Source organism: Ochotona princeps, chromosome 4 (assembly GCF_030435755.1).
Source record: "Ochotona princeps isolate mOchPri1 chromosome 4, mOchPri1.hap1, whole genome shotgun sequence".
Lineage (NCBI taxonomy): Eukaryota > Metazoa > Chordata > Mammalia > Lagomorpha > Ochotonidae > Ochotona > Ochotona princeps.
This window is the reverse complement of record NC_080835.1, coordinates 8,942,520-9,011,724: the sequence shown is the minus strand read 5'-3', so window position 1 is coordinate 9,011,724 and position 69,205 is coordinate 8,942,520. Positions and strand designations below refer to the sequence as shown.

Here is a 69,205-nt window from a genome sequence, read left to right as displayed (position 1 = left end):
ATTCATTGCTCATCCTTCTCACCTCTGACGTGGGGCAGGTGGTCATCTCCACCTGCTGACTCACGGATCCGAGGTCCTTCCCACCTTTATTATCATGAGAGAGCGTGGAAGATGGGCGTTTCACTTTCTGCCTGCATCCATCAGCCCAGGACTCATCCCACGGTTCTAGCCCATCTGCCTGGGAAAAGCAAAGGTACCGAATACCCTGGATGACGAGGGAGAAAACCATCCAGGTGCCAGGAGGGGACCGGGCAAGGTGAGTCCTGGGCAGTCGTGGCTGAGAGCTGGGTCTGTATGCTGGGAGCAGTAGCTTTGCCTTATACATGGCCGTAGTTCCCAAATGTGTTGACTCAAGGGCGGCTGTGGCCAAGACCATGGGGACCTTTTCGTATGAGGAGAGCCTCCCAATACCTGGGGCCTAGTTTGCAATGTGGTGCTCCACAGTAACTCCATCAGCCTCCAGATGTGGCCTGGGACCTCAGCTTGGCTTCTCTGTCACCTCACAGCCGTTCACCCTCCTCTGTTGCAGCTCTGAGGTCACTGGGTGGGTGGATGGCGGGACAGCGGAAGGCTCTCAGCTTTCAGACAGGTAAGCTGCAGAGCTAGTGTTTCAGCAACTGTGATCTCCAGGGCACCTGGGCTCAGGTTTCAAGGAGGGCAGAGCTGACCAGCCAGGTGGGGTTGTCTACTCACTGCAGGCCTCTGGACCGAGGCTGGGGCAGATGCTGCCTGGAATGTGCTGTCAGGCAAACCCTGGGCCCAGGCCGCAGACCTGAGCTAACGCTGGACTTGCAGGCCTCTTTAATCCTGTCCGCCTGTCCCTGTTGTGGGGTTTCTAGGCTTGCCTTGTTTTCAGGATTACTACTTCCCATACCACTATCGGTTAGACAGAGTGAGTTCTGGGGCCTGGGCTGTGAAACAACATGGTTGGCTCCTGGCCACTTTGGTCCTTTCCAGCAACATGGGGTTCACCAACTAGGTACTCCTGGACTTCTTGCTGTTTGCAGGATGGGGCTGAACATTGGTTGCTTCCCCTAATCCCTCCAAGCTGAGAATCAATAACTTTCAGTGGGAAAAACCTGGACATCGCACCAAAGTGGGTTTGTGCACAAAATCTTGGCTTTGCTTCTGATTGCTACCCTCAGGGGGGAGCCAATCAAGAGAGACAAGAGCTGCACAAACAACATGCATGTGCATACTCGGGTACACACAAATGCATATATACACTTAGGCACACATACACAGGCGTATATACTCTCAGGTACACACACACACATGCACACTTTCCTACAGCTGCAAACAACTCTATTAAAATGTGTGCCATTCCCTCCTCTCCCTTTCTCTGCCATTACAATGTGTGTGTGTGTGTGTGTGTGTGTGTGGTTGACCTCATTCCTTGCCCTACCTCCTCATGAGACTTTCAGGATCAAGCTATTCCTGGCCAGAAAACTAAAACAGAACCATCTCCTTCCCTGTGGATTCAGATGAGAACTGCTGATAGTCAGTGCAACGTCAAGAGGAGACCTTGGCTGGGGGCCGGGCTGGAGCCCTGAGGAGCTGCACGTGAGGTGGCACACATATTCATGCTGTAGCAAGATCACTATCATCTCACCGGATCCAGCTAGAAATACTATCGCTGGCTGGACACTGGGACCTGTTGGATTGGGAAGATGATTTTTCTCTTCATCTCTGTGCATCGGTTTGTTTTGTAATGAAATGCTGGAGGCAAGGTACCTTATAAACAGAAGAGGTTTATGTAGCTTATGGTGCTGGAGGTTCAAGGCCATGACATTGGTTTCTGTTGGCTAAGGTAGATGGTGGATGGCACCTATATCACCTGATAGCACAGGAAACCAGAGAGAGAAGAGGGGCTGCACTTGTTGTTTTTATAACTTAAGAAAACCTGCTCACACGCTAGGGGGCTCCCTTAATGTCTAAGGGCAGTTACCTGATGACTCCCCATTAGCCCTGCCTGTTGTACGTTTTTCCTGGCTCCCACACGGCCACATCACGGACCACACTCCCAACAGAAGACTCCTTCAGGAGACACACAAAAATCAGGCCTAAACATTCGCTCTGGACTAAAGTAATAAATATGGTTCAATAATAAACACTTTTTTGGGGGGGCGGGGGGCAGGTAGAGAAATATATGACCAAAGATCCCTGGTGACCTTGCACCCAGATTTAAAGCCACAGGTCCTTCATGGTCCACCTCTGACCTCATCTTGTTTCCTGGCCTTCCAGGCAGATTGTCACCCAACAGCATCCCCAAGGCCATGGTCAGAAGCACCTGTACAAGGTAGCCCTTGCCCCCACTCCGCCTTACCCATGAGTTTCTCCAGGCTTCTGGGTTTGAAAAGCATCCCCCCATTCCCACCCCTTTTTCAGCCCTCCTTCTCTCCTTCAGCTGGATTTGACCTTGTAGCCTGGTCACCCCTTCACAAGCACACGTTTTGTTGGCTATCCTTGCTTGCAAGCATATCCGCTCCACACAGGCAGGGCCTTTTGTCTGCTGTGATGACATTGACAGTAGCTCCTAGTGCCAAGGACTCCAGCGATGCCTGGCACAGGTAAAGGGAGTGGGACTTCCTTGCCCTTTTTGTTGGATGAAGGACTTGGCATCCTAGAGACCATGAACCTGCAGGGACTCGTGCACATTCCTGGGTGAGCCCCTCGCTGTAGCTTACGAGGGCAGCTAAGCCCCCTCTGTGCTCTGACATTTCACAGTTGCCTCTGGTAGGCTCAAACCTTTGCTAAAAACCAATGGTGTGTTCAATACTGCTTGAAGTCTCAGCGTCCAGTGCTCTTGGTCACCAGGAGGGAAGAGGATTCCTGGGGGGGACGGGGAGTGGGGGGGACTTGATGGTATGAGATTACTGGCTACTGGCAGGGAGGGGGAGCAAAGTGTGAAATACTGTTGGTGCTGGGTCCCAGGCACATGCAAATTAATCCCAGAGTTCCATTTTCCTGCATTTCAAAATATTTTTAAAAACATCAGCCTCAGAGGTGCCACAGCTGGGGCTCAGGGCTGAACAGGAGAGTTTGGGGCGGGTGCCAGAGGACCTGCCCTTGGAATACTTTAGCAGTGTGTGTATTGTGGGGGGCTGCTGCTACCTGAGGCTGTCACAGCCCTCTCCTGGCCCTGCTCCCCCTTCTTGCCCCCCACCACAGGTCTCAGTTTCCTGTCTTCCCAGGGAGTAGGGACAAGCTGAGGGGCCCCATGCTGGAGGTGAGGCTCATTCATTAGTGAACGCCTCAACAAGGAGCGGGTGCCTACAGTGCCAGCGTGATTCATCAGGATGATTGCCCCGCTGTCAGCCTGCGTGGGCCTGGAACGCAGGCACATTTACCCATACCCACTGAGAAGGGCCCGATGGGAGGTGAGGGTACAGGAGCTACCGAGAGCAAAAGAAAAAAAAAAATAATAAGCCTGAAGAAGAAAAAGGGGGCTGGTCCTCTGGGCCGCAGCCCTGGGAAGCCAGGCCAGGCTGGTGCTGCAGTGCCAGCCTGAGCATGTGGCGAGGGGGGCTGCGGAGCTGCCTCCTCCACAGCGAATGTTCCTTGATCACAACTCCTGGGGGCGGGTGGGGGCAGGGACAGGCAGGTGCTCAGCCTGATCTCATGCAGGCACCTGGCTGCCTTCCACCCCCTGCCCCTCCTGGCTTCAAGAACATCCTTCCCTCGGCAAAGAAACAGTTTGACAGAGGCTCAAGTGGGGTGTGGGAGGAGCCTGAAGCCCCTCCAAGCTGTGGTGGGGGTTCCTCAGCCACACTGGCTCCTATTCTCCCTCTCCTGGGTCCACTTCCAGGAAACCCACCGTGTCAGTCTCTGCCAGGATGTGGGTTCACGGCTGGCTCCCTGGCTCATGGTAGCACCCGCCTCCATGTCCTCTCCCTCCTCCATCAGCTGTTTGCTTCAAGACACCACCTCCCCATCACAGCCACTATTGTTCTGTTTTTTGTTCCTTCCTGTATTAAAAAAAAAATCTATATTTAGCACCCGACCTGGTAGCCTAGTGGCTAAAGTCCTCGCCTTGCACGCGCTGGGATCCCATGTGGGCATCAGTTCTAATCCCAGCAGCCCTGCTTCCCATCCAGCTCCCTGTCTGTGCACTGGGAAAGCAGTAGGACGATCCAAAGCCTTGGGACCCTGCAGCCGTGTGGGAGACCCGGAAGAGGCTCTGGACTCCTGGTTTTAGATGGGCTCAGCTCTGGCCATTGCAGATGCTTGGGGAGTGAACCATCGGACGGAAGATCTTCCTCTCTGTCTCTCCTCTCTGTATATCTGACTTTCCAATAAAAATAATTTTGAAAATTCTGTATTTAATATTAGAGCAAAAGAGGCTAGGGTCAGGAAAAAATGTGCATGCTAAAGATTTTCATGAAAGTCAAGGATTGGTGAAACTGACGGGATGTGTGTGGGTGTGTGTGACACGGGTGTGTCGCTTTGTACACTTGCTAGGCGTGCACTTCACTCTACCCAACATTTGCCTTCCTGCTTTCTGAGGGGGAAATGTTCTTCACAGAATGTCTACTTTGTTGCCTCCTATGCCAACAGGCGGGGTGGGGGAGAAGGCAGGGAAGTGTTTGCCCCAGCAGGTGCACATCCCCAGGGGTGCGATTCTCATCCTTAACTTTGGTAACCACTCTATCTTTGGGTACCTCCTATTCTCTGCCGCCTCTTCCCCTCCCTCCACAGTGGGGATGTCCTGGGCATGGGTCAGAGGGAGGGTGTTTTTAGCCACTGGTCAGGTGGGAGAGAGCGGCCCAGAGCGGGCACCATTCTGTGTTGCTTCCCCCCCCCCCCCATGCCTTACTGCAATTCTGTAGGGAGGGTCAGAGGCTCTGTCCCCAGAACACGCAATTTCAGGTGCAGGGTCAAGAATACAGGTTCCGGAGTCACGCTTGGCCTCAGATCCCACCCTCTCATCAGCCTGGAGGAGGGACTGGGGACTGGGGGCAGACACACTCCCATCTTTAAGATCGAGTTAAAGAGGTTGTTTCCTGCAGGCTGCTGAGAGCATTTAATGCCTGGGGGACAAGTGTTTCTTACAGCAGCTTGGAAGGTGGGGACAGGCAGGGACAGAGGGCTGAGATTGTGGGTGCGAGCACATAATCTTGGGACGAAGCTGACGTGGCTAGCACACAAGCCCCAGTCCTCTTGGGCGGTGTGGCTGGAAGGTGGCAGGAGACACGGCTGTGAGTAATCGAGAAAAGCCGCGGGGCAGAGCCAAGCCCTCGGTGCCCGCAAATCCTCAGCTGTGCAACGGGCCTGAAAGTAACTCAGCTCTCAGCTGCTATCCCTAAGCGACCCACAGCGATAAGCGCAGCTGGACGCGAATGGCGCACAGGACTGTGTCCACTGCCCACTCCCCAGCTCTGGTGGGTCTGCTGTCCGGCTCCATTCTTCCAGAGCTACGGGTCCAGCGTCCTGGGAAGCACACTGCTGTGGCTGCAGAAGACCACGTCGGACGTCGGGTCTCAGGAACCCTGGGCTGGTGGCGCTCGCTCCAGGGGACAGGGATGGGCGGGCAGCGGGGGCCTGGACCCCGAGAGGGAGGAGCCTTGGTCCCGCCCCACTCCGCCCTCCCTCCGCCTCATTGGCAGCCGCACGCGCGTCGGGGGTTGCCAGGGCGACGGGTCGCTAAGCTGCGAGTCCGCCGGAGCCGGAGTCAGTCGGCCTCGGGCGAAGGCAGCGGGGGAGGCCGGAGGGCGGGCGGCGGAGCGCGGCGCGCGGCGGCGGGGCCCCCCGAGCGGGCGCCTCCTCCAGGCCCCGCACGCCTCCCCGCCCCACCAGCTCCCGGCGCGCGGGGGGCAGGCCGGGGCGGGGGGCCCCCCGGAGCCGGCGCGGCCGCGGCCCCCGTCGGGGCGGCCGTGGGCGGGGCGATGCCGGGCGGCGGCGGCGACGGTGGCGGCCCCGGCCGGGGCCCGTGACCATGGGCATCGCCGAGTCCACGCCGGACGAGCTGCCGTCGGACGCCGAGGAGCAGCTGCGCAGCGGCGAGCAGCAGCTGGAGCTGAGCGGGCGGCGGCTGCGGCGGCTGCCCAGCGCCGTGTGCTCGCTGAGCCGCCTGCAGAAGCTGTACGTGAGCGGCACGGGGCTGCGGGAGCTGCCGGAGGAGATCGAGGAACTGCGCGAGCTGCGCATCCTGGCGCTCGACTTCAACAAGCTGGAGCGCCTGCCCGACGGCCTGTGTCGCCTGCCGCGCCTCACGCGCCTCTACCTGGGCGGCAACCGCCTGCTGGCGCTGCCCGCCGACTTCGCGCAGCTGCAGAGCCTGCGCTGCCTCTGGATCGAGGGCAACTACCTGCGGCGCTTCCCGCGGCCGCTGCTGCGCCTAGTGGCGCTGCAGTCGCTGCAGATGGGCGACAACCGGCTGCGCGCGCTGCCCGCCGAGCTGCCACGCATGACGGGCCTGCGCGGCCTCTGGCTCTACGGCAACCGCTTCGAGGAGTTCCCGCCCGCGCTCCTGCGCATGGGCCGCCTGCACATCCTCGACCTGGACCGCAACCGTCTGGGCGGCTTTCCGGACCTACACCCGCTGCGTGCGCTGCGCGTCTTCTCCTACGACCACAACCCGGTCACAGGGCCCCCGCGCGTCGCCGACACCGTCTTCCTGGTGGGCGAGGGCGCCGTCGAGCGCATGGCCGAGCGCGACGAGCCCACGCCTCGGCAGCCACCCCGGCGCCCCGCGCGGGCCTTTGAGGACGAGGAGGAAGAAGACCTGCTCATAGGGGGCGCCAGCTCCCGGGCCCTGGAAGCCTCGGCGCGGGGACTGGGCACTTGAGCCATCGACGTCCTGGGCCATCGATGGGCTTGGCCACCGCCGCCCTGGGAGGCGAGCCTCTGGGACGGAGGTGGTGGCTGCCCTGGCAGTCTCCTTGGGGTAGCCACGGGGTCGGGGGGCCGTTTTGAGGGAGACATAGGCGCAGGTAGTTCTGGGGACCATCTTCAGATGCCTCGGGCTCCCTGGCCCATTTCTGGACAGCCGCCAGGACAAGTAGTATGCCCTCCAGTCGGCGATGGAGCCACTGGCACACAGCAGAGGGCCAGTCCGCTCTGGAGGCAGGGTCACGGGGGTCCCTGAAATCCTCGCCTTGCCTCACCCTGCGTCTGGACGCCACCCTGACATTGGATCTCCAGCGCCCACCCTTCCTGGTGCAGGGACTGCTACCTCCTAGAGGGGAGCCATGTGCCTGTGTGAGACAGAACCACTCCAGGGTGGGAGCTGGCCGGGCGGTGGAGAGGCAGCTTGGAGTAGGGGCCTGTGTCCAAGACACAGGAGGGCAACTGGGGTGGCAGTTGCCCTCACCTCTCCACCTTCCTGCCCAAACTCGCTGCCGAGGAGCCAGGCAGGCAGGGGCCCTGTCTGACCTTCTGTTGTTCTCTGCCAGCGTGTGCCGGGCAGCGCTCCCTCCCCCTTCCCTCCCCACAGCCCCAGCATCCAGCTGTCACCTTTGAAAAGAAGCCACAGTGCCTCCAGGGCTTCCTGCTCCGGGAGAGAGGGGCTCTGTCCTCCAGGCCGCCGCCCCAGCACCTCTCCCACTGCCTGCACTCTCCATTCCCTTACATGGGCACAGCCAGGGCGGCTGGCACAGCGCGGGGCACGGGATGGGCACTGTGTGCCTCTGCTCCGTCATCAGGGCCAGCCTCCCCGGGGGTGAGGAGAGGGGCCTGGCTTTGCAGTCCCCAGGGCCAGAGCTTCCCCATCCAAGCAATAACGGGAGGAAGGGGCCCCGGGGAGAGGTGAGGTGAGGACACTCAGGGACACTGACGGGACAGGGGCCCCACTTGCTCGTCTTTTCTTCAGGAAGAAAAAACAAATGGGCTGTAAGCATAAATTATATTTCTCGGATGAAGAATGTATGTTTCCCACACGCCTGTTTATTTGTAAGGCCTGAGTGCAATGCCCTGTGTCACGTCACACCACCCTCCCCCGTGACCCGCTGCTGATGGCTGCCCTTCACCCCGGCTGCTCTCCTTGCTCATCCCTCCACGGCTGGGCTCCCCACTTGCCCATCTCCCAGTCTAGCTGTCAGACCTTCTCCAGGGCTCGCATTTCAGTCTGTCTTGGAAACACCTTTCAGCTGGGCTGACCTGCCTCCATGCTTTGTCTCCCTCCCTCTCATTCTGCGGCTCTCTTCCTATCCATCTTTTTTAAAGTTTCGGCATTACTTTCTCCCCCTGCTGAAGAAATGGAAGATTTAAAGCAAGCAAGAAAACTGCCAGAACCTCAAGTTCAGAAGCCCTCCTCCCATGGGAAAATTGAGTCCGCCCTCCATCACCATGGCAACAGAAGCTGATGTCATATGGGGCCAAAAAGGTCAGGCTCTGCCCAGGAGCTTGGCTGTCGGCACCCTGGGTCCCCGGTGAAGGAGGAGGCTGGGCATGGATCTGCAGGCAGTTCGTTTGCAAAGGACAGTGAAAAAGGAGGTGGCATATCCAGAACCCTGAGGGTTTCCTCCTTCATGAAAAGGGGTCCAGAGTTTGGCTGCAGACCCCTGCCTCCCAGGGTTCCTCCTGTCGAGGTTCTGAGGGAAGAGTCGAAGCCATCAGGTGATCGCTCAGGTGTGGCAGGAGTTGTGAGCTGTAACTTCCATCACCGTGCACAGGGAATGCTTCCAGGCCAGAAGCAGCAGGAGTGTGGGTTCAGATCCTGCTGTTGACCCGGTGACCTTGACCCTCTGGGTGTCCGTTTCTCCACCTTGCACAGTTGGGCGTAACTCCCCCAGCATAAGCACAGGATGTTTGGGAGCTCAGATTTCCTCCCTCCTCCCCAGCAGCACTTGCCTAAGGCCCTATGGTGAGGCCCCTGGACCATCCTGAAACGGACTGAGCCCTGCCCCGTGGCACCCTCCAGGCTGGCACCCTCGCCCTGGGCCTCTCGCTGTGAAGGCCACTTCTGTCCAGCACAGAAGACAGGAAGTCGCCACGGCTTGGTTCCTGCTTTGCTCTGTGCTGTCCACAGAGTCGGATCCCGACACCCAGATTTACTGCACTATTGAGGGTCCTTGTCCCCATGTGGGAATGATACCGGGGGTGGTAAGGGATATGGCCATCATGGCTGGACATCACAATTCCCTTTGATGATGGAGAGAGCACTGTGTTAGGAGTCCAAGCACTTCCCTGCCCCCAAGTCTCAGCCGTTTCCCTTGACCTCCCCCTTGACCTCCAGGGAGCAGGGAAGAGAAGGTGAAGCTTGCAGGGGTCCCTGGAACACGCGGTCACAGGCAGTCAGTGAAGGAGCTCGGGCGCTTCAAGTGGAAAGAGGCTGTGCACGAGGCAGGCAGGGGAGCGGAAGGGAGCTGAGGCCAAGGGAACTGGACAGCCAGGGTGGGAGGCAGGCTGTGGGAGCTGCCAAGGAAAGCAGAGTGGGAAGCAGGCCCAGTGGGGTAAGAAACACCACAGCTCTCGCCTCTCCATGGAGAAGCTGCTTGGTCCTGGGCCGACAGTCAAGTGTGCAAGGGGAGTAGCTAAGGGTGAGCTGGCGGCTCCTGGGGAGCCATGAGACAGCAGGCCCTCCCCACCTCCACCCTGGCCAGCAGAGCTGCAGAGGGAGCCCAGAGGGGACCGTTCCCCAGCATCGCTATTCTTGTCCTTCCCATCTCCCTCAGGGGTATGGGACAGGGGGACTGGGGAAACAGTGCTTGGAGCCGGGGCCCCTCCAGAGGCTTCTGGTCACCTGTCCCACAGCCTCCCCAAGACACCGGGGCACTGTTGCTCTGAAGATGGGCATTTATTAGCACATCCAGGCGTGCCACACAGAATGTGTGTTTAGACAAGGGTCCCTGCCCAGGGGCTCACAATCTACGCAAGACAAAAACACATACACGCAGGACACAGACACGGGGAGCAGGGCGGAGTGTCTTCGTGGGAAACAGAGGGCCGGGGAGCCACGACACGTTCCTATGTCATCCTGCAGCTGCTTGGCAAGGGAGGCAGCCCATGGCCCAGGAAGGCCTTCCAGAGAGCAGTGGTATCCCAACAGGGACTTGCCAGGGATAGGAAACTCCAGAGGGGAGTGGTCCCAGGTCCAGGAAACGGCTGGGGCTTATCAGAGAACAGGCAAGGATGCACACAGACCCAGAGAAGTGACAGCAGAAGGGAGAGGCATGAAGTCCAGAAGAGGCTCTGAGCTGGGGGCAGGGTGTTGTGGCCCCCATCACTGCCTGCTGAGCTCTCTCTTGCGGATTCAGGCTCTGTTCTCCATGATGCTGCTTCCAGGAAACCACCCACCCCAGAGCTCAGGGCCAAGGTCACCCCTGAGGCTACTTACCTGACCCCCAGGGCTCCCTCTGAAACAAGAGATCCAAAGCCAAAAGAAAAAAGCCACCTTTAAAACCAGCTGAACCAAGCTGCAAGAAATTTGGGGCTTGGAGGCTTGGAGAAAGGGGGAGGGCAGGCAGCTGGGCACATGGTGGTGTGCACGCGTGTGTTGCGTGGTGCTGAGTGCAGCCAGAGGCCCAGGTTAGAGAGAGCAGAAAATGGGACAGCCCCTTCACCCTGAGCAGGACGGGGCCACCAGGCGGTGCCTCTGACTGGAGCACATGTAGCAGCTGCCTGCTAAGGACCCTGAGAACTGCCAGCCTAGTCTCCCCTGCTGGTGCAGGGACAGAGGGCCTGGGGAAGGGCTCAGGAGGGTTATTGCTTTTCCAGGTGAGGGGGGACTGAGGGACCCGACAGCAGCAGGACAGAAGCAGCCTGCCCAGGACCAGAGGCTGGAGAAGGAAGGAACTCCCCCAGGGTTCAGGATGGAGCTTGGCATAGGCTCTCAGCAGGCGCACTGGTCACGTGAGAGCCCCAGGGTGCCCGAGCCAACCTTGTCGCCACCAGCTCTGAGACAAGGGCACCCTGCTTCAGGCCTGACTCTGAGCTGCCCCCGCCGCTGCACCCTGGTCTGCTGACGGTGCAGACCCTAGAGCTGAGGAAGAGCTAAGCCCTGGCTCGTCGTCCTGTTGACCGCAGCCCTTTGCCCTGGCCGGTGAGAGGGCCGGGACCCACGCAGGAAACAGCCGAGGCCCTACTTTTTCATGATCCTTTATTAATCAGAACAGGCCTTGCCACAAAAAGCAAGGCCCATTCCCACAAAAAATATGGATTTTTGCAAAGAGGAAGATCTTGCTGGCTTAGAGGGTGTGTGTGGTGGCAGATCTGAATTGCTCTGGCTTCTCTCCCACCCCTTCAATCGTTCTTCCTTTCTCTTTTGCTGCATGTATTTTTGTTGTTTTTACGACAGTGGGTTTTTATTTTCTATAAAACATTTGCTCTCAAGGACTCAACACAACACAAACAGCAGCCACCAGCCCAACCCCTGGGGCCCCAGTCAGCCTGGGGAACCCCTGGGATTCCTTGGGCTGTCGCCCCCTCATCCCTTCCCTGGCCTCTGACAGGGGTGCAGGAGCAGGTGGAATTGGAACAGCAGTCACATGGGGGAGATGGCCACAGGACAGCTAACAGCTACATCTAAGGGTGCCCACAAAGATGCCGGCGGAGCTGGGGAAGGGGCCAGGACACAGTGAAGAGACAGGCCAGCCGGCCTCCGCTACCCCTGGAGCCTCTGTGTGTTGGGAGGGGGGCGGGTGAATGAATGGGCCTCACTCTTGGCCGCCTGCTATAGTAACACCTCGCTCCCTGGTAGCACCTTCAGGGTCCCCCTGACTAGACCCCCTCCCCTCGGGGTTAGGTGACAGTGGTCTCACAGCCTCTCCTATGAGGTAGGTGAACTATTATTACCACAGATGGAGAAATTGAGCCCGGTGGGTGGGTGGGTTGGGCTGGTCATGATTTGCCCAAGTTCCTGATATGGTGCTGCAATCTGGAGCCCTCCCTCCCTCAAGTTCCCCCCTTCCCAGGTCCCTGAAACCTCCACCTCCACCCCTACCCCCACCCCCAGGCCTCCCATGTGAGCCCACTCCACCCTCTGCCCCCAAGGCAGGCTGGAGGACCCCAGGCCTTGCCCCTGGGTGGGGTCGGCCCAGAGATGCTTTCTGCATGTAACTGGCCAAGCGCTCCAGGGGCAGGCCCTAGGGGCCATGCCCCCCACAATCTGTAGGAATTGCCTGGGTTCCCCAGAGGGTCCCCAAAACACAAGGGGTGGGGCTCACTGGGCCTCCTGAGTTGAAGGGGCATAGGAACTAGCACGAATGTGAGAAGCAAGGTGCTTTTGGGGCAGCCCCAATGTCAGCAGAGCTGCGCTAGTTAACAGGGGGCGTTAACATGTCATGTGGGTGACTGCTTGACATTGGGGTTCCTCTTTCCACTCACGTCTACCAGAGTGGTCAGAGAACTTTCCTTCCCATCCCAAGGGCGGGGCCAGAGTGCGCTTGCACTGAAGACCACTTAGAGAGGGACAAAGGTGGCCTGCCCGGAGCAGAACGCTCAGCGCAAAGGGAAGCCTAGTTCCTAGAAGTCCGTGCTTTCCCCACACTCTGCATGTGGGGACCCGCGCCGAGTCTCCGCCCTTCCTTGGAGTGTTGTGCCCACGGCCTGTGGGGTCCCTGCGCCCCCTGGCGGTCTATTGTGGGAACGTCGAGGCCAGGGGCCCCCGGAGCTCTCTGGGGCTCCTGTCAACAGGAGGACTACCTTGGGGACAGGAGGATGAAGCCGGGATCATCCTGAAATCTGCTCTCTGCGAGGGGCAGCCAGTTCTGGCCTGAGCAGTAGCTGAGACGGAGACACCGTGGGGCTATCTCAGAACTCCCCTGTGGTGAGTGGAAGGGGCAGGAGGAGCAGTTCTGGAGGACCCAGGAGCAGTGGAGGTGAGAAGTCACTGTTGGCACAGCTCAGGCGATGGACGATCAGAGACTACGCATGCACCGGGAAAAGGAGGGGGAAGGGAAGGAGGGAGGGAAGCAGGGAGAGAAGGAGGGAAGGCCGGACTGCAGGAGTGTGGGGCCGGGGATGAGGCTGGGCAATTTAGCTGGAAAGTTTGGGTGTTACTAACCACCTGGCTGAGATGAGATATTGGAGTGGTGTCCTGGGGTGCAGATGTTAAGAAGAAGCTAGGTGAGGGGGCTTGGGGTCCCCCAAGAAGGAAGGGGGCAAGTGAGACCTGGCAGAATGCTAGGCACCTGGCAGGTACCTAAAAGGTGACACATTGTTCAATAGATGAAACTGGTGGGGGTGGCAGAAGTAGAGACCATAGGAAGTGGATCTGAGGATGCAGGAGGTAGCCCACTTCTCAGCCCTCCTCCAGGGTCTGTCCCCTCCCATCCTGCCCCCCACCCCTCTCTGCTCTCCCAGCCCCTGACGCTGCGGCCAGGCCCCCTGCCAGCCTTCAGCCTTGGTGAAATGCAGCCTCCTCTGCATGGCCGGCAAGCGCTGCCAGCCCCATGGAGGGATGGGGAGCAAGCCGCTCCCACACGCAGACACATGCACCCACACACACACACACGCGGTGGACACAACACAAGTGCACAGGGCCACGGCTCCAGGACCGGGGAACAGACACAACATTCTCCTGGCTGTTCAGGGCCCAGCCGGCCTGTGACACTGTCCCCCCACCTCCAGGGGCTGGGGGGCACCTCTGCCTGTTCTCTCCTGGGTCCCACCGCAGGGATTAGGAGGTGGTGACCTCTCTCTCCACTCCAGGCACTGCCTTAAAGAAAACGGGGGCCCGTGCCCACCTGGCGGGCCTCTGGAGGGAATGGCCGGTATGGCCCCTGGGAGCGCTGCCCCCCTTCTTGAGGATTGGCAAGTCAGGAAGGAAAGGGGCAAAGCAGGAAAATGGCTCCCGGAGCCCCTCCCCCGAGCTGCGCCGGGACTGGGGGGGTGGGGCTGGTACTTCCTAGAACTGGGGCCCAATCGAGTCCTGGGACCCCTCCCTGGCTGAGCCCTCAGGGTCTTCCCCTCACCCATGGCAAGAGGGTGCCAGGCCGGGCATTATGCATAAAATGGCGAGGGCAGGATGGGGCCCCGGGCCTCAGCCCCCTGGGCCTCCTTGGCCCCACTCAGGCCTTCAGCTGATGCCACTGGGCCACAGGCTGGCGGGGACGGGCGATCATGTCCTTCCAGTGTTTCACCTCCCCCGGCCCACTCTTCCAGGATAGGTAGATCTGGGGAGGAGAAAGGGAGAGGGCTGCGTCAACAGCGAGTCTGGGGTCTGCCTCCTGCCCCAGCTGCGGGAGACCTGGGCCTCCTAACCTGCAGTGGAACCAGCCATCCATGCAGGTGGCACCTGCCCCATACAGGCCCCTCTTCCCTTCCCTCAGCCTGACCCTCCTCTCAGGAGTCTGCTTGCCTATTTGACTGTGGGGGTGCTCACAGAACAAGCTTCTGCTCTGCCACTTAGGAGTGGAGGGACCTCTCCCAGCCTCCAGCTTTCTTCTGCAAGACGGTCATGTGGCAGTCCCGTCCCATAGACAGTGTCCAGCCAGGACCATCAGCTTCTCTGTCCCTCTGGAGCTGGTCAAGGTCCTGGAGCCTTGGTGTCACAGGGGGGCAGGGGGCTGCTGTGTGCCCGCTTGAGTCTGGGAATGCCTCTCAGCATGGTACCCACAGTCCTGAGCAATGCAGGGAACACAGCAGGGGCCGATTCTGGGCTTCCAGGGGTTGAGCTGGGGCTGGGAGTCAGAGATCTTAGGGCTTCCCCAATCGCCCAGGCTGAAGCTTGGAAAAAAGTCTGAATTCACCATGACTCAGTTAACAGAAGGAGATGTGACTATGATGAGAAAAAGTCCCAGCTCCCTAAGCTTTAAAAGGACCTGGAAGGAGATGTAGCTGATTAACCTCCAGCCCCTGTGGCACCTAGTCATCCCCTTCCTATTTCCCCTGCTGCCCCACCGTCTTTCCCCACTGCCTGCCCTGCCAAGTCCCTGCACTGCTCCCAGTCAACCACACACAACCTAGGTGGGAACAGATCAGAATAACTCACTACAACAGTAGTGAACATATATGCTCCATGTCCTGTGCTGAGCACCACACTTATTCTCTCAGCACACAGTAGAGCTAGGAGCAAATGAGACTCCCTGGGATGTCAGCTGTCGAGAGGTGGGGCTGGGACCCAGAGCCAGGCAGACTGACTTTGGGGCCTGCTCTCTCCACATCAATCCCCAAACTCACAGGAGCACAGAATCGCCAAGGTCGAAAAACGGAAGTGTGCATGTTGCCACACAGTGTCACCCCAGGGGATTCAAGGGATTCGGCTCTGCAGGTTAACATGGCAGGCAAGTCGAACATCACCCATGAAGCTCTCAGGGCTGGCATTAGCAACCCCAGCTCACTCATGCATAAGGAGAGACCCAGCTCAAGTGGCCCCAGCTGCTCATCAGCACCTGAGGTGGGCATTCAAGCCATATCTCTGGAGTCTGACCACTGCCTGACCCCACTAAACTACCTTTTATAGAATCCAGGGCACCCTGCTCGCTCAGTCAGTGCTGCGCCTGAGCTGACCAATATGCAGTGGGCACAGGCTGCAGTCGGGAAAGGGCTGACTGTAGCCCCCTCATCATCCAATGTGTTCCCCATTCTCTCCCTGCCAAGGCTTTTCAAGAATGTACCCTTGCAGGTGCCTGCTGTGCCAGCCACATCGCCCTGCCCCCTACCTTGCCAATGACATCATTGCGGCTCAGCTTGTCCTTGTCCATCACGGTGATGATGATGGTGGTCTCTCTGAGCTTCTCCGTGGGGATGTCGAAGGCGAAGGACTCGTTAAAGATGGGGTTCAGGTTCCTCTTCATTGTTACCGTCTTCTTCTTCTCCACCCGCTTGTCTTTGTACATCAGCCACACCTTCACGTAGGGGTCTGCAGTAGGGGACGGGAGGGGTTAGAGGGACAGGAGAGGCAGCTGAGGCAGGAGCAGCTGTGTGCTGTCCCAAGAGCAGAAGGAAGGACCCAGGTAAGAGTGGGAGGAGTTAGTTGGGTGGTCAGCCACAGGACCCTGGTACCTCACCCCGGGTATCCCTCCCACTAACACCAACAAGGACCCTGAGTCTGGAAGGGGCCAAATCTTCCCCAAGGTCACAGTTCAGTGGTCCTGTTCCCCCATCCCAAGGACGCTCCCTTTCTTCCTGACTCTGAGAAGACAGAGTCTGGGATAACAGTAACCCTGGGGATGCCCCAAGCTGTCCAGCATGGAGGAGCTGGGTCAGAGGTGTGGGTGAGGGAGGCTACTGGCCAGTCCCAGCTGTCCATGCCGCACCTGATGTGCCCCCGATGTCCATGGCTTTGAGGTTGCGGGCTTTGATGATGTTCACGATGATGGAGTTGGCAGAGGGGTTGTAGCAGAGTGACAAGAGCAGCTCCCCTCGGCTCCCCTGGGAGGGGGAATGGGCAGGCTGAGGCTGGGCCAGGGCGCTCATGGAAGGACTTGTACACAGGCTTCAGTGCCACCAGGACTCCAGATGTGTGGCTTGTCCTCCCTGACCTGGCAGGTCTGTGCACTGCCCCCTCCCGGGACCCCTTGGTTTGTTCTCATAGCACAAGTGAGTCCACAGGTGCCAGGCACAGTGCTGATCACTGCAGGAAGCGGGCTTTGCCAGGGTCTGTCCTCCCCCATGCCCTAAACCAGGGGATGGCATGGGACCGAGCCTCTGGTCCGGCCCCCCATCCCCCTCAGCCAGGGACCCACAGGTGGGGCCTTACACTCCCATCGCTGCATGGCTTCAGATCCTTCCAGAAGGTCTGCATCTGGGTCAGGTCCACCTTGTTGAGAGGGATGGATACCTCCCCGATGGGATCATTGCGGCTGAAGCGGTCATAGTCCAGGACCTGGAGGTAGAGGACCCTCTGCACCACCTTCTCATAGGGGAAACCTAGGGAACAGACAAGCGCAGGTGAGGGGAGGAAGCCAGCTCTATGCCCTCCTGCAGCCACACTTCCCAGACGAGCAGGAAGCACTGACTGTGATCGAACCTTGTCACACACCACCAAGAACGCTCATGGTCTTACAAGGTTCCCTCAGCAGTTCTCCGATGGGCCTGTGTCTTGTCCACTGTATACAGATGAGCAAAACTGAGGCTTCCTCAGATTACATTCCTTGTCTAAAGTCCCAGGACTCATGTAGCACAGACTTGGGACCCCCCTTACTCATTCACCCATTAGCTATCCCCATCGGTGGCTGGATGCTGGTCCCTTTCACCCTGGGCTGTCACTGCCAGCTGTCCTGGATTAAGTATGTTGGAAGTGGCCACAGCTCCCAGAGAACCAGCTCCAGGAGGATGCAGGCACAGGAAACGCAGGGGACGCGTGGAACAAGGAAAAGAGCAAAAGTGACAGACAAGGGACTAGATATGTGTCCGGAGACTCCACCCTCCACCTTGGCCTTCTCTCAACATGGGCAACTGTTCCCTTTCCCCACTTCCACCTCCCTCTCCCAAGCCGCCAGCACCACCTGGCCAGAGAGCTGTGGGTGCCTCCACCCTCCATTCCCTCCACCCTAGCTTTGAAAAACACGCCACGACCCTGTGCTGCAGGCCTCCAGTGCACTCAGAAGCAAAGCCGGCCTCCCGCCCTGGCTTGGAGTGGTCCATCCACAGACTGCCCTCCCGCCGCGTGCCTCCTTCCTGGCCTGTGTGGGTGGTGCCACTGCTTGTCCCGCCTGGTCTGTGCCAGCCTCCACCGTGCCCTCTCCTGGCTTATCCTCATTCCTCAGGCCTCAGCTTTCTTTCCTGACATCCCAGACAGGTCAGATGCCCTGCTCCACACGCCGGCATTTTGCCTTGCACAACACGTCTCGCTAGCTGTAATGGAGATTTATCTGTCTGTTTCCTTCATTATTGTCTGACTCTCCCACCAGACGAAGATTTCCAGGAAGGCCTCCCTGCTGTCAGCTGTTGGCCTGCGCTGTCCAGCAGCCGTTCCTGGCACACAGTAGGCACTGCATAAATATTCGTGAAGGGACTTGCTAACAGGTTGGATAAATAGCTGCCCAGGGTAGGGGCTGGGTGGAGCAGCAGGAGCTGTGGGAGCAGCCAGGCCAGCTCAGGTGAATGGGAAGGAGTGCAGGCGCATGGAGAAGCTGAGCTGGGCGTTACCTGCCGTGCGAAGGCTCAGGTGGAGATGCGGCGGCTTGGGGCTCAAGTGTGAGCTTTGAAGGAGAGGGCACAGCCTGACTCTAGTGATGAAGATGATGAAGGCCCCAGAGGATGGTGGACCTATCACTGGGGATGCTGAAAGCTCGGAGCCTCTGACAGCAGCAGGTAAGCCGGAAGACAGAATCCTGCAGTGCGTCCAGGCTCCCTTCCCATGTCCCTTCTCCAGGGACTTCAGGTGAAAAGCCTGGGTTCCAAGTGGCCCCTGCACCTGTAGACTCTTCGGCAAATTCCAATGCATCTGTCAGAACCTATCTTTTTTTTTTTAAAAAAAGGTATTTATTTGAGGGTCTGGCACCGTGGCCTAGCAGCTAAAGTCCTTGCCTTGAACGGCCGGGATCCCATATGGGCGCTGGTTCTAATTCTGGCAGCCCCATTTCCCATCCAGCTCCCTGCTTGTGGCCTGGGAAAGCAGCCAAGGATGGCCCAAAACCTTGGGACCCTGCCCCAGCATGGGAGACTCAGAAGAGGGTCTGGGCTCCTCGCTTCGGATCGGCCCAGCACCGGCTGTTGCGGTCACTTGGGGAGTGAATCATCAGATGGAAGATGTTTCTCTCTGCCTCTCCTCCTCTCTCTATATAAATATCTGATTTTGCAATATAAATAAATAAATCTTAAGATATTTATTTGAAAGGCAATGTTACAGCATGCAAGAGAAGGAAATACACACTCACACCCCCCCACACACAGATTCTCTAATCGCTGGTCTACTCCCCAAATGGCTCAACGGCTGGGACTAAGCCAGAAGCCCAGAACTCCATCAGGGTCTCCTATGCTAGTGCAGGGGTTCTAAACACTGATGACATCTTCTGTCCTACCAGGTATACCAGCAGGGAGCTAGACTGGAAGTGGAACAGGGTCTGGGAAGCCACACCCACATGGGGTGCCAGCACCACAAGTGGCGGCTCAACATGCAACACTACAATATTGACCCTGCAGCACCTGTTTTGAAGAGCCTCTCTTCTGCAGCACCCCTCATGAGACGTTCCCGTGGGACTCCCCGGCACGGCCATGGTGGACATGGCTAACCGACCCAGGCTTCTATTAGACAAGGAATGTCTTGAGCATTCTTTCCTGCTCTCCCAGTCTGCAGGAGCGTGCCAAGTTCATGGTGGATGCTGGGTAAACGCCTGTGGACATGACTGGTGCTTAGGATCTCTGGGAACCCCGCCCCACTGGCTGTCTGTATATACTACCAGACAGCCACCCCTCTGGATGGATGATCATGCTGACCTGGGGACAAGGGACAGCCGCTGCTCACCCTTAGCAACTTACTTATGAGTGAGCGGACTGTCCCCTGGAAGACGGGGTGGGGTGGTAGGTGGCTGGGATGCCAGATGCAGAGCAGTCCCTAGGATATGTACTGATGGTTCTAGAAAGCTGGGGCTGTGTTGTGGCACAGTCGGTTAAGCCACTGTCTGTGACACCGGCATCCCACATGAACACTGGTTCAAGTCCCTGTGACTCTACTTCTAACCACACTCTCTGCTCATGGACCTTGTGAAAGCAGTAGAAAAAGGCCCAAATGCTTGAGCCCCTGCCACCCATATGGGAGACCTGCTGCAGTGCCAAGCTACTGCCTTTGCTTGGCCCAACCCTGGCCATCAAGAGCATTTGTCTGGGGAGTGAACGGTGGATGCAAGATCTCTCTCTCTCTCTGCAACTCTGTCTCTCAAACAAATCATTTTTTTTTTTAACTTTTAGAAAGCCAGCACACTTGGCAGCTGGATTGTAGGGCCTTACAGGCTGCTGGGAGAGGGTTATGGCTTCTCTAAGCAGGATCCTGGCACCCAGAGGCCCTGATGACAAGCCCAGCTTCCCAGTTCCCTGGAATCCTTAGCGTTAACAGATAAAGACAGGCACTGCGGAGTGAGGTAGGATACTCTCCTCAGCAGCGCATAGGCTCCAGTTGCACACCAAACGCATCCTGGGTAATTGTGCTCATGGGGGAGTGTTCAAGCACACAGATTCATGCCTGTGTGTGCATGCACATGGCTGGACAAGGGAAGGAGAAGAGAGAAGAGGTGACCACGGGTCAGGGAGGGTGGCTCCAGGCTCACCTTCAAAGAGGAAGGTCTCATTCCAGTGGGGGTTCAGGTTCTTGCGTTTCACCTTGGTCTCCAGCTTGTGCTTCTTATCTGGCAGCAGGTAGATCTTGACGAAGGGGTCGCTGGTGCCGCTGAAGTCCTTGGCTGGCAGCTCCTGGGCTTTCATGATCTTCACGGTGAGCGTGGACTCCTGGAAGTTGTAGCCGACGCTGAACTGGATCCGGCCCAGGTTCTCTCGGCTGCAGCCCTCCTGGGCCTCGTCCTCCTCGGAGCCTGGGGAGAGCTGGAAGAAGGGTCGGAGGAGAGGCCAGCTGCTTTGGGGAGGTGGGGGACTCTGCCTCCCGCATTCCTTTCCAGCTGCTCTGCCAGTAGTCAGAGCATGGGGTTGGGAGCCTATGCCACATTCACTTCTGGTGCAGGGAGTTCAAGCGACCAGGGCCCAGCAAGCGGAGAGGGAGACACAACAGTCTGTGCCCCAGCCTCTCTGTGCCTGCCTCCTGCCCCAAGCTTCCTGGCTCCTTGGGGTCGCAGCTGTTGGGTGCACTCTGGCATTCCCTCTACCCCCTCTACCGTCCCATGGCTCTGGGGGTTGGGGGGGGTCTGTTGTGAAATGCCCCAAACCAAAACTGGGCTACAAAACTGATGTGGGGGCTTGTTCACCTCACCTAATACTTTCCGCCACTACTCCTGTGGCTCAGAACTCTCTGGGGGCGCTGGGATGATGCAATTTACAAAGGGAGAAAGGCAAGCTGGCAGGAATAGCAAGCTTTTGCTGGCGACTGCGAGCACTGACTTGCTGGTTCTGTCTCCAACTGGGTCAGCTGGGCTGGGCCTGGGCACGGGCACAGTGGGCTCACCTACTGACTGCAAGCTGGCATTTCATAAGAGTGCCGGATCGAGTCCCAGCTGTCCCACTCCCAGCTACTGCATCTGTCATGCAGTGAATGATGGCTCAAATCTTTGGGTCCCTGGCTTTGGCCTGGCCCAGCCCCAGCCTTTGCACCCATTTGAGGAGTGAACCAGCAGACAGAAAAACCTCTCTCTCTTCCCGTTCAGCATAACTGTTTTTCAAGTAACCAAACAAATACACATTTTAGAAGTAAATAAATGGAAGGTGCCTCTGCTGACGACACTGCATGTCCAGGGCTGGGGACGTGGAAGGCGGGATGTCCCTGTGCCTCCTGCCCATTACCTGGGCCAGGCCCTTGGATTGCTTGGACAGGAGGCTCTGGCGGGGGTGAGGGGAGAGTTCTGGTGCCCGCTCTGGGACCCCACCTGCTTCTATCCACTGGTGCTAGGGGGTAGAATGTCCATGTGACCCATGCATCCGGGTTTCTAAAAGCCCCCCTCCTCCCCATGGTTGGAGAGGGGCCCAGGGTACCGCAGTAGAGACCCCTCTTCCTGCTTGCAGATCTCCCCCTCTGAAGGCACCATTCCCAGGTGCTGGGTGCTACAGCATACAGGCACCCACACTGCCGATGGTGCAAACCTTCTCTGGCAAAAGATTCTCCCCTTGTTCCCCTATGGAAGCCAGTGAGGCCACTGTCACCACCTCTCATAGAAGACAGGCAGCCCAGCAGGCAGATCCTCTCAGACTCGAAGCTGGCTCTTTCCCACAACCCAGGGTAACAGTGAGATCCTACCCACTTCCAAACCAGTCAAGACGCACCAGTGTCAGGTAACCTACCTCCACGGCACACTCATCACAACGTCCCACAGAGCTGCTGGGCCGGCTACGGGCCAGGCTCTGCCCTGGGCCACCAGCTTTGCTTTCACTCCCAACTATATCCCAGCAAGGCAGAGGCCTCTGAGTTTCACTTTGAGTCTGGAGCACCGGAGCTCGGGGCACTGGCCTCAGCCATGGGTGACAGCATGGCAACCTGGAACTCGCACCCAGGTTAGTGGCTGGCAATTGCACGCACCCTTCCACCTGCCCCTCTCTCTCAACACAGGTCCTGTGTCTGCAGCTTTCCCCCTGGGTCATTGCTATTCCTTACAGAGGGAGAGAGACAATTTAATCTCCCTGCCCGTTTCTTTTCAAGTGGGCTCCAGTCATCTGAGTAGGTTCCCTAGCTCCTGGCCACTCTGGTCTCACCACAGGAGAGGCAGTGAGCCCGTGCCCACTCCCAGCCTCCATGTGCCCTGAGCTCTGATGACCCAACAGTCCCCATGGCCAATCCAGGAGAGGTGTGGCATGAGTCTCTGCCCCAGCAGAAGCAAGCTTCAAGCCAGCCACTGAGTCCCTTCTCTGGACAGCCCTGGGTCCCCCACTACTGGCTTCTGACCCCCAGCTTGCAGCCGAGAGTTTAAAGATCACGGTTGGCTGAGGTCACTGTGTTGCTTCTCTCTTCCATCTCTGTGAAGCCAGTGACTTGGCCTGGGCAGTTAGACTCCGCTCTCCCACACCTGAGCGTCTGTTGTGGCTAAGAGGGAGACGAATCTGTACTTCCTTTCTCCAGCATGTCTGTTGGCCCCTCCCTGAGGGCAGCAAAGGGCAGGCAAGCTGACTGGGAAAAGGCTGTCCCTTCTGGGAACCTGGCTAACCGGAAATCATAACCCATTAAAGGAACGTGCCAATGGCTGGGCAGAGCCAGTCTGTAACAGCGGGAAGGCCAAAAGCAGAGCCAGGAACATAGGGGCCTGAGGGGGAGAGAAGGGGTGAGGTGGGAAGCCCCATAGCTACCAGGTCTAGAATGGGGGAACAGCTAATGTTCTCAGCTGGATCCCAGCGCAGAGCAGACTCCCAGGCTCCAAGGAGCTGCCATTGGGGAATCTGCATCCTACCCACACCCCTCCATGGACACAGAGTTTGAGAAAGGCCAGGGTAAAAAAGGGCTGGGGGGAGGGAATGAGGGGACAATGCTGTGGTGTAGCACATGAAGCCACTCCCTGAAGTGCTGGCATCCTAGATGGCTGTTGGTTTGAGTCCTGGCTGCTCTGCTTCTGATCTAGCACCCTGATAATGCTCCTGGGAAAACAGTGGCGGGGCCCAGCACTGTGGTCTAGCGGTTAAAGTCCTCGCCTTGAATGCACCGGGATCCCATGTGGGTACCGGTTCTAATCCCGGCAGCTCCACTTCCCATCCAGCTCCCTGCTTGTGGCCTGGGAAAGCAGTCAAGGATGGCCCAATGCCTTGGGATCCTGCACCCGCGTGGGAGACCTGGAGGAAGTTCCTGGTTCCTGGCTCTGGATCAGCGCAGCACCGGCCGTTGTGCTCACTTGGGGAGTGAACCATCGGACGGAAGACCTTCCTCTGTGTATATCTGACTTTGCAACAAAAATAAATAAATCTTTAAAAAAAAAAAAAACAGTGGAAATGGCTAAGTCCTCTGGCCCTAGGCCGGGGACTGGCCCAGCTCTCCCCACCACAGCCATTTGGGGAGTGAATCACAGATGGAAAATCTCTCTTCGTGTGTGTGTGTCTGTAACACTGCCATTCAAATAAATGAAATATATACACATATATTTAAGGCAGTAGGGAAGAAGGGATGGCTGGGGACCCTCAATGGGAGCAAAGAAGGAGTCTGGATGCTTTGGGGCTTCAAAGGGCTGGGACTTGCTGCTTTTAGGTCCATGGGAGAGGGAACTGAATTAAATCAGCACTGGTGAGGGCCAGCCCGTAGCCCACTCTCCTCTCTCCGGGAAGGGGGAGGGAGTGGACTGCGGAAATGACCTGTGCCAGGTCACACCCACTAGAACAGAGTAAGTGCTGGGCAGACAACCTCAAGCCCTTCCCAGCCCTACAGTGAGTCCTGCTTCCTCTGAGGCTCTTCCCAAAGTGGTGGGGCAAGTGGCTGTGACTCACTAAGGCCAGCAGAGGGCACCATGTGAACTGTGGCTTTCTTCTCTCCGGTTCTCTCTGGGCCTCCTGGCATTGGCAGTTGGGGGAATTTGCAGGTGTGGGTATAAGACTGACCTCTATTCAAGGAGACACCACTCCAAAGGAAGGGACAGTTCCTGTGGTAAGACCTCTGCCTACCACCCTTCCCCTCTAGGACCAAAATGATGACTGCACAGGTGGGTGGACCTAGAGCCCTTCTCAATTCAGGAGATGGCAAAGGAACAGGAGCGGCAGGCCTCGGGCCTAGCGGTGGAGTTGCCTGCTGGAACACCTGCAGCCCAGATCGGCATGCTCACGTTCACGACCCTGCTCCACTCCTCCCTCCAGCTTCCAGGGAGCAGGCAGATACTGGCTCAAGGACTTGGGGCCCTGCTACCTCTGTGGGAGGCTGGAAAGGAAATCCTGGCTCCCAGTAACTGTGATCACGGGGGAGTGAACCAGTGGATGAGCTCTCTCAAATTACAAAATAAAAAGATAGGTATTCTTTTCTCTGTTGAGGAGACAGCTGGTAAGAACAGAGCCTTGCTCCCTTCAGTCAGCAAGTACTAAGTGGTCCCCATCCGTGGCGTTCAGCTGCCCTGCTGAAGCCCACCACTCCCAAGCCTATACCTGGCTCCACAGCTTCCTCTCTGCCATCCACGGCCCCTCCCCATTGCCCTTCTCACCATGAGCATCTCGCTGGTGAGGGAGTTGACGAGGTCCGAGACAGAGGAGCGGGGCTCAGTCCGACGGTCAGACTCATCGTGGGGCGTCTGGCCGGGCACTGGGGCTGTGTTCACCGCCTTCCCACCTGCAGGTAACCTGAGGGGTGGGGGTTTCTGAATGAGCCAGGAACCTGGAGGCAGGCCGGGCACCACTGGCCTGGGTGGCTGCCCCTTACGCAGGCTGGCAGGGACAATGTGCTGATCCACCAGTTTCCCCAAAGCCAGAGCACAGGGCCCCTCCTCCTTACAGACCCTGCCTCAGGACTGTAGGCTGTTTTAGGAGGACAGCGTGCTCTTCCTCTCCATGGCTCCCCCTCCCCATTAAAGCCCCCAGGCTCCCACCACTGGTTTGTATGGCTGGACTCAGCCAGGTCCCCACACCCCACCCCACCTGCTGCGTCCTGCCTGATCCTGGCCCGGGAGGGGAGGCTCCGGGTGCCTTCCGCGTCATTACCATCTGCAAACATGCTCCGAGTGTCTGTCTCCTGCAGCCCCACCTGTGTTTGCTCAGGCTTAGCGGGAGCACTCTTAGTAGACAGGAGAGCAAGAGGGGAAGGTGGGGCCCACCGTCCACACAGCTCTAGGGCCAGCAGCACTTCCGGCTGTGTCTGGGCGTACAGTCAAGCCAGCCACCCGCAACCTCTGAACACTTGCAGGATGCACCACTAGCAGGACCCAGAACTGGGTTTTTAATGTTCAGTGTAAAGCAACTTTGGCTACATCACCAAATAGTGGCTACAACAAACTGAGACCTTTCTCAACCACTGTGCCCCGTGTTCCCACCGTGCACTGCCCATTTGACAAAGCTCTCACCCAGAGTCTCAGCATGGAGCGGCCCTGCCTGTGCCAACTCCAGGCCTTCTCCAGGAAGCCGGGTTCTGTGGCCCAGCATCTGGGTGCTGAGCCCAGGCACCATGGGGCTGGGGCTCAGGAAGGGGGTAGTAAAAGCCTGCCCAGGGACCAAGCTGGAACGTCCCACAAGGAGGGAGAGGGGCGGGAAGGCAGCGGGAAGATGAGGGGCTGACAGCATGAGGCTTGGGACAGTGCTTAAGTAGAACAGCTTCAAGAGCACAGTCACTGACATGGAGCTGCGCAGGCTGGACAGAAGCCATAGCCCTCCGGTACAGGCCAGCCGCCAGCACAGAGGCGGCCACCCCAGGCAGGCAGACAGACATGCACTGAATATGCCAGGCCCTGGAGGCAAGACACCAGCATCCAACAGAAGGGAGCACACGCGGACACACACACAGGCAGGCATGCACATCCACGCAAACACACAGAAAGCCCGTCAGAGATCCAGAGGAAAAGGGAGAGGCCAGCACAGGCAACGGGCAGGTTAACCCAGAGCAGCCCCGATGTTTCCCCACCACAGCCATCTGAGAGGAGGGACATTCTCGGAGACCCAGGCATGCCAAGGTGAAATAAAAAAGCAGGGAGTCGTTTTGGGGGGAATTGATGATTATCTACAATACACTTGCTGTGAAAACCTGGCCTTGCCTCAACACTGAAACATCATGCCCTGCCCTGCCCGGCCCCACGCTGCTGCCGGTACCCCTCCCTCACGCACGCACACACAGGTGGGCATACACACGGACACACGCGCCTGCTCAGACATGTGTTCACGCAGACAGGCACGGGGAGGAAGAGGAGACTGAAATAGCTGGAGAGGTAAAGTTAGGTTAAAAATAGAGCAGGAGAGGCGGAGAGAGCATTAGATTGACTGCTGAAGGTATGACAAAGTCAGTTATTCTGGCCACGCCCCAGTGTCAGCACGGCGTCACCATGGCTGTTGTGGGATCACGGGTCAGCGACAGAAAAGACGAGAGGCAGAGAGAAAGGGCGGCAGAGAGAGAGAGAGAGGCCACCGGGCCCTGCGCCAGCCCAGGGACATCCCTGTGAGGAGTGGATGGGGGGAAAGAGGCAGAGAGAGGAGGCCGAGAAAAGTTAGTCAGAGCTGTGTGGAGAGGCTGCTGGGTGGCGGAGGGGCCAGAGAGGAGCAAGGCGGCCAACAGGAGGCAGAGAGGAGGCGGGGGGACACACATGGGCAGAAGGGACATAGCGGCTGCAGGGCAATGGGGGTGATCCCTGCCCCGTCCCCCACTCGGGGTGGGGGTGGAGCCACGGTGGAAACCATTTGGATCTGGGGAGCGATGGTGATGGAGGGGTTACGAGATGAGGTGGGGGCGTGATGGACGAGAGTGGAATGGTCACAGCAGGGCACGGGAGCCCCCCTTCCCCCACCGGGCCTTGGGCCTTCCCTGCCTCCTGTCCTGGGCCTGAGAACATTGTGAGCTTCTGAGCTGGGGGATCCAGAAGGCAGACACAATGTCCCCTTCTCCCTGTCTGCCTGGGGCCAGTCGCACCTTCCTGGGGTCCAGAGGTGAGGCGCACCTGGTCACAAGGCTCCCCGACCTGTGAACCCGTTGCTAACAGGGGGCAGGCCCAAGGGGTGAGCAAGCAGCAAGAGGGGAAGTGGGTCCCAGGACACACACTGCCTGCAGAGCAACGCTGTTGAGGAAGGGATGGCTGCCCCAAGCCCGTGACTCCTAAGACCTGAAGACCCAGGAACCCTGAGGGGGTGAGGCCAGGAAAAGCTGCTGGGCAGGAAGCCCCTGATTCTGGAGCCCACCTGGGAGACAACCCCTCCCCACAGCCAAGAGGCATGAGTGTGTGGGATGGGTGGACATGAGCAGGTGGGAATGGTATGTGTCCACTCGGAAAGTCAGGCCAGGTGGGGGGCATTGGCCCACGGCCTCCACCCCCATACCCACCTTTCCCAGGCAGGTAGGGACAAGCTGATGTAGTGATCAGAAGGGATGAGTGTGTTAAAATATGGAGTGAAACCTAAGTGGCAAGGAGGTAAAAATAGGCTGTGGATGGAAATGGAGCTGGTTAATTAACACATGGGTGATGTGAAATCTCGTTTCTAGCCTGCATTTGCTTCCTGTCCCCAGCTGGGCTTCTCAGCAGGCTTCCAGAGGCTCCTGACACCTCCACCCATCCCCAATCCTCTCACCTACAACCCAGCTCTGCAAACCTACCCAAGCCAAGTCTCCAGATGTGACCTTGGGGGCCCAACACCACCAGTGCTTTCCCTGCCCACTGTCTGGCGACTTCCTGTTCTGCCTATCACAGGTGCTGGAGCTGTGGCCATGGGGTAGCTAGGAAGTGAATGCCAGGCTACAGAAGCCACAGGATGCAATCTACCTTGCCTAATACACAAGCCCTTGACCAGGGCCTAGGACGGCCTGTCCTGCTCCATACACCACCACCTACACCACCAGAGGCTGTGAGGAGGTCAGGGTCATTCATGCAAACATGTCTGGCTTACAGGAGCTGACAAGTGGTCCAGCCCCAGGGCCACTTCCTCATTAGTGTATCTGTGCCACAAGGGCAATCCCTTGGAGGTCACCCTGCCCCATCCTTCAGTGGACCGATGAGGAAGCAGGGGCCCAGAGCTATAGAGGGGGCTCCAGCAGAACTGGAGACAGATAACAAGTGTCATGGCTGCCAGGCCACAGGCTGTTCTGATGCAAAGTGGACCCTGCCGGGAGGATGAGTCCTCCTGGCATCTGTGGGGCTGTGGTGTGCAGTGGGCTCAGCCTAAGGCCAGGTTGGGGGTGGTCAGACCAGGTGTGGAGTAGCCCAGCGTTTGTGGTACTCTGGAGTCCTGGGAACCCCCCGCCCAGCCCATCCCCTTTTTCACCGGCCTACTCCCTATCCGATTTATGAAGCTGCTCCCCGAAATTCCTCACGGCCATAGCTGGGGAGGTTTAAACGCAGGCCTCTGCTCCAGCCTGGACTGGGACTACATCAGTTATCCTCAGCTTCTCCACAGGGCCCTAAGTGCTACCTTGGGGGCAGGGGGCCCTCCGGCAGAGCCAGGCCTCATTCTCACCCCAACAGCTGCCTCGGTAGCCCCTGCTGTTCTGATGGCCTCTGGTTACCAGGCCTCTCCCACGCCCAACCCTCCCCACCAGGGTCTCCTCCTCTTTCAGCAACTGAGTAGCCCACAGGCCCTCCAGGCAAGGGGGGGTGGTTGGCGTGGAGGGATGAGCGGGAGGAGACTGACACCTTCCCTAACATTCCTCTCACCCACCAACCACCACAGAAACAGGGATTTCTGGGTCGGGGTTGGGCACAGAGATGGAAGATGGAAGGGGGCAGCAGAGAGCCAAGCAGGGAAATGGGGGCAGAAAGGCAGGGCTTGCTCCATGCCAGGGCAAGCATGCCAGGGAGCAGGCTTGATCCAGAATGGTCCCAGGATGGTCCCTTCACAGATCCAAGGGACACCATTGAGGTGGCTGCGTCGGGAGGTCACCGACTGCCGAGGGGGTTCATCCTCCCGCTCCGGCATCCCCTGAAGGCCCCATCAAGCCAGGGCTGGTCGAGGTGGGCAGCCTCTCACGCCTCCTTCTGTGCCGCCGCTGTCGCCGCCGCCGCCGCCGCTGCTGCAGGCCCTCGCTCGCCTGTGCGCCTACCTCTTGTCCCCCTGAGCGTTCTGGTTCTGCTGGGTTCCTGGGTTTTGCAGGTCAGGGATATTGGCAAAGTCATCCTGCTCCGAGAGCCCTAAGACCAAGGATAGCACCACCATCCGGCCTTCCCTGCCCAGGGTGGGCGGCCCGCCAGCCGGGGGGTGAGGGAGAACAAGGAAGCCCCGTGGGTGGGGCGGGGGTGGGGTGGGAAAAGGAGAGAGACAGAAACAGAGACAGAGACAAAAGAGAGAAGAAAACAGTGTAAGAAACTGCCCCTGCAGGGAAGAAACCAAACTTCAGCACTGTTTACAGTTGAGGAACGGAGTGGCTGATGGCAAGAGGGAGGGATGGTGCAGAGTGGTCCACAGCCCACAGACCCAAACCCAACCTGCCCCAGGCCAAGGGCCAAACTCCCTCAGGTAAAATGGGGCTGGGGCTGGGCAGTGCCCTATAGAGACACCTACGGCTGCAATAGTCCCAAGGAATACATGGGGCAGGGTGGGGTTGAGGGAAAGACCAGAGTTACTGAAACTAATCCATTCCCAGCCGAACTTGCTCTGCCCATCTGGACTCCCGGAAAAGCGAGCCAGCCTCTCTGCCTCTTGTTGGCCAGGGGCTGTGCACGCAGTTTCAAGATCCCAAGCAGGAAGGCCTTCAAAGGTTTTGAAGATTTTTGTATGTCTCTGGGTTGTGGTCAGCCGATGTCCTTGAGGCCACGAGGGGTCTAAGAGTTCCCTACTCTGGATTCCTGAGCCACAGCCATTCAGAGGAGAAGAGAAGTCCCTTTTGGCATACGATATCCTGGTCACAGCCAGCCAACTCCTGTGCCCCTCCTCCCCCCACAAGCCGGACGGCCATAACCTGGGGGGTTCTTTCATTGGGAAAGCTGTCTAAAAGGCGACACCAAGTCAACAGTAGAGTGAAAGCACAGCAGCCTGGCAAGGTTGAGAGAGGTCTTGGCAGGGCTGCCAGGAGCTGGTGCCTGCAATGAGACCGGCTGGGGAGACACAGCCGTAGCAGACGAGAAGGCGAGGGTCTCTTGCAGAGGCCGTGTGGCGGCAGCAGGGGTCCAGAGGCCAAGGTGTGACAACTTTAGAACGGGGATCCTCGGAGCCAAGGGGCACCTATTGACCAGGGGCTGGCTGGGGTACTTGCATCTTCTGAGGCTGTGAAAGGAAGATCGTTGGCATTCTGCCCATCAAATCCATCAGTGTTTCAAGTGTCCCCTGGTAACCCTGCGGGGCTCCTCAGCACCGAGTCTCTCATCAGAGCAGTGCGAGAAGGAGTCAGACGGTGAGGGCTTGAGAAGGTAGGGCTGATGGAATGTTCCGGAAGGGCGAGGGTCCTAGGTCAGAAAGCCCACCATTTCAACCTCCAGAGGCAGGCAAGGCTTCCAGCAGATGAATTCACTGACTGCTCCCCTCAGAGGCTGTCAAAAGGGAAACTAGACGGCGAGAAGTGGCACGTCTGGTGTTAGAAAAAAGGAGACAGCCCTGGGGTCCAAGCGAGGGGAGGGGGCTAAGTGGCCTCATTGCTCTTCCACGTCCCCATGCTTCTGTCCAAACCTGGCCACTGCAGGCTGGCCTTCAGCTAACTTTGGGGGCACCAATGCCCCTCTTGGCTCAGGCCAAACTCTCACCGTCTTTATGCTCTGCCCACTGATACCTTTCAGAGTCGGTAAAATTCCATTTGGCTGCCTGAGAGCTAGTTGAGCTGGGGGGGGGGAGGCAAACCCAAGGAAAGCAACATGTTTTCCCCTGGTTAATGCAGTTTTCAGATACTCCTTTTGCTCTTCTTAAAAAACAGAATGGTTCCTCTGCAGGAAGATCCACTTTGTCCTTCTCTCCAGCTTGGCAGGCTACAGGGGCCAGGAGGAGGGGGCGAGCCCAGGGGACTCGGGCTGGGGATGCTGGTGTCCAGCAAACAGTGGCCACTGGTTTGCAGGCCTCTGTTGGGAGGAACTAACAGGGGAGGAGGCGGGGCAGTGATGAGCTTGGAAGGGGACCAGCACATGATGGACACTCCAGATCCCGGTGATCAGCAAGGGGGTGGGCAGGGACAGGCTGGTGGCCAGGGCTCCTCCTGTAGCCTGGGAAATCGGCTGAAAGCTGGGTTTGCAATCAGAGGTCAGGAAAGGCAGTGACCCAACAGTCCCTCAGCTCTGTGCATGCCCCTGGTTGAACTGTTTCCCCTGACTCGCCTAGATCTAAGCCAGGGCTGCAGCACCTGCCACTTGGCAGATAGCAGGTTCTGCTGGACATCTTGCCTCAGGCAGGCATCCGGCTGGGCTCCTGGGGGTCCTTGGGTGAGGCTGACTGGGGTTTGCAAGGTCAGTCACTGGTAGCATACCCTGTGGATGCAGGACGCTGCTGTGGCGGGGCCTCTTAGTTGGCAGTGGGGAAGGTCTCACCTGTCTGCCCTGGAAACTGGGGTTGAGATGGCAGCCAGAAAGGCCCCAGGACACTCCAAGGAATTGGCCTGCTCTCCCAATCCCTACATCCTGCCAATGAGCCAGCTCGGCCCTGGCCTCCCTCCCTGTTCCCTTTTGCCTTCTCCTGTGCTGAATGCCCTGGTCTCTGGCTCCTGGAACAGTGCTCTTAGGAAAAACCCAAGTGATGGGAACAAGATTCTAGGGCCTGTAAGGAAGTTCACATTAGGCTGGGCCTGGGGTGTGAGGTGGGGGGACCACAGTGCAGATCTCCTTGGGCTGGGAGGGTGAGAGCAAATGTCCAGGGGTGCCACCACAGCAGGGGCACATGGGCCACAGTCCAGGTTGGACACCTCTCTGCCCAGTCTCCCTAGAACACTGCTCGAGGGAGAAGCATGGTCTAAAGCTTTGGGAGAACATCTCGGGTTCGTCCTCAGAGGGGTCATTTTGGGGAGGATGGAGCTTTGGAAAGGCAGGGCTGGAGCTGGAGGACAGGTGGCTGGGAAGGTCAGAGCGACAAGGAACAAGGGCTGGTGGCAGGGACGGGGGGAGTGGGGGGGAGGAAGTGGAGGGCGGGGAGGCAGCAGAGTTGGGTTACAGGGAAGAAGTAAAACTGGAGGGAGATGGAGTGTCCGGAATGAGTGCAGGAGGGGAGGAGGGAGGACGGGAGCAGAGGGCAGGGCTGGCCGTGGCCCCAAGGCTGGGAGCAGCCTGGAACTTGCCAGGAGAAGGGGTCACCAGCATTGCACTCAATTTTAACATTGAGGCTTTTGCTGAGCCCCTCCAGCAGAGAGGCTTGATACTAATCCTTCCATGAGGGGGGCTTCAGGCACCAGTCCCAAGAGCTGGGCAGGGGGTTGCCAAGGCTGCTGGGCACGCTGCCCAGAAGATGGTAAGCCCAAAGCCCACACACAAGGCCAGGCTGTCCCCAAGGAGACCTGGGTGAGGGGGTGGGACAGGGGACTGGGGAGGGAAGGGAAGAGACTGGCCGCTCCAGGGAGGAACTTACAGGAAGGATTTCATGTCCAAGCCTCGGTTTCGAATCTGCCCCACCACGTGGTCCCAGCTGCCCGGGTTGGAGCGGCTGCGGCCCCCAGCCGCCCGGTACTTGGAGCCGGCCGAGGTGCCCTGCCGAGCCTGGCCCCGGCCATAGGCCCGGGGGTTGGGGCCCGGCGCTGAGGCCGCATGGGCCTGCAGCTGGCCCAGGCTCTGGCTGGTGGTGGGCTGGCTGGGCTGCCGGCCCCGCTGGTGCTGGCTCAGCGGCTGCTGCAGGCTCTGCTGCCGCATCAGGGTGCGGGGTCGCTGGCATTTCGGCTCTCCCGTGGAGCTGGGGATAGATTCAAGGGTAGTGGCCGTGGACAGGGTGGAGTCCTCGAAACTTGGGGCAGGTGGAGGAGAGGAGAGAAAGGAGAAGCAGGTGAAGGGACTGCAGTGGAGGAGAAGGAAGCCGAGGAGGGCCAGGGCTGGGAGGCCCCGGTGCAGGGTACGCTCTCCCCTCACCGGGCCTCCAGCGCAGTAATCACCGCTGCCATCGCTGCCACCACCTCACCCGTGCCCCCGCCCTGAGGCTCCCAGGCTGGCCCCACCCAGCCCACCCTCTGGCCCTGGCTACCTCCTGTCTGGGCCGGCCTCCCTGCCAGTCTGCCGTGGCTGCTGAGTGGTGCCGGCGGGTCCCAGGGCCCTGAGGCTGCCTGTGCTGCTGGAGCAGGCGGGGTGGGAGGAAGCTGTCACTGCTTCCTCCCACTGTCTCGCTAGGGGACACCAGGAAAGTCTGCTCTGTGCTTTGAGTACTACTGTCCTTTGCAGACACGAGGAAATCCAGGCCAGCTCAGTGCTGGCCTAGTAATGCTTTGGGTGGTGGGGAAGCCAGCAGCTCTTCCACTGTTTCCCGGGTATGAGGGTTCAGGGACCTCTGCCCTATGGCCAAGGCTGTCCAGGGGACCTAGGTGCCAAGGCATGGGCCTCTGCCCCATTCTCAGGGTTCTTTGCTTCCAAGACCCGGCATCCTCCTGGGTGTCTGGGAAACCACCCACCCAGAGGAGAGGACCAAGGGAAGGGAGCACATGAGCTGGCCACCTCAGGAGTCACCCTCCAGCTGCTGACAGAGAACTGGGCGACTCTCTTGTCTGTGCATTTGCAGGAGGGTGCCCGGGTCTCACGCAGGGAAATGCTGGGATGTGGAGCAAGGTCACATGGGAACCAGGAACTAGGAGAATCCCTTTCTATCTCTGTCACTAACCAACTGCGGGGCTTAGGAGAGTTCCTCCACCTCTCAGCTCCTCTGCTTAATGGCGGCATTCCAAAATCCCCAAGCTGCCTCCATCCTGAGCTACAGTGAGGACCTAATGAGGTCCAGCCCAGGAAAAGGGGAAAGGCTTCTGCAGCAGTGGCAGGGGACAGAGGTCCTTGGCCTCTCCCCAGGCAGCCTGCCTGCTTCGGGCACTGGCCCAAGACTTCAACACACACCCCCCTAAAGGCCATGGTCAGGCTGTCACTGTGACACTGTTTGGCCAAGCCAGAGACTGAGTAAGGCCACAAAGGGGGCAAGCTCTTCTCTTTTGTCCCCTCCCTGCAACTCCCAGCCCAACAGTCTAGGCCAGGAGGTGGCACACTGTGGCTTGTGGGAGAAATCTGGCCTGCTGCCTGCTTTTGTAAATAAAGTTTTATTGGAGCACAGCCATTTGGCATGAGTTTCCCTACTGACTCTGGCTGCCTCATGTTACAAAGGCAGGACCGGGTCACGTGAAAGAGACAGCACAACTTACAAAACTGGAATACTTCCTCTCTGGGACAATGTGCCGACCCCCTGGTCTGGGGCCCTGAGGTCCTTGGGCGCCACCTGCACCACTGCAAGCAGACCTGAGCTCTGCTCACTCCCTGAGCCTCCCCTGGGAACCAAAAGACAACAGTTAGGTTGCCCCTGGGGGCTGCGAGAGAGAAAGAGGGCGAAGGTGAAAGAGGGAGAGAAAGAGTAAAGAGAGAACAAACAAAAGAAACAGAAGAAAGCCAAACTTGGCTGTGCCTGGGGTCTCCAAGGGGGCAGCCCTGTCTGACTCCGGCCAGGGGCAGGCTGAGGCCTGGGAGCATGGAGGCAGGGAGGCCCACAGCTCCCTGGGCAACCCAGCAGAGGCAGCCAGAGGACAGCTTCTGGCTGACCTCATTTTGATTTCCTATCACATCCAACATTAGCCCAGTTTGCGACCTCTCAGTCACAGGGAACTAAAATTGGTTCCCACAGGCCTGGATCTGGTGGAGGCACGGAGGCCTGGCCAGGCTGAAGCCTAGCAGGTACAGCCAGGGGAGGCCACATGAAGCTTGGCTTGCTGAAGGAGTATGGGACTTCTCTGGGGACTCTCCTGAGACTAAGCATCAGAGGCAAGTATCAGGCATCAGCTTGTGTCCACTCAAGACAACAAGCAAATGAGGCCTCAGCGCAGTGACCTTCAGGGGTCCTAGTGGTGGGAACCATGGGACTTCTGAAGAAAACCAGGAAGGGGGTTCCTGTCTTAGTGCAACGGGATGGCCCAACAGGCAGGAAGCAGTCAAGGTTACTGCCCTTCCAAGCTGCGCCTGGGAATAAGGCTGTCCCATTAATTAAAAATGGAATCTGTATCCTGACAGGTAAGAATGGTCAAAGCTCAAAGGGCATGGACCCTGCAAGGGCTCTTCTGGGGATACTGGAAGATTCTAAAGCCAAGATGAGAATAAGGCCATTCCATGGGGTGGGGGAACCATCTGTGGAAAACAGGTTCACTTCTACGTCCTTCACAAGAGTGGTGCTGGCTGCTGGACAAGCTTGCACAGCTATTCGAAAGGGAACAGTTCTCCCATTGGACATCCAGTCCATCCTCTGACACCGTAGGAGAAGCTAGCTGGGGTGCCACAGCCCAACCTTCAAGAATACCCAACCCCAGATCTGGCAGTGGGATAGCTCGCTGACCAAGATTGGAACAGCCAATGGGGATGGCTGAGATGAGATGAGCCAATGGGGCAGCCTATGGGCTGCTCAGGGGTGGGCCTTTGCAACAGATGGTACAGGGTGCAGGCAGAGCAGGACAAGCCGATGGCGCCACTGGATGATCCAAATGGAATGACCCAATTCTAGGTCCAGAGCTCCCTACTGGCCATGAGGGAAGGCCTGGTGACTGATGGTTTGATGGGCTGATAGAGTTGGCCTGGGCCTTGCTGCCCAGGGAGGGATGACCTGGCAGCTGAGATGGGGTGGCCAGCCAAAGAGGATGGGATGGCCCAGGACTGAAATGAAGCTGCCCTGGGGCAGAAATGGAATGACCTGGTCACTGGTAAAGGAAGAGGTGGATGGGATGGCTACCAAGGGCTGCAATGCAACACTGAATGGTTGAGTTAGTTGTGCCCAATGGCAAGGATGATGGTGGAGTCTCGTGAAGGGATGGGATGGGCCAGGGGCCAAGGTGGCACCTCTGGGGGCAGCAGCGGGAATGCCAGGGGGCCCGCTGTCCACCCTGGCAGAGCTCACAGCTCTGGCAGCCATGGGGCGCCATCACTCACTTGGACAAGTTGAGCTTCCCTGCGGCCAGGTGGCCCTGCACCGTCCGCCAGCGGCCTCTCCCCGCTTTGCCACCGCTGCCCAGCTCGCTGGGGGCAGCCCCGCCGCTTCTCAAGGCGTCCTCTCCGGGTGGTGGCACCGGCGCTGGCTTCTCCCCCAGCCGGCCTTCCCGTCCCACCGCCAGCCCCGCCGCGGCGGCCACTTTGGCGCCCGACAGGAGGGTGCCACTGGAGGCATGCGCGACGCAGCCAGGCCAGAGGGGCACCGGGCATGGCGGTGGGGGAGAGAGGGCAGGCCACACGTGGGGGTGGAGGGGTGGAAGAGGATGAAGAACAAGGACAGGGGAAAAGAAGAAAGAGACAGTGCAAGAGCAGGAGGAGAGAGACAGACGGACAAGAGACAGAGAGAGAGAGAGAGAGAGAGAGAGAGACATCAGCACTGCAAATGGGTTAACAGCGGAGCCTGCAGAGAGGAGAGAGGGGGGCCGGGCGGGCTGAGGGGCTGAGAACAACGCACCACGACAACGGAGGGGGTCCCCTCCCCACCGCCGGGGGCAGGGACGGCAGGGGTGGGGGGAGGGTAGCCACCTCCAAGTCTATCCCACAGGACAACGAAGGGTTAACGACGGAGGAAGAGCGGGCTGTCCAGGCCAGGAGGCCCCAAGGCAGGGAGAAAGAGAAAGCCGTGTTAGTCAGAGTTCATCACCACCACCACCACCACCATCACCACCACCACCTCCACGGACCACCGACCACCGAGCAGCCACGGCAGCAGCACACAGCAGGGAGGAAGAAGCAGCCATGACCGAGAGGGAGGGACCAAAACGGGCAACCCCATCCTGACTGCGCGGAGGGTGGGGGGGAGGTTGAGGGCCAGGACCAGTTTGTGGGGGTGTGGGTACCAGGCGTGGCTGCCAAGGGAGTTCTCCTGCGTGGCTGCGTGGCTGCATGGCTGCGTGGCTGGCCCTGGGGGTGAGGGCAGGAGAGGAGGAGCAGGCAGGCACGGGGGCAGGAGGGGTTGCTCGTCTCCATGGTCAGCCTGCCCATGGGGTGGGTCGGGGGGGCAGTAGGGTGAGAGGAGCAGGAGGCAGAGAGGAAGTGAGGGGCATGGGGTGGGGCAGGAGGAGGTGAGGAGGGCGTGCGCGGGAGACTGGGTACGTATGATCAAATCAGGTAAAGTCACTCACTTGAGGGACAGTCGTGGGTCGCCATAAGGGGCGTAGGGTGAAATGTTTAGAATAAACTCCTTGGGAGGGTAGGAGCTCCATTTCTGCTGCACTGTGCTCTCATTGTTATTCCAAAAGTCTCTGTCTAGATCGCTGGAGGGGCAGAGAGAGAGGGAAGAAAACAGGGAGATACAAGAAGAAACAAGAACTCCAGAGCCTGCGGGTGCAGAAGGGACCCGAGACCCCCGCGGCCAGGCACACACACAGGGCAGGGCTTCAGGGGCTGCTCCTGCAGGAGGAAGAAAGGCCAGTGGGCATTGTGGCCTGTGCCTGGTGCGCGCGTGCGCGCACACACACACACACACACACACACACACACCCCGAGGCCCGGGGGAGCCTGGCAGGAAGGAGGCGAGCTGCAGGCAGCCGGGAACCTTGCACCTGGGAAGCTGGTGGGAAAGAAAAAGATGGTGAAAAAGCACAGGGGCCTAGAGGAAGAAGCAGCTGGGGCCCAGACTTGGCAGGGGTTGGGGAGGGCGGGGTGGGGAGAAGGTGCTGGTTTCTGACCAAGAGGAACAGAAAGGGATATGAGATCCTGTGCCAGCCTGCGGATCCAACCACCCCCACCTCAGTTTCCCTGCCTGTTGAAGAACATCGGCTGCGTGGCTAAACCGTCAGCTCTCTCCTGGTGGGACACAGACCAGGGTTCTGTCTCTTCCCTCCACTGAACAACCCCAGCTCCCTGCCCTTCTTTCTCCCCTTGGCCTGAGCACCATGCCCCTCGAACTCCTCTGCCCTCTCTCTCCCACTGGAGAAACCAGGCCACACACAAGGTTAGACACACTCTGTACTAAGTGCAAATGTGGGAGCCGGGCCAGCCCCCCTCGAAAGTGCCCAAGGTATCTAACTTTGTAGAAACATGATCAAGGTCATGGGGGTGGGAACTGCATCCAATCTGCCCCTCCCTGGGTGTGGACAGGATGGGCTTCGGTGTGCCCCAGACCCAGACCCCAGTCCCCCCACCCCTCCTGCTCCATGATACGCCATATGGAAGGAGCAGGTATGTTACAAGCACAATGTGGGGACTTCCAATTGGTGAGTAGCAGAGGCCTGGGGACAAACAGGGGGCCTAGTGTGGACACCTCAGAAGGAACTGGCAGCACAGAGCGCGGCGGGAGGGGGGAGGCAGGTCCTAGGCCCAGGGAATACTACCAGGGCAGGGACACTGCAGAGGGCCATGTTTCAGGTCCAGGCACACACATCACTGTGGGAGGAGCCTGGCCTGAGAATCAAACAGGCTCTTGGGCAATATGCTTTCCCCACCACTCTCCTGAGAATGTGACCTTGACCTCAGCTCCCAAACTGAGAAACAGGAGCAAAGGGAGGAAAAAGAGAAAGAGAGAGAGAGAGAGAGAGAGAGAGAGAGAGAGACCGAGCTGCTGTTGTAGGTCCCAGAGCAGACCATGACCTCTAGCTTTCGATGACCCAGAGCTTCTGTCGGGGGCTCACCTTGCCAATGTCTCACACACAGCTCTGTGCATAAGAGCCAAAACCAAGGCCCTGAGCCACCTTACAGGGCAGGGGGTGGGGGCAGCAGGCAGGTCCCCAGCCCACCAGAGATGTCCTGTGGCCTTCCTCCTTATGCCCACCCCAGCGAGGCAACAGCCAAAAGCTCGGCTAGGCCCCCCTGTGTAGCAGGGACAGAGCCTGGGGAAGGGTCTGACCCCTCTGCCCTCACCTGGCCTCCCAGCTCCAGGGCCCTCCGACCCTAGGTCTTAGGGGAAAAGGTCCACCCGAAATTATCCCAGCCTAGCCGGTATCACCCCACTTTGTGCCAGGAGCTTCAGGGCCCCTTGAGTTTCTACTGCAGTTCTGGAAGAAGCTTTGACGAAGGGAGTCTGCAAAACAGGGGTTCCCATTCCGCAGTACTTCTCAGAGTCTTCAAAGAGCCAGTGAGCAGCCATATGCCAAGGGGGAGGCACGGAAGCCAGCACTGCCCAGACCTGGCCTGCCATGGAACCTTTGTCTCAAAAAACAAACAAACAAACAAAAAATCAGCTAGTAGCCCTTGATGGGGCAGCAGAGCTGTGACAGATGCAGGCTGGAAAGCACACTGTCTTCTGGAACCCTGGGTGAGACGGTCGTGGAAGGGGCCCTGGGCAGTGGGCAGCCTGCTTCCTGTCATCCCATTGGATCCCCTTCTGTTCTTCCCTGGCCAAAGGCCTGGGACCCTGGGTTGGGGAGTAGTATAGGATCTGACAGCACGGGTTGGGGGCAGGCTGGATGGCTGTGGACTGTCAGGTCACACAGGGGCAGCCTGGATGATTGCTGCCACCCTCACACTGTCTTAGAGAGCCCTCACGGGCATTGGTCCCAGCCTGGCACAGCCCACTGCCTGCCCTGTTGCCCTCCCTCCCTCCCCCTTCCTGGGAATCCTGTCTCCTCCTGTGTGCCCATTCCAGAGACTCCTGGCACTGCCTCATGTACCCCTGTCCAGGAAGGTCATGGCCACCTGGCAGCCACAGGCCCCTGCCTGGTGCTTGGCTACAAACAGCCAGGCTGGAGAGAGCACGGGTCCAGGGCTCCCCACTCCCCACCTGGTCCCTCCCACCTTCAGAAAACCGGGGACCTGTGCTCTGCAACAACTCTGAGATGTGCCAGCTCCTGGCTTTGAAGACGATGAGAGAGTGTGCAGCCCAGCTCAACTTCAAAGGCCTCCTCCTGAGCCGCCCACCCACCCCAGTCTCAGCCTGGCCCACCCTCCCACTTACTCCCTAAGCCAGACACGCACTGGGCACTTCTGAGAAGGCCCCAGAGGGGGTCAGAGCAAGAGATGAACAAAGAGCAGGGGGCAGGCAGGAGCTGGGAGGAATGGGGGTGGGGAAGGGAGGTGGCAAGGAGGAAGCCGCACAGGGGAAGGGGGAGGAGGTGGGTCTTGGGGCTTGTCTCCAAGGCAGGGCAGCGCACCCCTCCCACGGCCCCACACAAAGGAAAGAGTTGTGGCAACAGGCTCTCCGAGGGCACCTGCATCCCTAGAGCTTGTTCCCCACGTCCCCATCCAGGTGGGCAGGGGGGCTTGTCCTGTGTCTCTCAGGGTCCCTCAGCAGTGGTCTGGCCAGGAAGGTCTGCAGAGGCCCCAAAACAACAGGGAGAATGGCCAGGGCCATGGCAACATGACCCACTCACTGGAGGGGCAGCAGAGAGGAGTCCCACCCCAGGGCTCTGCCTTCCACAAGGACCAGCACCAAGGGTGGCCAGAGGACTCAGGGTTGTCTGCACCCCTTCCAGGCCTTCAAAGCCTGGGTGGGATCACAGCAAAGAGTATGAGCACATCGGGCTGGTGGGGTGGTAGGGGTCGCCAGCCCAGAAGGAGCCCAGGAAGGACTGGGGAGAGGAGAGGGGAAGTCTGAGTGAGATGAGGGTCGCCTGGGGGGCTAGTGTGCTAAGTGGAGTGGGGTGTAGGTGGTGCTGGGCCAGAGCACCCAGAGGAAGGGGTAGGGAGTCTGACATACTATGCAGGCCTAGGGGGCACAGGCAGAAAGGTGGAGACTTCAGGAGCATCCTGAGGTGTGCAGGTGTATGGGGGCTTGGGAGCAGTGAAACAGATGGCAGGTATATGTGGCCAGGTCTGTAGAGGGGGTGAATTCCTCCCACCTGGGCAGCCCAAGTGACCCACCCTCCCAAAATCGGCAGCCTGGCACCTACTTGATGGCTTTCTTCTCACTGCGCCCGCGCCCCGAATCTGGCGTGCCCACGGTCTCCAAAGAATTCTTATAGCGTTTGCCCTGTGGAGATAGTGCCGGGTCACTCCTGTGGGCCAGGATGGTACCCTCCCCACCACTCCAGAGAAGGGACCCCAGGAGCAAAGGCTGGAGTCTGGCTTCAGCGTGAGATGTCACTGTTGGGAGGGGCCAGCCACACTAACACCTGCCCCTTGGTTGGTGGATCCTGCCCCCTCCCCTCCCATACTTTCCGCCTGCAACTCACACCTGACCCCAGAGGATAAGGCACCTCCCAACTGCCTGTATCCTGAAGCTCTGGCCTGACTCCCAGAAGCTCAATTCCCTCTGCCACAGACAGACGGCTCTCAGGCGCCTGGCCCACGTCACACTGTCCAAGTCACCGCCCCCAGATGGTGGGGGTGGCATCCTGCAGGGCAAGGTTGGCAGTGACCAGTGACGTGAGTGATGGGGGTAGGGAGAAGGCCATAGGTCCGATCGCTTCCAGGACTGTGTTGGCCACTGCCTAGGGATCCCCTGGGGGTCCCTGCACTCTGGGGCTGGGAGGCAGGGGTGCATGCAGAGTGGGCAGCCTGGGTCCCTGGACAGTACCCAGAGCTAGCAGGAGGAGGGGGAGGATGGCAGGGCAGGAGTGGGGGTGGGGCAGTCCAGGGCCTTCCAGTGGAGGAGGGGCCCCAGCCGTAGTGGCAACCGGGCCTGCTGCCGGGAAGGTGAGCACCATTCACCTTCTCGGTTTGGGTTTCTAAATTTAGCTCATGCAGAGCCCGGCCCCATTAACATTCCTGGCTGCCACCGTGCGTCCTCATGCGCACCCATGGGCTATGGGCCTGGGCCAGGCACAGGGCTGCGGGTGGTAGGGGAACAGGAGCAGAGCAGGGCTAGGGAAGCTCACCCTCCCCAGTCCATTCTTGCCCCTGCCCATGGGGGGTGGAGGGGGTGCTGAGTGGACACACACACATGCACACATACACACGTCCCAGGCATCCCATCACATGTACCAACACCACAGCCACAACAGTCAATTATTCTGTTCTCCCGAAAGCAAAATAAGAGCCGCCACAGCCGCGTCCCCATCACTGCTGCAGCTGCAGCCCCTTTCCCGGCACTAAGCGGGAGCCAGGAGCTGCCGCCTGACTGGGCAGCCGAGCTCCCAGCAAAGTGCAGGCAGTGGGTGAGAGCCCTGGTTCCATACCCCAGTCTTGGCCTCAGCATCACTACACCATGGCTCTGTCACCATGGCCAAGTCCCCAGCCCTCTCTGGCCTCCTTCCTCCACTCTAAAGCATACCGCATCACTGGGTGCACCCCTTGAAGGGTACCACCTTCACCCCAGATCTGAGTTCTCTGCTCACTCCTGCCTTCTGGAACACAGCTCCTCAGGAGCAGGCCTGGACGCCATGTAGCACCTAGAGCGGAGCCTGGCACCTACGGCCCTCAGAGGAAGCAGCCTTTCTATGTGTTCCTCTGAGGTCTTGGCCCCTGCTGCTGCCCTGAGACACAACAAGGAGTTCAAATACAGAGACGCTAGGACCCTCTGGGTTTGAAAGAGCTGCCCTTTCTTGGTTGTCTCTAGGTGTTTCCATCCAACATTCAGACAACAAGGGCCTGGCGTGATGGCACAGAGAACCAAGCTGCCACCTGCCAAGCTGGTACATCTGAGCGCCAGTTCAAGTCCCAGCTGCCTGGCTTCTGATCTGGCCCTCTACTAATGCACCTGGGAAAGCAGGGCATGTTGGCTCCAAGTCCTTAGGCCCCAGCCAACCACGTGGGAGACCCTGATGGAGCTCTGAGCTTCTGGTTTCAGCCTGGTACAACCTCAGCCAGTGCAGCTGTTTGAGGAGTGAACCAACAAATGGAACATCTCTCTCTCTTCCTCTCTCTCTCTTTTTTTAAAGATTTATTTATTTTTACTACAAGTCAGATATACAGAGAGGAGGAGAGACAGAGAGGAAGATCTTCCGTCCGATGTTTCACTCCCCAAGTGATAGCAATGGCCGGTGCTATGCCGATCCGAAGCCGGGAACCAGGAACCTCTTCCAGGTCTCCCATGCGGGTGCAGGGTCCCAATGCATTGGGCCGTCCTCGACTGCTTTCCCAGGCCACAAGCAGGGAGCTGGATGGGAAGTGGAGCTGCCGAGATTAGAACTGGCGCCCATATGGGATCCCAGGGCGTTCAAGGCGAGGACTTTAGCCACTAGACCACACCGCCGCCCCCCCCCCCCTTATGATCACTGTGCTATGAAACAAAAAAAATTTTTTAAGCCCAAACAATTCCCAGTTCTGACCAAGAAGATTGGTGGTCAAGGCTATGTTTGACAGGCTGACAGGCCACCAGGCCAGGGCCCAGCCCCCACTATGCCTATGGAACTCGGGCAGGATGTGATGAGGAAGGCCACCCTGACCCTATGATCAGGGTTCCATGCTCTCTGCCCCTGACCCAAGCCAGGCAGCCTGGAGTGACCGTGCCTGTTCACCCAGGGCATTCGGGGACTTCCTGCAGCTCAGAGAACCTTCTGCACGGGATGTGACTGTGACTCCGTCCGCTGGAGACATGAGTCAGGGCATGACTTGGTTTGGGAGGCAGAGGCGGAGAGGGGAGTTAGTGGGGTTGCCAGGTGGGAAAGCCAGGTGGGGGCCAGGATGCATGAAGCAGCTCCAAAGGTTGTTCATCAGAGATGGGCTTGGACAAGCTGAACTAGCAAAGCCAGCTGGAGATTAAGGAAGTTATTAATGTTTGGAAATGGGATCTGGGCTGTCACGGTATCACGTTCCTGCTGCTGAAGGGGACCGGCAGGCAAGGAGTGCCCTGCAACTGTAGGTGGTGGGGGCAAGGGGTGCCCTGCAACTGTAGGTGGTGGGGGCAGGGAGGGGTCCTGCAGGTGCTGCAGGCCCAGAGCATGGAGACAGCCGGGGCAAAGAGCTCCCTGGCTTCTGGGACTGGAGGGGCAGAGGCCAGGGCTGGCATTTTTTGGGTGTTGGGGGAGAACAGTGTACTCAAAACAAGTCAGGCAGACAGGCTGAGTCCCTGAGAGACTCCAGGGCTGGGTTGGGAGGCTTCAGGAGGGAAGGGCGTGTCTGCCTCTCCAGGCAGCCCAAGGTGCTTCCTGCCCCAACAGTTCCCACTGGTAACGAAAGATGTCCTTTGTCAGCTCCTGTCCCTAGACCTGGCCCCTGCCTGGAGGTGAGTGGGAAGAGGCCAGCTGTCCCCTGGAAGGCTTACAAGCGTACACACACACACACACACACACACACACACACACACTGCTGGAGAGTCAGGGCAGCAGACAACCCCAGTGTCTGTTCACACAAGGACCCGGTGAGGTCCACACTGTACAGCTCCGCGTCCAACAATCATATACACTGCCACCCCACAGTGCACACACTCAGTCTATATGTACTCCTAAACACACATACAGAGTCACCCCCAGGAGTTGCCCATGTTAACTTCTCTCCCTGCCTAAACACACACACCCAGCCTGCAGCAAGACCCACAGCACTACAGTGTGCTCCTGGCCACTCCTGTGGGCCTTGGAGGACACTCCCAGCCTAAGGCCCAAATCTCCTCTACCACCTCCTCTCAAATTCTGAATCAGACAGACACCATGGACAGAGTTGACCTTCACCATGGCTCCTGCCTGGGAAACTGAAACCCACACCCTCTCCCCAGGAGGAAGGGTGTAGTCCCACTTCCTGGGCCTGCCTATCTAGAACAGAGTACCTTAGGTTATGGGGCCCTTAGGTCCTCTGTCACCAGATCCCAACCCTCTCCAGGGCTCTGCTCCATAGGCCTGGACATGTCCCGGCACACCTAGCACCCACGGCCACAGCCCTCACCCCTTGTCTTTTAGGCCCCCTTCAACTGGGTGGGGAGAGAATGGGGCCCCCAAGTGTGGTGCTGTCTTTACATCCATTCTCAATGGATGGCCCGAAGGACCCTCCTACATTCCCCCCACTTCCCTGACCCTGGGCACATCTGGGCCGCACAAGTCCCCATCACACCCCTGGGCCGGGTGGCAGGACCTGGGATGGGATGCGAGAGCAGGGACGGGAGGAGGCAGGGACTGCGTGTTGCAGGCTCACACGGCTCAGTCCGTCCCCTCTTGCAGAGCCCTCCAGTGATGAACGTCCCTTCTGACGGCCTCATTACTTATTGATGGCCTAATCCAGCTCGTTAATTCCCCAGCCCTTGTTAAAAATGAAAAAGAAGCCGTTTGTGCTTGTACAAACCCGGAGCACCAGGATGGATGTGTGGCCGGCTGGGGGTGGAGCAGGAGCACAGCGCCTCCTCATTGGTCAGGATTCCTGGCCCGACCATGCCCACCTGGCCTGTCGGGTGGGCACAGGGTCCCGGCCGGAACGATTCTCATTCAGCCTGTGAGAGTGTGTGTGTGTGTGTGTGTGTGTGTGTGTGTGTGTGTCTGCGCGCCTGTGAGCTCCTGGTGCTGGAGCAGTGCCAGCGGCCAAGAAACGGATGTGAGACCAAGGGTGTCCGCGAGCAAGTCCGAGGTGTGTGGCTCTGGGTGTCTGCAGTGCCTGGGAGCCAAGGCCCAGGCAAACACCAGGGCTCACATAGGGCATGGAATCTCCACGGGGATCTGGACAGGGACCTCCAGGGAGTTACAGAACCTGCCATGGTGGAGGGGAGACGAGTGCAGGGCCAGCTCCACCCCCATCCCCTGGCCCCCAGGAGCCCCCAGGAGCCTCACCAGTTTGCGCTGACACCAGTGGCAGAGGCCGCAGAGAACGACAGTGACGCTAAGGCTGACGGTGATGATGGCAGAGACCAGCAGGACATCGCGGGTGGGTGCCCCTAGGAAGGACACGCACAGGTCAGATCCTCATTGGCCCAGACAGGTCAGCTGCCCTCCCTCTCCAGCTGGCTCTGAAGTCACCGTCTACTGGGTGAACTTAGGAAAGCACCCCTGCCCCTTCCTCTCGATGTCTCAGTGTGTTGACTGGAATCTTTCTCAGTCTATTCCTACACAAGTCCATGGAGGATCATGGATCCAAGCCATCCTCCAAACTCAACACCCTCAAAGGAAGAGGTCAAGTATATCTCAGAAAGGGTCCACCCCCCACCACCCCAGGCTCCACCCGGGTCGTTGGCAGAAGCCCTTCCGTCTATACAGCCTTCTTGTCCAGCACACCTCCTCACTACACATCCCCAAGCCCCGTGAAATCTGGGTGAAGTACAAACCTCAGTTCCTACAATCCCACTGAAGACCTCTGCTTCAGCATTTGACCATGTGTGCAGTCTCAGGGGAATACTGGAGACTCTCTGGCCAGCCACTCACTTTGGGCTGGGAGTACCCCTCCCCTATTTCTTGGCCTCTGGCCCTCCTGCCTCTGCAGCTCCAGCCCCAATTATGTGGTTCGTACCACCCTACCTACTCCCAGGGGCTTCCATCCCCACTGTTGAGGGGTCATGGGCTGAAGGAGTGGGAACTTGGATGCATTCCCAGGTTTCCCTGCAAATCTTGCCTCTCGGAAATGGGGTGGCTTTGGACAAGTCACAGAACCACTGGCTTTCTCTGTAAATGCAGACGAAATTGCCTTGCCTGCAAAGCACTGACCACAAATGATCACGATTGCACCTGGCAGCTGGTGCAGCAAGCAAGGCATCAATCGCATGTGCAAGGTACACAGGTGCGTGCAGGGTCAAGGAGATGCCTGTGTTGACAGAGCAGCCTGTGCTAGCGACAGAGGTAATTAAAAGTTGACAGTGTCTGTCTGGCCCTGGCTCCTGTGGTTTTAGCTTCTGTTTCCCTTCTAGTTCTGGTCTCTCCTGTTTTGGCCATGGGTGGGGGGGATCCAGCTGGGCCACCAAGCTTCCTCCTATACTAGGTCCACAGCCTCACCCCCAGGGAACCCCTGCACCCAGCTCGCTGTCAACCTCAGGTGCTGGCATTTGTGATTTCTGACACAGACAAGCAAAGTGCAGACACCACGATCCTGTCTCTCCCATCCTCCCCCCTTGGAGGGGAGCACAGCTCTGCAAGGCCTGAGAGACCACACACCGCAAAGTTCTCAGACCAGACACGGGACCTTACTCTTAAATCTTCAGGCTTCTGAGAGAGAATGGGGCAGGGCACAGCCCAGGGCCCAAAGAACAGGTATCTGTGGCCTCTGTGCCCATCACTGTGCCCTCAGGCAATGGTCAGGGTGCTGTGTACAGATGAATTCACACCCTAGCTCAACTCACTTTTAGATCAAGTAAACCGTTTGCTGGGCTGGGCTTTCTTCCATGACAACCTCATAAGGATCCACTCTGAGGCAGAGTGTGGTGGGGGTCTTCCTCAGATTGGGAGACAGGTGAAATTCAGCTAAGTGCCCTAGCATGCTGGAGCCATAGACCCAGGAAAGGGTGAGATGCTACAGTCCCCAGGAAAGATCTAGCTGGGCTGCACGTTTGGCACTGCAGTTAAGCCCCAACTTGGGACACCTACATCCCATGTTGGAGTGCTTGGGTTTGAGTCCTGGCTTTCTTCTTGATTCCAGCTCCCTCCTGCTGTAGAACCCGGGGAGGCAGAGATAATCAAGTATTTGGGTCTCTACCACCAGTGAAGACTCAGCTGGAGTTCCCAGCCCCTGGGGTTGGCTTGCTCCAGCCTTGGCTCTTGTATTTGGAGAGTGAACCTGCAACTGGAGATCTCAGTCGTCTGCTCTGTCTTTCCAATAAATAAGACAAACTAAAAAATAAAGTCTTTAAGAAGATAATATCTGGGAAAAATATCTCAATCCTTGCTGTAGGCCAAAGAGTTCTAAGCTTATGCATCCCAAAGCCCAGGAGGCCCTCTGAAATGTCCCTTAGAGCACTTAGTTTTCCATGGCAGAAGGAGCCTAGGAGCCTCAGGATGAGGTGCTGTAGCAGCCACCAGCCAGCCACAGGGCTGAGGGCAAGGCACTCGGCCTCTCTAGACTTTCAGTTGTAGGAGAGCTGGCCCTTCCTTATTCAGGTAATGTGCCACACACGCCAGGTGGTGCACCTGCAGAACTTAGTCTCCACAGCAACCAAGTTGTCCCTACTTAACTGACAGGGACACAGAGCCACACAGAGCTCAGATATCATAGCTAGGTCATCCAGCTAACAAGTACCAGTCCCGGGGTTTGAACCCAGGCAGCTAGACTCAAAGTCCATGCTTTCTGCAGAACACTCAGAGCTTCCTGGACTTTCTCAGGGGCTACCAAGGCAGAAGGTGAACACCTCAGGCTACAGCCCCTAGCCCTGTTCAACCAGAGCGGAAGCATTTCCCTTGGTTCCTGTCGTGGCATTCTGCAGGGAATTTCGTTTCAAGAAGGGGAGGCATTGCTAAGGAAAGTTGGACCCCTCTGGATCATGAGTGATCCTCAAGTCCCCTTTGGTGTTGAAACCATCAGCTTCCATGCAGCATTTCTTCCCCAAGGACTCCCCCGGGAGGGGCGAGGCCTGTAGCATCCCCCAGACAGCCCTTGAAGAAAGGCTGAAACAAACGCTTGCCATTGCAAATTGCATTGATGTTGTGAATGAAAATGACAAGATGTCCTCGGCCAGCATGCCCTCCAGCAATGCTGCCATCAAGGGGGCAAGTGTGTTCTTGCCTGCCAGCCTGGCAAGCAGTCCCAACAGCACGCAGTGACTGTGTCTCCAGCTGGAAGAGGGTTAGGATTAGGAAGAGGCCCCAAAAGTCAGAAGTCAGGTCCCTCCAGGGCTACATACACCAACTCCGCCCCTTGGGGCAGCCTTGTTGGCAACATAGAGCTGAAGTTGCAGGACGCAGGTGCTCCTTGGACCAGCAGTCAGGGAGAGCTGCCAGGCTTCCAGCTGAGCTGAATCTGTGTCCCAGAACTCCCCCAGAGGTCCTAAGGTTGCCCTCCGGAGCTTCAGGGAGCAAGCCAACTGCCTTTGCCACATGACAGGCCTCCAAATCCTTGGTGACAGGTCTCGTGTCCCCTTCCTGTCTTCTCCAGGCACCACTGCCCTGGTCCTTCTAACCCTTCCTCAGATGACATGCATGGTTTCAAGTCCCCTTAGCGTCAGCAAATTCACATTTGCAGAGAGAAAACCTCGCAGCCTTTTGACAGGGCTGAGTTTCACAGCCTGTCCTCCGGCAGAGGAGACATCCTGGGTCCTGGTGGGCGAGGCACAGAGACAGACAGATGACATCAGGGGCCCAGGGTACAGCCCGGCCTGCTGAGTCCAGCCCCAGGGGTGTCCTGGGAGTGGGGGTAGGATGCTGGCTTGGAGGCACACTGCTCCCTCCTCTGCCCCAGCCCCACATCCTGTGGGGAGAGTCTGTGCTCCTGGGCACACCCACCCCAGGCGCCCTAGGGTGAAGCCCTGGAGGGTGCTCACCTCTGAGGGTGACTGAGATGCCCTGTGGTCTTCCCCTTTGCATGGCAGCTTTGGGAGGGCAGGGCTTGGTTTTCTGGTCACCACTGCATTCCCTAACTTGGGGACAGAGCCTGGGACACAGCAGATGCCCTATAAATGCGTGCTGAACAATGAATCCAGGTCCTCCTTGAAGCTATCATTTACTTATTTATGTTAAAGATTTACTTAATTGTTGTTGAAACACAGACGGAGAGAGAAAGACTCTTCCATTACTCCACAGATGCAACAGCCAGGGGTGGGTCTAGGCCAAAGCCAGGAGCCAGAAACTCCATCTGGGTCTCCTAAACGTGTGGCAGGGATCCAAGTAACTGGTGCCATCACTTGTGGCCTCCCAGGTATGCAACCAAGGAACTGGATCAAAAGAACACCTCAAATATGGCATATAAGGATCCCACACAAGGGCTTAACCCACTGAACCGCAATGCCCACCCCAAGACTGTGATTGATTGATTGATTAATTAATTTTAAAGATTTGTCTATTTTTATTGGAAAGTCAGATTTTTACAGAGAAAGAGAGACAGACAGAAAGCTCTTCCATCCATTGGTTCATTCCTCAAATGGCTGCAACAGCCAGAGCTGAACTAATCCGAAGCCAGGAGCCAGGAGCTTCTTCCAGGTCTCTCATGTGGGTGCAGGGTCCCAACACTTTGGGCCATCCTTGACTGTTTTCCCGGGCCACAAACAGGTAGCTGGATGGAAAATGGAGCAGCTGGGACATGAACCAACACCCACATAGGATTCTGGTGCTTACAAGTGAAAGATTAGCCAATTGAGTCATCAAGCTGGTCCTGAGGCTGCCATTTATTAAACACCTACCGGTGTTTAATAAACAGGGTCATGAAGATCAGAGCTAAGAATGTTCTACTAACTCCAGTACCTTCTGTGGTAATTTCAGGATCTGATACCCAGTAATAGCTTAGTAAATACTTGTTGACTGTTCAATACATGCATATGTTACCTGTTTGTCACTCAAATGAGATGGCAGAGAAGAGACAGACACTGCTCGACCGAGTGTAAAAGCCTGTCTTTGACACATATGTGCTTGCATAACATACATGTACATACACATGTGCACACATACATATACACACCAGGACCTTTGTCCTCTCTCCTATGCCAATGCTACCTTGCAATCTCCTGATGTTTCTAGACCCAGATAGGACTGCCTCTTCCATGAAGCTTCCCTTGATCTACTCAGTGGGAGTCACCTCTTCTGGCCCAGTGTTTCCTCAACACTGAACTCACATCTCTCTTTTAGAGGGCCGTGCTCAAGCGCCAGGGCTCCAAGTCAGGTCACACGTCTTCCCATCCCTGTAGCTTCATGCTGCGGGCCTTAGTTTCCCCGTCTGTGAGCAGAGGCTAGCAACAGTACTGGTCTCCTTGGACTCCTGTGCAGCTTAAAGCAAGGACCACATGCTACATGTACACCACAGTACCCAGTGGAGCAGTCAGGCACTGAGCGCTAGCTATGACAACGCAGCTACTTTGCACCCTGCATTAGGGTTATCTGGGGCATGGGGTTGGCACGCAACAAGGGTTCAGGGAAATACTACACTAGACACACACTAGCTTTCCTCACAGAACTGAGGGGTCACATCTGAGTCAGGTCTGTGCTCCCCTCCCACCCCCCCACCCCCCCTCCCATCAGGACCTGGACCACAGCAAGCCTTGGTGCAGGCAGGAGGGCAATGGAGGCCTGGAGATATGGGGTCGGACAGCCAGCTGGAAGCCAGGCTGGGCCTCAGGTGTGAATTGTGGACCCTACCCGGTCCTTTGCCAGGGCTCTGCCCCCGCTCCCAAATCCTTCTCATCTCCTCAGTAAGCCATGATTTATGGATAAACACAATCAAACAGGCCTGCTGGCGGGCTGCGATGCCCCAGGGAGCTGCCAAAGAAGCGGCTTCTGAGGGCAAAGCCACCAGCTCCCAGGGGGCGTAGGAGGGAGCCGGAGGGGGAGCAACCACAGACACGGACATCGTGCCTTGTGCCCACACTCACTCGCTCGCACACACAGCCACAGCTATGGCCACAAGCCGAGGCCCAGCCACGCTGCGCTTTCCCAGCTCCGATGTGTTCCAGCTTGCCCCATGAATTTGTCATCATTTGCCCCACGAGACAGAGCAGCAAGGTGCACCAGACCTGGTAGCAAATGACCTGCATTCAAGTCCCAACTCTTTCCCCGTCCAGCTGCTCCATGACCCCAAGCATGCACTTGGCTCCATGGTTTTACCTTCAGATGAAGACAAGCAGCCTGGCCTCCCTTGCTGGGGTCTTGTCAGGATCAGACACTGGCTGACGCCCAGGGAGTACACACGAGGCGGCAGACACCCCAGGAAGCTCACTTACACATACTACCTCCAGGACCACAGCCATTTATTAGTCCCATTTCACGGGGGAACAAAGCGAGGCCTGGAGAAATGTCCTCTGCCAGCATGCTTCAGCGCCCTCTGAGCTGAGAGGTGTGCAGGTGTTATGTGTGTGTTGCAGGGCAGAGGAGCCACACTCAGCTCCCCAACACAGGCAGCCGGGCATGCGCCACTCCCTCTGCTCAGAACGCCTTTTCTTCCACTCTTCAACTTTCAGGCACCCTGACAATGGTAGCCTTCATCATCCCCTCCCCGACCCTTTTCTGCCTCCCAGTAATGGCAATGCACCACTGGGGGTTCATCATGACTTCTTCCTTTGTCTTTCCCTAACTCAGGGTAGCTGTAGGGCTGAACCCCTGGTCACTCATCTCTGTAGCCTAAGGCCCAATCCACAGAAGGAGATGGATAAGTAACTAGTCGACAAGTGTATGGAATTGTCTAAGGTGAACCCACTCCTCCAGGAACCCTCCTGGAGGAGAGGCACTCAGGGCAACTTGAAGACATGGACTCTCCACTACCCGTTTCTTGCAGGGGCCATGGGGTAATGTTCTGTCTCCTCAGTGCCCAGGACCTCCCACCTTCTGTAGTCCAAGTCGTGGTGCTGAGAAGTCGCTGGGCACCCTGGGTTCTTTCCATTTGCTCCTGCCCTCTCAGATGGTGACATGTACACTTGCCAGTCTAGAGTTACCCCCAAAGCCTTCCCAGCCTAGATGACACACAGAGAAGCTAAATCACACCCACAGTTCTCAGCACCCTCTAAAGAGGAACACTCGGGAGCCCACATGACCACAGAGGAGACCTCAGCCAGAGGGGCCAGTGCCTATCCAGGAGCGGGCACCACGAGGCAAGGACACCCAGGGCTGTGCCTGAGGCTCCCAAGTCCTCAGAACCCGTGGCAATCATTCCTGTTCCCCACTAGGTGAGTGGTGTCTTGAAACAAGCCACCCAGAGAGAGAGAAGCAGGAAGAGAAGAAAGAAATGCCTGGGACAGGAGGAGGCTTTTATCCCAATCCTGAAGACTCCCAGATCCTCACCAAGGAGCACCGAGGACTACATCCCTACTGCCAAGGAGACCACGGGGAAATGGAGTGCCTTCGGAGACCAAGAACTCTGAGGTCAACCACCCCCATTTGGATCTACCACATGGATGGAAGAAGCCTAAATCCTGCCTAGCAGGTTCCAAGGTCATCGGAACAACAACCAGGATCCCTGAGCAGTCCGCAGAAACAGAAGAACAGTAAACTTCCTTCGGGACTAGGGAGAGGAGCTTTCTCTGGTCCTTGCCTGCTTCCAACTTTGGGTCCCCACCCCCTCTCGTAATAACCATCAGGAGCGCTCCAGAAACCCCTCAAAACAAACAAACAAACAAACAAACAAAACGAGAATAGATAGAGAACAACAAGGAAAGCTTAGAACCAGACAGGAAACGGTCAGCGGGGATGCACTTATACCTCACTGGGTGGGACACAAAGATTAGTTACTCCTCACTGGGGTATGGAAGATTTCTCTGCACACCCCTCCTAAACATGCTCACCTAAACTGTTGACATATATCCTGTTAGAATTATAGAGTTAGACCACCTGAAAAACAGCCAGGCTCAGCAAAATCATGCTTCAATGTTATAAACTGCTAAAGACTAAAATTAAAATAGGCATGAGACAGCTGAATAGCAATCTAAGCCATTTTAAGGTGTATAGAACATGGTTGAATGTAAACCAAAATTGAAATGTCTATGAAGAAGTCACAGGTTGTGGTTGAGAACCTGCATTTTCCTATTAACATATTGGTTAATCAATGCCATGTCAATTAATGCCATAATGTTGTAAATGGTTGGAAATATTATGTTGGGACTTTTAATTGATTGGAATGATACTCTGCCGGCTCCACCTTCAGACCAGAGATGGTCTCACCAAGAAACCATTGAACTTAGCAGGACAATAAGATGCTGGACTTTATGCTTGGTAAATACCTCCAATGAAAGAATGTCAACTGAATTTGAACTATGGAAATGCAACAAGGTGGAGCAATCCACCGTGGGGGGAGGGTTTTGGGAGGGGCAGGGGGAATCCCAGTGCATAAAAAATGTATCACATAATGCAATGTAATTAGTTTTAAAAAAAAGGAAATGCAATAAAAATATATGTTAAAAAAATAAACATATGAGAGAAGAAAAAAGGGAAAACCAAAAAAAAAAAAAAAGAAAGAAAGAAATGCCTGAACAGTGACTCCAGAGCAGCCAAGGATATGGTGCCCACTTTCCCCAGAGTCTTAGCCCAGGCATGCCACAGCTACCTGCCAGGTACCTCCAAGATCCCCCCATACCCCAACACACACACCTTTCCTGGGGCTCCTTCCCCCTCCACAGCCTTGGCACTGGTCTCAGGACACCCACTCAGCAGGCAGAGGCTCAGCCCACCTGGGGGCTCTTGGCCAGAGTAGGAAGAGGGCAGCACAGTCTGAGAGCTTGCCCAGGGCCCTGTCTCTGATATGGGGCCTGAAGGGCAACCACTCAGTCCAGAGATAAAGCAGAGTTCGGTCAGGGGTGGCTGGGGCTCTGTCTGCCAGTCTGTTCCCATCCTGAGCCTCCTCCTCCTCCCACCCGATTCTGCACTATGCAGCGCCTCTTCCACCCCCAGCCTTTGGGGCTCCAGGATGACGTTCAAGGTGGAAAACCGTGAAAGCTGAAGTCACAGCTTTCCACTAGTGGCACCCCTCCCATGCTGCTGAGCGGACAGAAACGGGGGAGGATGCGCAGGCATGTGCAAGGGGCTGCACCTACCAGCCCCGTGGAGGTTTGGGCACAGGAAGGAGGTAGATATTTGGTGCCTGTCCTGCCTCCCTTCCTCCCCTACAACAAGGCGCACAGAAGAAAGCTCGGAAGAAGCAGGGCTTGAGAGACAGGAATAGAAAAAAAAAAAATCAGTGAGTTAACCCCTGAATCCCAGTGGGCAAAGCTACCTGTCTTATAGGACTAACTTGCTTTTCTACCCTCTAAAGTCCACTCTTGCAGGTCACCCATCTTGGGAACAAGGGCAATTCTTTCCTTGCAAGAGAAAAAAGAAAATGAGATGAGTGGGGAGAAGGAGAGATAAGAGAAAAAAAGAGGCAGGAGAGGCAAGAGGCCAGAGCTCCCTTCCTATGAAAGCTGGCCCTTGCCCATGCCCTCCGGCCATCCTCTCTGAGTGCCCTTCAGAAAGTGACCCAGAACCCCCCGGGCCTCACCTGGGGTTGGCACCAGCCTGTAGAAAGAGGAGGCCCTAGGGAACTGTTATAGAAAGGTACAAGTAGCTGAAAATAGGGGCTTAGCACAATCGAGCTTCCTGAACCTTGACTGTAATAAAAACAGATAATGTGTGAGTGAGCTGGGCAAGAGTATTCTGGCAGGGGCCGCAGAGGCCGGCTGGATGCAGGCGGTTTAGAATTCAGAGGAGATGCCAAGTGAGTAAACAGCGAATGAAGGATTAGCTGGATCAGCCAGGAGCCGTTCCAGCAAGAAACTGGAAGAGGACATGTCAGCATGCGCGAATGCTCCAACCCCTCATCAGGGAGCAAGGCCTGTTGAGCCATGCCTTCCCAACCTCCACTTTCCCCTCCAGTGGACAGCATGAGCTTGTTAATGATGGCTCGTGTGTGCACGGTGCAGAACAGTTTATGAAGTGCTCCCCAGTCGGCTGAGGGGCTCACCTTCAGGGCTGCACTGGATGGAGGTGACACCTGGGGTCTCCTCTGCTCAGTCCAGCCACCCTACCACCTGTAACTCCTCACTTGGGGAGGCCCAGGGGGGCTGGCTTCTGCTTTCAGTCTCCTAGAAAGAGGAAGACTCATGCCATCTGCAGACCCCAGAGAACCACTGCACCAGAAGTCATCGGGGCCCAGCTATTTAGGACAGACAGGTCAGGTGCCCACCACAACAGGGAGTAGTGTCTGCAGAGTATCCAGCCAAGAATTGGACAGGAACCTGCTGCCTTCCCCACCACCTCGATCCCAAAGCTGAGGAGCTACCTGAACAGTCGCAAAAATTATCACACCAGAGCCTCAGAAAGAAGAGGTGGAGCGCCAGGCCTCTCCTCCAGCAGCATGGATCAGAGACAGATTCGGCAATGTGCGATGATTAAGTGCCGGCCTTGACCACTAGTTACTCCTATGAATAATGCATGGTTGTGCCCTGGCCTAAATCAGCATCTTATTGTTATTAATAATACACAGCTGCAAAGAAGCTGGGGTTAGAATGGTGCATTGATTCCATTCGAGGGTCTCACAGCTCTTGAGTTCCACACACTGATGACACTATTCGACCTCCCCAAGCCACCGGCTTCTCTACAGCCCAGTGCCTGTCCTGCCCTGACATTGTCCCACCTGAGGCTTGGGGCCATTAAGGCCATGGCCTCAAGGGCTGGAGATCTTAAAATCCTTGATTTGGGCTTTTGGGGAGGGGAGGGCAATGCACTCCATCTTTGTCAGCTCACAGGTTATGGGGGATGCGACACAGATGTGGGAGATGGATGGAGACAGATGACCAAAATGGGACCCCAATTCTGCCATTTACTGGCTGTGGAACCTTCGGCGATTCACTCAACTCTGATCCCAAGCCTCCTTGTTGGAATGAAGTGTTTGACATTCCCTCTGAAGGTGCTGTTCTAGAACACCCTGAGAGACAAGCGGCACTGGCGCTGTCCGTGGTGCTGAACTCATATCTGCTGGCCCCCATCCTGTCCTTGGTGCTGAAACAAACCTGAGCCCCATGTCTGTGCCCTCTTCCAGCCCGCCCTTCATGTTGTTCCTGTCCAGCAGGCTTCTGCAGTCCTCTCTCATATCTCTAGTATAGTGGCTATAATTTCTTCTGCCAGTTCCTCCCTGATCAGCTCCCAGCTGAAATCATGGCACAGACCAGCCAACTTCAAGAACCTCCTCCTCTGACTTAGGCTGTCATTTGCCAGGAACCCCAGGCAGTAGCCTGACCCTTGTACTTTTAATGTAAATAACATTCCCTACTCCTTCAAGGGGAGACCTCCTCACTGCCTCCTGGGGGATGGCATGGAAAATGCACCCAAAACAGGTGCACAGAAGGTCCCCAGTGGTGTTGGCCGGCAGGAGGGGAAGGAGTGGCAGACATCTGGGCCCCCTCCACCCTCTCAACACTCCTGGGGCAATCTGGTGCTCTGAGCTTGCAGCATTGCCCAACACCCAGAAGCTCAAGTTTGTCCAACTGCCTCCTGGTCTCCTTGGAGAGCCACGCTGCCTGGGTCATAGCGCAGACTCAACCCAGCTGGCCAGCTTTGAAACAGGAACAACTTCCTGCTTCCCTCACCCAAGACGGATGGGGTCTATTTGTTTCAACAAACACCGACCTTCCTTCCTGCTGCAGTGCTAATCCCCACGAGAAACCCAGAGACCTATAATAGCAGGGGCCCTGCAGCTCACAGCCACCTGAACAAAAAAATACTGCCCACAGCCCCTCCCCAGGAGCTGGAGGAGAAGGATGCAACAGCAGCCCACTCCTGTTCCCCTACCCGACAGGTGGTAGGTCCTCTGAGAAGCAAATCTGCTGGGTGCTTCCAGGGAACCGTTTGACATTAACCTCACTGGGAGTTGAAATTCTCTTCCTTCCAAAGACAAAATGCAAAGCAAATAAAAACCACCTGAGGACAACACCCAACATCACAGCATCTCTGGATCCAGGCAGGGAGTAAAGATAATAGCTTCTAATTACAGGAGACCTAGCTAGGAGCATTCACTGAGCACTTACTACATGCCAAGCCCTGCACTTAAAGCTCTGCCAACATGACCTCATTTAGATTCACAACCCTCCTCTCTCTCCAGGAAGAAATGCCATACCTACCAATGAGGCAAGTGGGGTTCAGAGAGGTGAGGTGAGCTGGTACCTGCCAAGGCTGGCTGCATCTGCCTTTAGTCGGGCAGCTCTGCTGGATTCACCTTACCAATCTTCCATGCTCCTGAGCCCACACTATTCCTTAGGTGTCTTGAAACCCACCTCAGCCCTCTGCCATCCTCACACCTCTGCTGAGCACAACACAAGGAAGGCAGCTGGAGCCTTGCAGCACTTTTTGGCCTGCTAAGTGTCCTCCTAGCCACCATCCCAGCTGGCCCTCAGGACACTGAGGAATGAGGCAGAGAGGGATGGTCCTGCTCTGATTTTATATGAGATGAAACAAGGGCTCAAAGGAGGAAAAGGCTTGCAGTGGTATCAGAGCACAGATGAAAACAGTAGGACTCCCAGCCCAGCGCTCTCTCCCCATACCCCTAAGACTGGGGTCCTGTGGGTAGGACAGGCAGGGCATCCTAGGTGTTCCCAGCTTCCTGAGGTCCTCACCTGGGAAGCTCACTCCCTTCTGCTCCTCAGGGGCCACCAGCTGGCTCAGCTTTAACTCAGAGTCTCAAAATCTCATTCTAAATGAATTTTTTTCCCAGGCAATTACCTCTTGCTAATTAGGAGGCAAAGCTGCCAGTCCCTGGGCCCAGGGCTGACCCCTTTCTCAACTCACAGGGGTGGGGGATTGTAGAGGTCCTGGGTAAGCAGCAGCAACCCCAAACAGCACCTGGGCCAGGGTCCTGTCAAGGCAAAGGCAGCTAGGTGGGAAACAAGCAACTCCAAGGACTGGGAAGGAGAAAGGTGGAGACCCTGACGAGGGAGAGAACCAGGGGACAGAAAGCTGGAGCAGCCTAGACTCGCCCAAGGCCAAGTGAGAGACCTAGGTGCTGGAGCAGCAGAGGGCAGGTCAGGGAAAATGGGGACACAGTGGAGGAAGACGCGAGGAAGCCCAGGAACAGAGGAGGGGGTGAGGATTTCCCCTTGTGCAAGCAGAGAGGGAGAGAGATACCCCCTAAAAGAGTCAAGATGGAAGAAAGGGAAGAGGTAAGGTTGGGGGAGCTGGGAGACTCCAGGAAAGGAAAGGAGAGAGGAAGGACAGGAAAGGAGGAACTGCTGAAGGAAAACCCCTGGGAGAAGGGGGAGATGGATGGGGGAGAGCAGCTTGGAGTGGCAGCTCCCAGAGCCCCGAGAAGGGCTCTCTACGTCACTGTCCTTGAGCTTCCCCCAATGTCAGTGCCCAGCCAGCCGGGCCCGCACACCCTCCCACGCAGCCACAGGTGCGGGCGGGCATGATGGCAGGCCACCAGCCGGCTCAGGCCCCAGATGCTCCGCTCACCAGGGGCAGCCGGCTGACCTCTCTCTCTGCCAAGCTGCCACCCTTTCTAGGGGTCTGGGCCGGGGGCCCTCCCAGATCACACAGCAACATGGCTTTTCAGAGGTTCCCCAGAGAGAAAAACAGTGTCTGACCAAGGTCATACAGCAAGTGAGTGATGAGCCAGAGGCAGAGGGCTCAGGGGTAAGTGCCGTGGGTGGGCCCTGTTCCCTCCTAGGGGACAACGGGAGATAAAGATAGGTCTTGGTTGACAGCAAGGCAGTTCCTGATCAGAACCCTGGGGAGTGTGGGGTAGCAAGTGGAAAGCAAGGAGGGTGGCCAGGGGCTGGAAGGGAAGCGAAGGAAGTCACCATTTATAGAGCACCAGGTGGGAGGGTTCTGCAATACCATTATTGAACACTTACTAGATACTGCGTGCCAGCCACTTAAGGCACTGCAGGCAGGAGCTCATTGGAGCCCCGCAGCAGCCCTATAAAGGACACACATTACTGCTACTCCATTATAGGGAGAAACAAAGACTCAGGAGGGCTGAGAGACTTGTCCAAGTCCACAGAGCTAGCCAGGGGAGTGGCTCTATCTCAAGCAGCTCACCACTATAAGGCCACTATCCTGAGAGGTACCCCAACACATCATTATCTAAAGAAGCTTTCTTGGGGTTCCAAGTTCCCAAGACACTTCATTCAGCCCTGGCAAAATCTAGAGCCCCGGACATCAGAGGGATGGCAATCCTGGGTAGCAGGCGTTTCACAAGGCCCAAAGAGGTGGCAATACCAAGAGGTCCTTAATTTGAACAAGCCCTGTCTTAAAATGCCGGCGTCAGGGTTTTAGTCCTTCTCTGCCACCAGCTTCCTGTGTGGCTTTGGGGAGGTCATCTTCCCTCTCTGGGTCTTGTCATTCTCGCTTGCACCATCAGAAGTAGGACCAATGCCTACATGATGCTAACTCTGTGACAGACATGATGCGAGGCAGTTTACACATGTTCATCTTTGCAACAGTTCCAAGTCAGTGCTATCACCATCTCCATTTTACAGACGGAGACATACAGCACTAAAAGGTCGAGTTGCCCATGGTCATGAAGCAAATGAATCCATGGCAGAGCTGAGACCTGAACCTTATGATGTCCCATCTATGGCCCCTGTGCTCTGGCTGTGACCCCTGCCTGGTACCCCAGAGAGCTCTGCCCAGGCTCATGCGCCCTCACATTTCCACATGGGAAACACGCACACATGGGCAGGTGTCTGCAGGAAGCACAGTGTGCCTGCTTCCTCACCTTCTCCTGCAATCCAGCCTGTCTCTACCTGGCATTGCCATGCTGGGCCACATATGTCCACAGCATACCAGCAGCAAGAGCAGGCCAGCGCCAGCAGGTCCGTGGGTACCTGCTCTGTGTTCCCCTCCCTGAGCACTGCTAGGTCATGCTGCTGTGCACGGCCACATGGCAGTGATGCGGTCACCACACCCCTTCTCCTCTGCTCCCCTCTAGTGCCTGGGTGGCTGGCACGTCACACCCACACCTGTTGGCACCCCCATCCCACTGCCTTCTTCACGCCTCTCCACCAACAGAAGCAGGCACCTTCTCCAGGAAGGAAGCAGGCTCAGGCACAGCCTGGCTCCCACAGCCCAAAGATGCCAGCCAACCTGGGGGTGGAGAGGGAGAGAGAGGCATCAACTAGAGGCTCAGAATGGCCCAGGGTCTTCAGTGTCTGTCTGGCATGAAACCTCTGTCAGGTCAGAGGTGAGCTCTCACACCCTCAGGCACACTGCCTTGTCATTGCCACACATGGAGCCAGATGAAGATCTGGGGACAGAGGCTATGTCCACAGGTAGAGTGTGGTGGCACTAGGGAACCTATGACCAAATTACCATTACACTACTACCCACCCTCACCCTACCCATCCCTGGTCCCTGCTCTCTCCTCCCCCTGCCCAAGCATCTCAGAGTCCTGGGTATTTTTAGGCCTCAGCTGACAGGCTGTGAAATCGCTCCCTTCGCACCTCCCCAACCAGGCGGGGGTTGGAGAGGGAGGAATGAGGGTGAGGGGGCACAGATACAATTCACCAGGCTCTGCCAGGGCCGGCAGGTGCCAAACGGGAACTGAGGGGCTCCTCCCCTTTTCCTCGGAGCCTCCCCTTGGCAGGATCCCCCCACCCTGCCTTGCTATTAGAGGGAGAATGGAGGGTGAGAGGGAGACTACTTGATCACATCCCTGAGGCCAAAGGGTTCAGGGGGACACCCCAGGTATTCAAGGAGGTGCTGGTGACACCTTCAGGCCAGCTCCACATCCCTCCTTTCTGAGTGACAGGCCAAGAGCCAGGCTGACTTGGGAGGAGGGAGGTTTCAGGCAGTGTAGCCCAGTGGTTAAGACCTAGACTTTGGTGCAGTGAGGCTGACTCGAAACCTTCTCCCTGCCCTGCCGAGTGGCCTGCACAGCAATGACAATGACATCTCCCTGGCAGGACTGCTATGAAGACGGAATAAAGCGATGCACCTAGGAGCATGGGAGTCTGCTGGGACATTCTCCTTTGCTGTATTGCCTGACTTCAAGCCCTCCTTACCTGCCCAAGCCAGGGATCCGCAGTTCCTCCCAGCATCAGGCTCTTTGATGCACCTGTGAATACCCCGTCCACAGGAGAACAAATCCTCAGTGAAGCTGGGAGGGGAGCAAAGCTCTTCCCCCATCTCCCCCTGCCAGTTTCTACTGTAGGGCATGAGTATGCATGTTCACACACACACACACACACACACCATGTGCAAGCACAGGCCCCAACGCCACCATGCATGTGTACTGCCAGCCTCCGGTATGAGGACATTTGCCCTGGGACAACCTCCAGAAGGAGTAGGAAGATATACCCAGACCCTGCTGTGAATGGGGCCCTGTGCCAGGCCTGTCTCATTGCTGCAGAGACGGACTGGCTCTGGTGGGGCTCTGGTGCTCAGGCCTGGCAGCTGGATCATGAGCTGCGTGGCCCCTTCCTCAGGGCCTGGCCCTGCTGCCCAAGGCAGCGGTGAGGCCTGAACAGATTCTCAGGAGCAGGAACAGCTTCCTTGGGGTCCTGGGCCTGCCTACCTTGCCTCTCCATCCCTCTCTGATAGGCAGCTGGTGGGGAGCTCCCAAGGGTGTCCACGCACATCCTCTGAACCAGGCTGCTGCCTTGCCTGTCCGCCATCCAACATGAGCCTTCCAAGGCAACACTCCTGCTGTGGGTACCTTGACTCATCTGTGTGATGATGAGGAGGGGCTGGGCAGAGGTAGGGACAGGTGCTTGGCCAGCTGCCCACCCCTCTCACCACCAGGGAGGTCTTTCAGCACCTAGCCCACCCAACCTTCACAAACCTCATCTCCTGCTACAGTCACCCAAGGGTGTCCCTCTCAACCATGTTCAAGCAGCCAAAACTGCTCAGTGCTCTGGCGTGCTACTTGTGCTGCTCCCATCACACTCAGTGTCGCTTGCCTGCTGCCATGGCAAACTCCTATTCCACCTTCAAAACCTCACATTCTACAACCAACTCTCATGCTCTTGAGGTGTGGCTGGTTCCCACCTTCCAAGGTGGCTGCAAGGACAGAGCAGCTCATAGCGCCCGGCAGATGATAGACACACCAACACGTTGGTCATGCTGAGAGTGACCAGTAGACACTGCCTCAGGGAAGTCTTCCCCAACTCCCCCACCAAGCAAGTAGCAATGCTGTCCTCTTTGGAGCTTCCAGAACTCGTATCCACGCATCAATCATCCGGTGCAGGATAAAGTTGATAACAGCTGCCGTTGGCTGAGTGTTTACTATGTGCTGGGCTGTCTGCTAAATGTTTCTCCTGCCTTATCACAACTCATCCTCCATCGCCTGGGAGGTAAGAATCACTATCATACCCATTTAACGGGAGGAAACTGAGGCCATTGCAGGGGTACCATCTGCTTCGAGGACACCACAACCAGTGTCTCTGCCAGGATTTTAGCGGGCAGCTACTGGAACACACAGCCCTGGCTGCATGAACATACGGTGTTTAGCACATACTAAGTGCTCCATGAGTAAGCGCTTGTTCCTATGGTGCTGTTACTGTAATCAGGGAGAGAGGGTAGCATGTGCTGGGGATTCCTTGAGTCGCATCCAGCCTGGAGCAAGTGAGGGCTCCTGCAGGGTCAGTGGGACTGCCAGGCCTGGGGGTCAGGACAGCAAGAAGGTCCCTGGACTCTCTCAGGTGAGCTGGAGGCAGCGGCTGCTGGAGGGGCTGTAGCAGGTCCAGCTGGAGAGAACGGCAGAGGCCTGCTGTGTGCTGGCTGCACTGGCCACCACTCTCCGGCCCTGCTGACACTACCCCATGGTAATGAGACGGATCCAATTTGTACCCAGAGCCCCGCCGGGAGCAGCTGCCGCGGCAGGGTTTGAAGTAATTTAATTGGACACATTAGCCACACAGCTCTCCTCCGGTCCCCTCATGCACGGCCTCACGCAGGTGCCCCCTCACACAACCTGATTCTGACCGGGCGCAGAGGGCACATGCCTCCCCTGCCAGGACCAGCCCACTGGCGCCCCTCCTGGCTCAGCCCAGGGACTCCCTAAGCTCCGAGTTCTCCAGTTTCTCTGATGCAAGCAGCAGCCACAGGAGCCCACTGGGGCTGGAGCTCAGACCTCCCTCCCTGCTGCTGTCTCCTCTCACGGGCAGAGCAGGGTCACCCCCGTGTTCTCTCTCCCGCAGCCCCAAAGACCCCCAGCCTCCCACACTCGAGGAGCAGTGCCAGCAGCATCTCTGGGATTGTCGCTTTCAGGGTCACTCTCAAGACAGGGACAGTCCCCCTTGGGACTTCGGGGTGGAAAGGGGCATAGAATCAAACACACAGACCAGTTCCATTCAGCCCAGCCAGCTGCACACACACACACACACACACACGCACACACACACACACACAGGTGCACACAATTCTGGGAGTGCTTGTATCTGCACACCTGCAAGCTCCTACAAACACCCCCCATATCCACACCCATGCACAGCCATTGTACATCCAGGTGAGCCTCTGCTCCCAGCAGACAGAGGCTCTGGAGGCAGCCAAGTTGGCAGGTGGGAGGGCGTGGCAAGGGGCAGGTTGGGCCCTGGAGGGTACAGGCCCTGCTTCTGGCCTGGGGACAGGGCTGGGGCAGGGCCCCCCCCAACACTTTCTGTCACGGCTCCCCGCACATCTCAGTGCACCTCGCTACAGATACACTCATTAGCTGCTGTTTACAGCGGGCATGGCGCTCAGACAAGCGCAGCTCCCCGGGATGGCCAGCTGCCGCCCGCACACACACGTAGGTACACACAGACACAGCGCCGCTCCCTGGCAGCCCCGCCCTCCCTCCCACTCACGCTGCAGCCCCACGCGCTCCTCACATGGACGTATCAATTCCCCAAACGTCCCAGCTCATGGTAGAAGTCAGCTCCCAGCCCAGCCCCACTGACAACACACCTTTTGCAAGATGCCTTTCCACGTGGGAGGTTAGACTCCCCTAGAACGGGCCAGGTATGCCAGTTCCCTTCCCCCGCTTCCCACCAACTGGATCCAGAATTCTAGGCACAGTCACCCTGTGAATCCAGTCCCTCCCTTCCATATATCTCAGGCAGACTCTGCTCCAACCTTGAGTGAATTCTGCTGTGCAACACCAAAGCCGTGCCCTTCTGCCACAAGCTGGACAGGGCCCAGCAGGGCTGCCCCTGCCACCTGCCTCCATGCCCATGCAACTGGCACAATTCACTTGACACCACTGGCTGGGGTTCCCTGGCAAGGCAAGAGAGCACCTAGGTAGGGCCTGGCACAGGCTGGCTCTGGCACCTGGCCAGACCAATGACCTCCCTGACACAGAAAGCTGACCTCACTGGTCACATGTGCCACCCACCTGCTGGGCACTGTCCATGGAGCAGGGGCCTAGCTCCATGAAGGGCTGCCCATGCCCACCTTGAATGCCCCGGTGACCTGGAGGAGGCCGTGAAACTAAGTATTCCTGCCAAGAGTGTTTTGCCCAGGGCACTGCCTTTTGCCCCCTGCAGCCCCCTTCGCCAGCTCCTCTCCCTGCTCTTTTCAGCATCACTTCCCTGGGGGAAACAGTTATTAAAAAACGCTCCATCAGATTCAATAAGGATTCAAAGTCCCTGTCCCTGAGAGGATAGGGGGTGGTGGGAGGGAGCCAGGGGAGGAGGAGGTGTGGGGAAGAGGCGGTCTCACACACGCACAACATGCTGCAACAGCAGGGCTGGGGGTGGGGTGGGGTGAGGAGGGGACAGTCCCCGCTGACAGGCGACAGGGCCCTCCGTGTCCCTGAGGCCTAGCTTCAGGTCAGCCAGGAGCAGAACCCAGTTGCCCAAGGCCAGAGTTGGTTCTCTGGACACCCACCTGTTCCCCTGCCGTCCAGCTGTCCTCACCTGCCACACAAGGAGGGCCTAGGGCCTGACTTCCCCTCTACCCTGCCCTGGTCCTTGAGCACCCAGAAGTTGCTGAGGCCACCCTGGCAAACTGCGGCTGCAGCTTGGGGGCCTGACCTAAGCCCCTCTCCTGCCCTGGACTGTACCTCTGCTCAGCTCCTCCCTGCCATGCATGTTGGGAGACCGTCTGACCTTCATGCTCAGGCTCTGATCCCAGCCCAGGACACTGGCCAGGGAGGCCCAGGCCTGCACAAATGGGACAGGCTGGGAGAAGAAGATATCTGAGAAATGGTCAGAAGCAGGCCGTCTGGTGCCCCAGCCCCACTCCCTGGCACCCCCTAATCCCACCTCTGTGTCTACCTGGAACTCGTGTCTCATATACCAGCCATTGGGTTCTGTCCCTAACTTGTATCCAGTGAGTTGAGGGTTGGCTGGACAATGTCCTGGACCCCTCTGCCCGGAGGGAGGACAGGCAGCATGTCAAGGCTCCCTGACCCACAGAGTATGGTCTAGTCAGTCCCCACTGACCTCAGGGACCACCTGTGTGGCACTGTCCGCGGGGCACAGTCCACAAACAGATCGGACAGGGGAGTCTTCCTGCACTGAGCTGCCCAGGGGCAGACTCACAGAGTGTTGGGGGCAAGGCCGGCCCCACCCCAGCCCTGATGTACTCCCCGTACTTCCCTCTCTGGCCCCCACTTACTAGCTCACTACAAGGTCACCTGTCCTGTCTTCCTCCTCCTCCTCCCCGCTATCGTCCTGACTGCCCACTGCAACGCTGACCCCTGCAGGCCTGCCAAGGCCCTGCTGGGCCTGGGGACAGGCAAGTTGGAGGGATACTGGAGTCCAGCGCAGGGCCAGCTTCAGGGTGAAGAGAACATAAGCAAAGGGCAGAGACAGCTGTGTGCAGCCGGCTAGGTGGAGAAGGAGCCTGTGCCCATGCACAGGGTGGGGCTGGGGAGGGGAGTGGTGGCTCTGCAGTTTCACTGGCCTGGGCTCTTTCCCCCCAGTCTCTCCCTCCATCCGTAATAGACAGGGAGCCTTGTGGGGTGAGAACTGCTCCCGTCAGGTAAACTCCTAGCAGAGGGCTGACCCTGTGGGTACCTGCAGAGAGAGCGCAATGAGGAAGGTAGCACACAGGGACCTCCGAGGACGAGCCTGCTTGGGCCACAGGTAGGGGCCGCAGGAGTGGGCAGATTTTTTTTTTAAGATACATTGGACCACAGGTGTCTTATAAGGAATGAGAGGAGGTGAACAGGTACCAGTTCCGTGGGCACTGAAGGGAGATAAGGGACCACCTGAGTTACTGAGTAAGACCCTGTACGTGTCACTCCTACACAGTGGGGGAGACAGTCCAGGGGCTGCATGGGTTAGCTGGAGGAGTGAGGCAGCAACGCTAAAGCTATGGGGCTTAGAAGACATGGGCAGGGACCAGAGGACTCCCATCCAAAGCAGCATCTGCCTTCAACAGCCTTTTCTCACCCACCCAGCCTCTCAGACCTGCCCCTCACAGTTGGGCCCTGCAGCTGGGGTGGCCCCCATTAAGGAAAGATGAGGCAAGGGTCTGGGGGCTGCCAGCCCACCCCGGGGGGAAGCACTGGCTCCTTGCCCAGAAGATGCCAAGCACATCAAGTTGATCTCTGTGGACAGGGCAGAGACACTTGGAGGAGTGGTGATGTCACGGTACCGGGCGTGGGAGGGACCCGGAGGCAGGGAGAGGGGTCGAAGGCACAGCCCTAGGCAAGTGTCCCGACAGGCCAGCCTGGCAGGAGAACATCTTGCCTGCACCCCGCCCCCTGTTCCATCACACACTTACCCCTCCCACCCAGCTGTTCTCTGAACTAAGCTCTCAGCTTGGGAGAGGTGGAGCAAGAAAGAACGCCCCTGTCCTAGGTCCCAGTGCTGGAAACCCACAGCCAGTTGGGGGGATACTCGGTGGGTGACCTGGGTCAAGGCAGCAGAGAGCGAAGGGCTAGCCAAAGGCAAGGTGAGGGGTCAAGGGGAGGACCCTGCCTCTTCCACCCACATACCCTAATGCTGAGAGGAACACAGTGGCGACTGCCCAGCAGGGCGGCCTCAGCCAAGGTGGGCCAGGACCACGGCCCATTTTCCGGGAAGGAGAGATAACTCTGAGGCTGCCCCTAGAGGGGAAGTGCAAAACTGGGCTGGAACAACCACTGGACTGTGCTCTGAGCCTCAGAGCCCTAGGCCCCTGTTTGCCCGGCAGACCCAGGGATCTTGGAGCTGTTTTCCACTCCCAACACTCCCAAGAGTCCGAGGGAGGGGGGCTGGTGGCAGCAGGGCAGCCCAGGTCTCCTGGTCCGGGAGGACGTCCTGGGCTGGGTGTTGGAGAGAAAGCCAGAAACGGAGATGCTGCTGCAGGCATTAAGGCGAAGGGGTGGGGAGAGGCAGGTGCCGGGGACTTAGGAGGCAGCTGGGACCGAACCAGGACAGGAGCTACAGGACCTGCCTACAGGTGGGCAGTGTGTGAGGAGGCGGCAGCCAAGGAGGAAATGGCAGAGCAATTTCCCTGGGAAGGAGAGGCTCCCGGGCTGGGCTGGGAGAAGGGCGCGCCGGCGGGGGGCTCTGAGGCCACTCCCCAGTGCCGGGGCCACGAAGCTGGGCGGCTCCGGCCGCTCTCCCTGCGCCAGGACCCGAGTGAGTTTGGGGTTCTTGGCCTACCCCTCCCCACGCCTAGGAGAACATTCTCCCGCACCTCCTGCGGTCCCCGCCCCGGAGCCTCCCAGCCCCGGCTGCTGCACCAGATTCCCACTTGCTCGCGGTCGGCACCGCCAGTGCCACCCTGCTCCCCAGCGCCCGCATTTGTGGCCCGAAGCTGCACGGGGGAGATGGTGGGGATGGTCCCCAGGCGCTGACATCCCCACCCAGGGCTCCGGTGCAGGGGAGCCAAGGGACGCCCCCGAGGGCACTGTCCGGCTCCCGCGGGGGCAGCGGCGGCTCGCTCCGCCACACACGTTGTCCTTGGGCTGCCGGGTGGAGGGGGGGGGAGGTCCTTGCGGGGACACTGCGAAGCCGGCCCGAGCAGCGACCGGGCTACCTGGAGGGGACGGTGGGCCGAGGTCCGAGCCACGGCCGTTCGCACCCGCATCCCCCGGGTGCTGCGATGACCCCGAGGGGCCGTCCGTGCGGCTCCGGGCCGGCAGCAGCCCCAGGGCTGGGACTCCGAGACGGCGCCCGCGCTGCCGCCGTCCGGCCCGCGGGATGCCGGGCGCCCCAGCCCGCGCGCGGGGCCGCGCTTACCTGGGCTGGCCGCCTCCGGGTCCCGGTACATGGTCCCCCTCGTCGCCGGCTCCCTCCGGGCTCCTCAGAGCCGCCCGTGGCCGCACGCTGCTCCGCCGCCGCAGCAGGGCATGGGGCCGGGCGACCCCCGGGGGCGGGTCCGAGGGCGGGGGGCCGCGCGGGCTGCACCGAGCCGCCGAGCCGGGGAGCGGGGGCCGCCCGCCAGCCCTCCCGCCGGCCCGCGGAGCACGCCGCCGCCGAGCCGCCTCCCTCCGGCCTGCGTGCCGCGTGTGCGCGCCGGAGCGTGTGTGAGTGTGTACGAGGCCGTGTGTGTGTGTGTGTGTGTGTGTGTGTGTGTGAGGTGTGTGAGCGCGTGTGCGAGCGCGCCCGGGGCACCGCCGGCGCCGCCCGCCGCCGTCGCCGCCTGCGCCCGCTGCCGGCCGCGCGCCGCGCTGCAGCCCGCACCGCCGCCCGGAGCCGCCCCGAGGGCACGGCCGCCGCCCCGCGCCCCGCCCGTGCGCAGCCCCCGCCGGGAGGGCAGCCGGGCCCCCCGCGCCCAGGTGCTGAGAGGAGCCTGCTGGTCGCTCCACGCCGCGCGCCCAGCCCAGTCCGGGCGCCTCTGATGGCAGCGGCCTTGCTCCGGCAAAGGGCCAACGGAGCCGGCCGCCTCCTCCGAGGTGCCCTCTGGCTCCGTTCCAAAAGGCGTGGAGATCCACTCCGCGTT

The 69,205-nt window shown here is 58.1% G+C and overlaps 2 protein-coding genes across 12 annotated transcripts; one reads left to right on the top strand and one right to left on the bottom strand.

Moving 5' to 3' along the window:
* The first annotated feature begins 5,921 nt into the window (after positions 1-5,921).
* LRRC10B (leucine rich repeat containing 10B) lies at positions 5,922-7,296 on the top strand. Its single transcript, XM_004599338.3, has one exon. The coding sequence runs from the start codon at positions 5,936-5,938 to the stop codon at positions 6,785-6,787; it is 852 nt and encodes a 283-aa protein (XP_004599395.1). The 5' UTR covers positions 5,922-5,935; the 3' UTR covers positions 6,788-7,296.
* A 6,013-nt stretch (positions 7,297-13,309) lies between these two features.
* Positions 13,310-68,775, bottom strand: SYT7 (synaptotagmin 7). 11 transcript variants are annotated; one of them, XM_058662954.1, is made up of 14 exons: positions 68,503-68,668; positions 45,662-45,765; positions 40,922-41,001; positions 37,238-37,369; positions 36,054-36,278; positions 33,139-33,225; positions 32,536-32,904; positions 29,105-29,227; positions 24,585-24,720; positions 20,091-20,361; positions 16,583-16,752; positions 16,140-16,254; positions 15,543-15,742; positions 13,310-14,054 (listed from the first exon to the last, which is right to left on the bottom strand). In XM_058662954.1, exons 1-14 carry the CDS (start codon positions 68,531-68,533, stop codon positions 13,950-13,952), a joined length of 2,148 nt encoding a protein of 715 aa, XP_058518937.1. In that variant the 5' UTR covers positions 68,534-68,668; the 3' UTR covers positions 13,310-13,949. The 11 variants fall into 11 exon arrangements, with proteins under 11 accessions (XP_058518937.1, XP_058518938.1, XP_058518939.1 ...); XM_058662955.1 differs by lacking the exon at positions 33,139-33,225 and having other exon boundaries at positions 68,503-68,775; XM_058662956.1 differs by lacking the exons at positions 33,139-33,225; positions 36,054-36,278.
* Positions 68,776-69,205: the final 430 nt, after the last annotated feature.

Coding starts and splice junctions, on each gene's coding strand:
- LRRC10B (XM_004599338.3), top strand. CDS start 5,936: ATGGGCATCGCCGAGTCCACGCCGGACGAGCTGCCGTCGGACGCCGAG.
- SYT7 (XM_058662949.1), bottom strand. CDS start 34,712: ATGTTGGATGTGATAGGAAATCAAAATGAGGTCAGCCAGAAGCTGTCC. Junction 33,226..33,795: donor TTAAGCAGAGGAGCTGAGAG/GTGGAGGAACTC, acceptor CGCCTGCTCCAG/CAGCACAGGCAGCCTCAGGG. Junction 32,905..33,138: donor GAGGCCGGCCCAGACAGGAG/GTAGCCAGGGCC, acceptor ACCTGCCCCAAG/TTTCGAGGACTCCACCCTGT.